The 72089-nt window shown below is 38.6% G+C and overlaps 1 protein-coding gene and 1 pseudogene across 3 annotated transcripts; one reads left to right on the top strand and one right to left on the bottom strand.

Moving 5' to 3' along the window:
• The first annotated feature begins 2534 nt into the window (after nucleotides 1-2534).
• On the top strand, nucleotides 2535-58121 carry Colec10 (collectin sub-family member 10). Of its 3 annotated transcripts, none has more exons than XM_011245615.1 (7): nucleotides 2599-2686; nucleotides 14720-14909; nucleotides 26754-26825; nucleotides 30921-30992; nucleotides 49111-49164; nucleotides 51490-51585; nucleotides 53979-58121. In XM_011245615.1, the coding sequence occupies exons 4-7, from the start codon at nucleotides 30944-30946 to the stop codon at nucleotides 54368-54370; spliced, it is 591 nt and encodes a 196-aa protein (XP_011243917.1). In that variant the 5' UTR covers nucleotides 2599-2686; nucleotides 14720-14909; nucleotides 26754-26825; nucleotides 30921-30943; the 3' UTR covers nucleotides 54371-58121. The 3 variants fall into 3 exon arrangements, with proteins under 3 accessions (NP_775598.2, XP_011243917.1, XP_011243918.1); XM_011245616.2 differs by lacking the exon at nucleotides 2599-2686 and adding an exon at nucleotides 14533-14549; NM_173422.3 differs by lacking the exon at nucleotides 14720-14909 and having other exon boundaries at nucleotides 2535-2686; nucleotides 53979-58119.
• Gm18152 (predicted gene, 18152) lies at nucleotides 50399-51060 on the bottom strand (annotated as a pseudogene).
• Nucleotides 58122-72089: the final 13968 nt, after the last annotated feature.

Here is a 72089-nt window from a genome sequence, read left to right on the forward strand (position 1 = left end):
GCCTTTCCTTCAGATTGCTAACCAACGCACCCCTATGCGTAAATGTAACAAGTCTGCTCTCACCTCATTCCTGGGAATCCTCGAAAAGAAACAAAAGAAATGAAATAGATTCAGATTAGGCTAAATAATTTAAAGGGCATCAGTTTTCAAAGAGCATTAGATATAAAGTCAAAGCTCACTTTATGTGCTGCACTGTGATGGAAATTGAGTCATTTTTCTCTGTCAGGTATCTACTAGTGACAGATGTGGAATTTGAAGCATCTAGCATCATTGTGTTTGTCCTCCCTATCTTCCTGTCTCTGTCAGCCTGATAAGTGCTTCCACTCTGGACATCCCAGGTGACTGTGAAAATCAGTGCATGCTCAAAACGTGAGAGTACTCACCTTTGTAGAAACCAAATTGTATTTCAAGTGCAAGAATTTTAGGAAATAATTTTCCTCTGTGTGTGTGTGTGTGTGTGTGTGTGTGTGTGTGTGTGTGTGTGTGTGGTGTGTGGCTTCTTCAGTGATTGCCTTTAGACAAAATGCTTAGCTTTTCTCAGCATCAGCTGCTTTATCTACAGAATGGGTGGCTTACTATTTACTCCACATAGTGTATCTGGGACTGAAAGGAGGTACTAGCGAGATTGTCCATCTCTTGTATATACAATATCATATATGATTATATATAAGACACAATGACTTCCATCAATGTCAGTTCCTTCCTTCCTCTTCTCTGTATTTTATGAAACGAACAGTTCACTCAACTGTTACTGCTGTTCCTGTGAGGAATTGTTCGCCTCTTACCAAGAAAGCACTTCAGTGTAAATTTCTTTTGCTTGAACACCCAATTTTAGGTGCTCTGCTATGCCAGCACTGAGATACTGGCATACATACAGGTTTTTGTTTTTCTTTTCTTAGGTTGGCTATTCCTTGTAATGATGTCTCTTAGGGACTATCTCAGTCGTACCTGTAAGAATTTCATTTCCAAACCAAGGAATGGTTTTGGAATGCCTTTTATCCAATTCTATATAGTAGATCTATTAATATAATAACTCAATAATAAAGAATATAAGAGCCTAGGGAGATAAATCAGTTGGTAAAGTGTTTTCCATAAAAGCATGAGTACCTGAGTTTGATACCCGTCACCCATGTTAAAAAAAAAAAAATCTGGACACAGTGGCATCCCAGTACCTGTAATCCCAGTGCTTGATATGGAAACAGGAGGCCCTAGGAACGTCCTGGCTGGTCACCCTAGCCAAGTTGGCAAGTTTTGGGTACAGTAAGACATTATAGCAGAAAATAAGGTAGAGAGCACTTGATTGACAACTAATGTCGACTTCTTCACACAGGGCAGAGAGAGAGAGAGAGAGAGAGAGAGAGAGAGAGAGAGAGAGAGAGCGCACAGGGGAAGGAGGAGGAGGAAGAGGAGGGGGAAGAAGAGGAGGAAGATGGGGAAGAGGGAAAGGGGCTAGAAAGGAAGTGAGGGGTAGGGACATGGAAAGATACAGCGAAACACAAATTTTAAAAAGAATAGAAAAGGTCTTTTCAATGTAAATGACTGATTCTAATTTTCTAATAAGTTACAATCAAATCTAGACTGTTCATAGTGAAACACACTGTTAGATGAGAATACAGATATACAGAGAAATACAGGGACCTCGATCACCATAATGTCTACCCGTCTGTCTCAAATCCATACAGTCTATATAAAAATCATCTGTCATTTAAGAAATATAATTGGACACTTTCTCCACAATTAAGTAAAGAACTTGCTACAAACATCACACGCACATATTTGTATTTTACCATAACTTGTCAGCTATTATTGTGGAGAGAGACAAATCATATCTGTTCCTATCTTGTCCCATTTTCCAAATAAAGCTGTCTTCATTTTATGTTATTTCCTTGAGATAGTGTGCTAGAAGGACAAGTGCCAGACCATAATTATATGCATTTTTAATAGCTTTCATTCTTATTACCAGATTGACTTACAGAAAAAAATTCATTCATTTGGAGCTTACTCTCAGGGTAATTTATGCTCTCAAGAGAAAGAGGTATGTCATAGAAATTATTAACAACATCTGTGATCAACTGCCACATTCAGTCACGAGCACTCCATTATGAGAAACTCAAAGCCATGCCTGATGCTTGCAAAATGTGCAGAAATCTCAGGTCACAACCTCCCCATCACTCCCAGAATTCAACTCAATGCAAACTACAGAGCCAGCTGGAGGTCTAAGCACCAGTTAGCTCTGTACTCTCTGCTTATGGAGAGGTTTGCACTGACCTGAATATCTGAGTGTTTAGTTTAGAGATAATTTTCAATAAACTGTTGTCATTGGAAAAGAAACAGTCTGGACAATGTATGGTCCATTTGGGATCCTGAGAAAGTAAACAACCAAGGGAATGCCTCCTTGCTTGCCTTTGCAGCCATTTCTGGAATGTACTTTCCAGATACCTCCTTGTTTTAGTTTGTAGCAGAAGGTTTTACTTTAAAAAAAAAATAATGCTGTTTATTTCGTGTGTCTTGGAGACCCTCTGTTGAAGAATCACAGTCATGAATGGCTTTAGAGTCCTGCTTCGAAGCAACCTATCCATGCTGTTGCTGCTAGCTCTCTTGCACTTTCAGAGTCTGGGTCTGGATGTTGATAGTCGATCAGCTGCAGAAGTCTGTGCCACACATACCATTTCACCAGGACCTAAAGGTGAGGAAGAAACCTCAAATCTCATACAATATATGGATCTATTTCCTCGCCTCAAAGCCACCCTAGCTGCTGTGTGGCTTCTCTCCCCCTCCTTCTGAGTTTCCTCTGATTTCCTGTCTATTTTTCAAATCAGTAGACTATTAGTTATTTCCTATAGGCTTCCCTGGATTGTAAGTTAGAGAAGGTGGAAAAGGGTGGAATCCTAGGATAAAAGTGTGATGTCGAACACTGAGGACCCTGAGACCCTCTTCCAGTGCGTTTAGATGGGGGTGAGGATTCATAACCTTTTGGTTAGACCACTTTCCTTTATTCTAGAGCTGCCTTCCTTCTTCTCTTTCCTCACTCATATTGATTCTAAAGAGAAATTTAGCTAGGAGGCAAATTTTTTTTTCTAGAGTATATCTTTTGTAATTAATGGTTTCCTAAGTTCCAATGTGGAAGATTATTTTTAACTAAAGATCCAAAGTAGAATACAAACGAATATTTTTATTTGAAAGTGGAATCTCTGAGGTCAACTGCCTTCAGTGGAGAATGGTAAAATATTGCTTCCCCCCCTCCCCAAGTAGAGTCAAGGTCTAAGGTCCAAATCCCCTTCTAGCACTAGCTGTTGTTGATATTTTTTCCTTGGGTGGAGGGGTGGGCATGCAGTTAAATAAATCTGTTTTCCTTGTGTCAGCTCTTACCCTTTTGTTCTGAAAGTGGTCACTGCACTGCAGATTGGTTCTGTTCTATTAGTAATTCATGCTATGCTTCCTGAGGCTATTGGAAGGAAGAATTGTAGCTGCTAAAAAAATCTCAAATAGAAAAAAAAAAGATTTAAAAGAAGAAAGGCAGGAAAGAAACATGGCTCGATGCTTGTCAGTTATTTAAATGTGTATTGCTTAAAGTGCATTTTTCTTAATCATTGAATTAATTTTCTCCTGTGATTGCAATCCAGCTTCTAACCTTTGATACCATAAAATAAACGGAGGGAGTCACAGTGAGACCTTGGGGCTTCCAAATCATTTCCGTGGTGAATAAATGAATAATGTAAGGGCAAATGTTCAGAGAGGAAAGTTTTGGTTAGAAATAGTATTTACTGAAGTCTATTACTGGACCTTTCTCAGAATACAAGGAAATTGCATTTTCCCTGTGGTGTCCTGAAGACTGGATGTTAAAGTCTTCCTCAAATGTGCAACTGAGAGAATCTAGTTGATGGTTTTTTTCCCCCTTGAAGAAAAGCTGCAATTTTTACAATGGAATAAGAATGCACAAAAAGCTATTAATTAAATACCCTGAACATAACACATTCCCATCCAACAACTATGTCCTTTGCAATTCAACTACTAGACATTGACTGTATATTTTAAGTCCCCATCTTAGGCACAGCAGTACACTAAATATATTAGTGTCATAAGCAATAAAGAGATAAGTTGTTTTTCATAGGTTTTCTGAGAGGGTATTGAGTTGGGACCTGGGCATGATACTGCAGAGCAGATGACAACAGAAATTGTACTGACAGGAACAAGTCTGCCGAATGAGCTTAAGAAAAACATTCATTAGTTCTGGCTTTCCAAAGGCCACATGCAATATGGAGTAAAAATCTTAAATTTCTGCAAAATCAGCCAGGTACCACAACATTCAGGAGGTTGAAGCAGGGGAATTTCAAGTTGAGGATGACCCTCATCTACCTGATGAGAAGCAATGCAAGTTTTTATAAGAGAAAAAAAAAAAAACAAGGCATCTACCTTCCAAAAAATTAAACAACTTTATTTCATTTTATCCCTTCAACCTAGCGTGGAGTTTATTGAGAACCAGTAGCATCCATAAGTCTTCTTTAGTCATGTCTTCACCTAGTGCAAAGGTAGAGTCATCTTATTAGAGATTCAAGTACCGTTTTAAACTTCGGAAGCTGGCCTATCTTGCTGAGCCCAGAGAGAACTGTGAACAGATTCTAAGCTGGTGCAGAAGGGTAGAGCCACAAGCGTGCCTTGAAGGAGGAGCTGAGACAGTGCCTCAGAACACCGCGTTTCATGGTCTCACATCTTCTAGATGCGGATATGGTTTCCTCTAGTGGAGCATGTAGTCTTCACACCACAGGCGTTCTATGTTTCCTTCTCAGTAAAGAGATTCCATGATTCCGGATCACACTGAATATTTCCCAAGTTCTAGGCTCCAAATGTTATCTAACACAGGTTTGAGGTAAGATAAAGATTTCATCTCAGGACTTGTCTCTAGGTAGCAAGCTTGGAAATGGATTACAAGCTCTGGCTGAGCTCCTAGTTGACTTGTATCGGCCTTCACAGTGGAGTAACCTCTGTATGTGTATTGATGCCTTTCCTCTGTTCTAGGCACAGTACTAGAGGTGAACACACATGGGACCTTCTTATTCCTTGTAAGAACTACAATAGGCCTCCCCGACTCCAGGAAGGCAGGTCTAAATACTGCACTCCTTGCAAGGGGGAATCACAGCTTGATGGCCAAGGAGACATTATAAGGGGCCAAGTTATAGGATTTTTTTTCTTTAGTATCTTTCCACCATGGATAATCATCTCATTTCTGTGTTTACCAGCACAGCAATACTGTACTCGGAAATTTCCAGGTTCCCCGAGAAACAGACAATTAAAAGAATGTAACTCTAAATTTGTTCGGGAGAGTGGGAACTAAATAAATTATTCAGACCTGCAGATGAAGCACTATCCAGTTATAGAATATGCTGTTCAATAGACAGGCATTCTTTTTAGCATCATTTCTGAATTGCATCCTACCAGAGGAAAATAACTAGTTTCTATTTGATCTTCTCAGGGTTCAGCTTCTTCACCTGAAAACTTGGCCTTCATCATATATGTTTCTTATTTTGAAGATATATGAATCACCATAAACTAACCTTGTACAGATATCACAAATGCATATTTAACAAGTTTGGCTTTTCTTTCTTTTGCCTGACTCTCACATGCACCAAGTAACAATATGGGGGTTAAGCATTCTAGTTGCAAAGACTTTATTGCTAAAAGTCACCAATGTTATATTTCTTTCTATACCTGAAATGTTTATTTTATACTGCTTTGCAGAAAATATTTTTTAATCCCTCCTACTGCAGTCTCTTTTTACAACTTATGTGAAAGTCTGACCTCTAGTGGTTTTAGTTGTAAACAACATGGATGAGAAAAAAATTAATAAAAACTTTAAAGACTTTTAAATCAGTAAGGGGTATTTGGCAGATGTTTGGCAAACTGCAAGTCGATTTTGAATACACTGTCCTGTTTAATTTTCACACTACCCATCTCTATTATCAATATCCTAGGCATATGTATGAGGAAATAATCTTTAGAAAAGCCAAGTAGAGCTCCCAAGTTCAGTTAGAGCTAAAGTTATTCTTGAATTTGCTTGGCCTCTTGTCTAGGTCTAGTCATTCCATGATATAGTTTAGTTTGTAGTTGTCCTATATCACACTTAAAAATACAGCCACTGGCTACCTTCTGATGATAGTAACTGGTTGTTCATTGTCACAGGACATTGAACTCAAATCGCCTCAGTCTGTTGGTGATATTGGACACTAACGTATCTTTAAAGAACGTATATATCCTCATTAATCATTAAAACTGGTGCTTCATTTATTTGGAAGTAAGCATTATTTTACTGTAGTAACACATGCTAAATAAAGTATTGTCATTTGAAACTATGTACGTACTTTGCCGCATGGTTCCCTTTAGTTATCTCAATAAACTTGGCAAAGGATATATAATTTCTATTGGCCAAATAAAGAAACTGAAGCTCAGAGGTACAGAGTCACTAGTGTAATGCCACTGAGTGGGAAAGGGCAAGTTAGACTTGGGTTCACCACAGCTCCATTTGTATTCTCTTTTGCAGTCAGCCTGCTGAATGCTCTAGTTAGCCAGACCATGGCCCTCAAACCATGCTGAGTGTGATGGAGTACTGTATGGAGCCAGAAGCTACCTGATTTGAGTTTTACTTAAAACTTTCGTTGGTCCCTGTGAAACTCACACAGGGGGAGAGGAGCACACATATCTATGCACAAAGCAATACATGTATGGCATATGTGTGTCACAGCTATTTTTTTTCACTAAGAGAGGCCATGCTGTGAGGGAAGATGGGTGAAGATCACCCCCATGGGGAGGAATAAGCTTTTCCTGAAAATTTGATTAATCATGGAAAAGAGACATATATTTGGTCATCCTCTTTAGTATTTAATGTGGCTCTATATTGCAGAATTGATGCAATTTTGGTTATTTCTCCAAATAATTCTCAACCTCCAGGAAGAAGAAGGGTTCTTGTTACGTCCTCATATAAAAAATTGGATATGCCCAGGAAGATTTGAATCTCTCACCTCCTTAGGTTAGACGTATATCACCTGCCAGGCAACTCTCAATGATCATTTGGTTTGAGCCCAGTTTTGTGAATTTGAAGTCTAGTGAGGCATACTAATGTCATGCCAGTCTCACGGGCGTTGGTGGAAAAGTTCCAAGTAGAGCCGAGAACCTAGACCTTTTCACCCATCCTGTTTCATTATCCATGACCTCACAGTGTGTGGTGGTTGCTTGGATTGACAAGATAGCATTAGAAAAAAAGAGGTCTATGAGATCAATGTGTAGCATGACACAGGATCATACTGATGAGGTCATCTCTACATGTTAAGCTGCGTGGTCTTTGCAAGTGATTTTTACAGAGCATGTAAGCAAGTAGTTTGGTTTCTTTAACTTTTAGATTCCACATTGAGGGTATTTGGGACCATTTTCCCTCCCCCATTTCCTTTTGAGTAGATGCCAAGATAATGTTTCAAAGATAGGTTAAGAGGGGAAGTATAAAACCCTCATTGATCAAAGTGTAAATCAGGGGCAGTGAATGGTAGTGATCCTAAAAGTTATTTGTTACATTTTATTAAAGGCATAATCCTTATTCTGTACCTCTCCCCAATTCTATTATGTAACTATTTCTGTATGTACAAATCTCTGATTGAGACCATAGCAACAGGCTCTTGCATATTGATAAAACTTGTTGGCTTTGTATGGATAGATAGATATAGATTAGATATAGATATACATATAGTTATAGATATAGATGTAGATGTGTGTATGATTTTAAATTTGAGATCTTCAATAAGTATATATGTGTGTATATGTAATATATGGATACCTGTTATATATGAATATATGTGTATATATGTACATATTATAAATGTATATATAATAATATGTATACATATATGTATATAATTAGCCTTGCTGCCTAAAATTTTTGGTGCCCTCAACTGTAAATGGGAGAGATGGGTGTCATACCCATTAAAAGCTTATTTTAAAACAAAGGTAATTCTAGCATGCATCTCAGTTATAATTATTTTTTCTGCCCCCTTCTGTTGCTCTTACTGGTCACCATAAACTTGCTTTCTCTCCACTTCCATTCAAAAATTCATTTATAGGCTTAACAAATTGGCTTTACAAATGCACCTCCCCTGGGAAGATCACAACTTTTTGCCCCTTTTTGGAACTTCATATTAGCTTCTAGTCCCACCTCAAACTCACCTTCAGTTTTCCAGGGCACACAATTCCGAGACCCCAGTTTTCATTTACTTGCATTTCCCTTTCTCTACTTTTCCACCTGGACTTAACATCATTTATTCCTAAAGTTGGAATAGTGGGCTTTTAATGGGGATTAAATGAGCTTTGGGGCAAATGATATCAAAGCCTGGTTTTTCTCACTTGCCACGTGGGAAGAGAATTCTCTACCTATGTCATGGTGTTACTGTGAGCAAGAAGGAGTTGAGCCACATGAAAGACTTAGTATATATACTTCTCTTTCCCCCCCCCCCCACCTCCTTATCCTTGTCCTCCTCTTCCTCCTCCTTTTCTTTCTTTCTTTTTCTTTCTTTCTTTCTTTCTTTCTTTCTTTCTTTCTTTCTTTCTTTCTTTCTTTCTTTCCTCTTTTCCTTCCTTCCTTCCTTCCTTCCTTCCTCCCTTCTTCCTTCCTTCTTCCTTCTTCTTCTTCTTCTTCTTCTTCTTCTTCTTCTTCTTCCTTCTTCCTTCTTCCTTCTTCCCTCTTCCCTCTTCCTTTCCTCTTCCTTTCCTCTTCCTTTCCTCTTCCTTTCCTCTTCCTTTCCTCTTCCTTTCCTCTTGCTTCTTGCTTCTTTCTTTCTTTCCTCTACCTCCTCCTTCTTCAGGAAGCATTATGTCAGCTACTGCCTACCCTGGGCAACATATTCTGTTCTCCTCCACCCACTGTTGGGAGGCATAGGTCAGGCAACAAGTTATATCTCTTTTTGTTCTCTATTTAGCCTTTGGAACTTCACTTGTACAACCTGGCAACTTTTTAAAAATGCTTTTCTCAACAGTCACAGCTCATACCATTTCATTCCCTAATGAGTCTGCCTGCTTTTATGCATTAAATTATTTGATCTGCAATCTTCTATCCTATCATAAAGGTCTTCTAAATTATATTTTATAGCTATCTTTGCTCTTTTAGCGTTGGATTGTAAATACATGCAATAAAATTCTGAACTCCAGATAGTCAAGTGAAATGTCATCTAAATAATTTAATATTGGGGAGTTATTTACTATGATTGTGCTTGATTTGAGAACTCTGTAAGCATCATTTCAGGTCTCTTGTTGCCACTTGACAATACTTGTATCTTTTTAGCAAATTATATGCACATCACTTAGAGTTTACAACAGGGCTCATCCATTATTTTATTTTTAGCGCTGCTGACATGTATGGGGATCACAGCCCTTGTTTAAAAGGGAAGAAAACTCAAGCACTGCTTTTGCTTATGGTTCCACTGAACTGCTATGGGCAAGTGTGTTAAAGAGAAATAAAATCTGACTTATTCTCTCTCCTTAACACCATAACCACCATGCTTGTGTATGCATCACTGATACCATATCTATTAATTGAATCGTGTCGCATCAGAAGAACTAGCCCTGCCTGAATAAACCACTGATACCAACTTCGTTGACCAAGTGACACCAACTACACCTTGCATTCAAGCTCTTCTAGATTCATTTATTTGATGTGAGCCAAAGTGCTGACATCGTATGAAGTAGTATTTGATGAAGTAAAACAATATTTTCAATAGTGATGCTTTCCCTGTTCTAAAATGAAGCCCTATCTAGGAAAAACAATATCATTCAGAGAATAAACTTAAAGTCACCTCTTTGTTATTGGACCATATTCTGGGCCACCTATGGACAAGGCAAGGAAATATATGAGACTCATATGTCTCTTCAAACTTAATATGGAGTGAGATGGACATAGCAATATGTGGGAGACTACACTGAAAGTCCCCTCAGAAAATGGACATCTGGAAATATTAATTTACCAGTGTCATCTTATTGCTCAGTTTATTCCTCCAACAGCAAGGCAGGCCATCTTTCAAGTATTGTGTGGCATAGCCAGTGCTGAACACATGGAACAACCCACTGCCAGGAAACTAGGAAAGTCACGATGCAGGGAACATGGACCATTTTCCTATATACTGCAGCATACCTAAAATGGGATTCCCTTTTCCAGGTTAAAATTAGCATCCATTGTAGCTTGCTTATCGAAGACTTAAAAGCTAATATCCACATTTAAGCAAACAAATACCATATTTGTCTTTCTGCATGTGAGTTACCTCACTCAGAATGATTTTTTTCTAGTGTCATCCAATTAACTACAAATTTTGTGATTTCATTTCTTTCATCATCTGAGTAATATTCCTTTTTGTTAATGTGCCACATATTTCTTTATCCATTCTCCTGTTCAAGTGCCATCTAGGTTGTTTCCAATATCTGACTATCATGAGTAGAGCAGCAGTGGAAGCAAGTGCCTCTGGAGTAGCATGAAGCATCCTTTGGGATTATGACCAAGAGTAGAATAGCTGGATCTTCAAGTAGATAGATTCCCATCATTCTGAGGAACTGCCACACTGGTTTCCATTAAGGCTGTACAGGTTCGAACTCCCACCAGCAATGGATGTGGGCTTCGTATTTCACATCCTCACCAGCGTGATTTGTCATTAGTTTTGTTGGTCTTTGCCAATCTGACTAATGTAAGAAAATTCTCAAAGTAGTTTTGTTTTTGCATTTTTCTGATGAATTGAGTTTGAATTTCAATGGAGATTGCATTGCATCTGTAGATTGCTTTTGATACAATGGCCATTTTTACTATGTTAATCCTGCACATGCATGAGCATGGAGATCTTTTAACCTTCTGAGATCTTCTTCAATTTCTTTCTCTGAGGTCTGAAAGTTTTTATCATACAAGCCTTTCACTTGCTTGGTAAGAGTTACCACAGGATAGCTTTTTTTTTTTTTTGAGGTAATTATGAACTATTGTTTCCTTGATTTCCTTTTCAATCTTTTGTAATTTGCATATAACAGGGTTACTAGTTTTTTGAGTTAAAAAAAAAATTTTTTTTTACCCCAGTGTTTGATATCTTTTTTTTAAATTTAATTTTATTTTTATTAGGTATTTTCCTCGTTCACATTTTCAATGCTATCCCAAAAGTCCGCCATACCCACCCCCCCAATCCACTACCCACCCATTCCCCGTTTTGGCCCTGGGGTTCCCCTGTACTGGGGCATATACAGTTTGCAAGTCCAATGGGCCTCTCTTTGCAGTGATGGCCGACTAGGCCATCTTTTGATACATATGCAGCTAGAGTCAAGAGCTCCGAGGTATTGGTTAGTTCATAATGTTGTTCCACCTATAGGGTTGCAGTTCCCTTTAGCTCCTTGAGTAATTTCTCTAGTTCCTCCATTGGGGGCCGTGTGACCCATCCAATAGCTGACTGTGATCATCCACTTCTGTGTTTGCTAGGCCCCGGCATAGTCTCACAAGAGAGAGCTATAACTGGGTCCTTTCAGCGAAATCTTGCTAGTGTATGTAATGGTGTCAGCGTTTGGGAGCTGATTATGGGATGGATCCCTGCATATGGCAATCACTAGATGGTCCATCCTTTCGTCACAGCTCCAAATTTTGTCTCTGTAACTCCTTCAATGGGTGTTTTGTTCCCATTTCTAAGAAGGGGCAAAGTGTCCACACTTTGATCTTCGTTCTTCTTGAATTTCATGTGTTTAGCAAATTATATCTTATATCTTGGGTATCCTAAGTTTCTGGGCTAAAAATTTTTATTGGATATTTTTTATTTACATTTCAAATGTTATCCCCTTGCCCAGTCTCCTCCCCTCCCAAAACTTCTATCCCATCCTCCCTCCTCCTTCTTCTCTGAGGGTTTTCCCCTACCCACCCACCACTCCCAACTCCTTGCCCTCAAACTTTTATCCAGCTACATTGCTGAAAGTGTTTAATCAGCTATAGATGTTTCTTGAGCAATTTAAGTTTACTTGTGTGTACTATCATATCACCTGCAAATAAAGATACTTTGACTTCTTCCTTTCCAATTTGTATACCCTTGATCTCCTTTACTTATTGCTCTGGCTAAGACTTTAGGTCTTGAATGGATATAGAGAGGGTAGACAACCTTTCCTTTTCCTAACTTTAGTGAACTTGTTTGACTTTCCATTTAAGTTGATGTTGATTGTGTATTTTCTGTAAACTGTCTTTATTGTGTTTAAGTATGTCCCTTGTATCTCTAATCTCTCTGAGACTTTTATCATAAAAAAAATTTGGGGGGGGAGGATTTGTCAAATACCTTTTCTTCAACTAATAAAATAATCATGTGGTTTTTATCTTTCCTTTGTTTATGTGGTTTATTACATTTGTCTATTTACATATGTTGAAGCATCCGTGCATCTCTGTGATGAAACCTACTCCTTGATCATAGTGGATGATCTTTTGGGGATGTTCTTGGATTTTGTTGGGAATTTTTGTATCCATGCTCACAAAGAAAATTGGCAATTCTGTAAGTCTCTCTCTCTCTCTCTCTCTCTCTCTCTCTCTCTCTCTCTCTCTCTCTCTCTCTCTACTGGATTTTATGTGGTTTGGGCATCAGGGTAACTGTAGCCTCATAGAACAAATTGGGCAATATTCCTTGTCTCTATTTTGTGAAACAATGTAGGAAATATTGGCATTAACTCTTCTTTGAAAGTCTGATATATTCTGCACTTCAGCTACCTGGCCATAGATCTTTTTGTTGTTGTTTGGGTTTTTGTTTGTTTGCTTGTTTGTTTGTTTGACATAACTTTTTTCTATCATTTTACTCTGAGGTGGTATCTATACCTGATTTTTTTTTTAAGGTGTGTTTCTTGGATACAGCAGAAGAATAGATTCTGATTTTAGATCTATTCTGGCAGTTTGTCTTCTTTATTGGGGGGGGGGGGGTTTGAATCCACTGATGTTGAGATACATTAGGATTTGTTGATTCCTCTTATTTTTGTTGTTGTTGTGGTGGTGGTGGTGGTGGCACTGCTGCTGCTGCTGCTGCTGGTGGTGGTGGTGGTAGTATGTGTATGTGTTTTCCCTCTTTTGATTTACTGGTTTGGGATTATTCAATATCTGTGTTTCTTGGGTATAGTTAACATTTTTAGCTTGGTGTTTTCTTTCTAGTGCCTTCTATAGGGCAGGATTTATATATAAAGATATTGTTTAAATTTGGTTTTATCATGGAATGTCTTATTTTCTGTCTGTTGTGAATGAAAGGTTTGCTGTGTATAGTAGACTGGGCTGGCATCTTTGCTTCCTTATGGTCCTACAGAACATGTGTCCAGTTCTTTCTGATTTTTACATTCTATAATTGAGGAATTTTGTGCTAGTCTGAGTCCATTTTTATATGTTACTTGGCCTTTTTTCCTTGAAGCTTTTAGAATTCTTTCTTTGTCCTGTGTATTTATTGGTTCGATTTATTATGTTACTGCTTTTTTTTTTAATCCCAATTTGGTGTTCTGTATCCTTCTTGTATTTTGATAGGTACCTCCTTCTCTAAGTCAAGGAAATGTTCTTTTATGTTTGTGTTAAAAATATTTTCTTGGCCAGGCGTGGTGGAACACACCTTTAATCCCAGCACTCAGGAGGCAGAGGCTGGCGGATTTCTGAGTTCAAGGCCAGCCTGGTCTACAAAGTGAGTTCCAGGACAGCCAGGGCTATACAGAGAAACCCTGTCTCCAAAAACAAAACAAACAAACAAAAACAAAAACAAAAACAAAAACAAAAATTTTCTTTGCCTTTAACCTAGGTTTCTTCTCCTTCCTCTATACCTATTATTCTTGGATTTGGTCTTTTCATAGTGCCTTGATTTCTTACATGTTATGTAACAGGATTTTTCAAATTTAACATTCTCTGACTAAGGGATCCATGTCTCCTATCATGGCCTCAATGACTGAGATTCCCTCTTCCATCTCTTATATTCTTTTGGTGAACCCTGCCTCAGAAGTTCCTGTTTGAGTCCCTAAGTTTTTCATTTCTGAATTTCCCACAATTTGGTTCTTCTTTGTTGATTAAATTTTCTCTTACACATCTTAGACTGTTTTATTTATTTCCTCTTTTAGAACTTCTATGATATCCCTAGCTCTTATTGATTGTGTTTTTATGCTAGCATCTAGTCATCTGGGACTGTTTTATTCATTCCCTCTTTACGAACCTCTACAATATTCATAAAGGTTGTTTTAAGGTCTTTTTCTTGTGCTTCAGCTATATTCCAGTAGTCAGGTCCCACAGTTGTAGTGTTGCTGGACTCTAGTAGAGACATAATGTCATAGCTGTTACTGATTGTGCTTTTATGCTAGCATCTAGTCATCTGGGTTTAGGACAATTATAATTCAAGGTGCTGGTATCTCTCTCTCTCTCTCTCTCTCTCTCTCTCTCTCTCTCTCTCTCTCTCTCTCTCTCTCTCTCTCCAGTGTTTTTTCCTTGATTTCTCTCGTTCTCTCTGGTTCTTAGGAGAGAGGTGTGGCTGTGTGTTGTCTAGAAGAAAATTGTTCTGGAATCCTGATAGGTATGACCATTTAAGCTTCCAGGTAAATGTGTTTTTAGGTATTGGGGATGGGCTGGGGGAGGGGCCTAAGGTCCACAGAAAGGAGAAAAGCAGTGCATTTCATCAGGTTCTGCTTAGTCCCCTGAAAATGGCGTCTGAAAGGAGAATCTTCAACTGGTGTTTTGATACAGAGCTGGGGATCAGAATGAGGGATGGAGTTGAAGGAATAGATGGAGAGATGAAGTTAAACAAAAAGCCTACCTGCATGAAGCCATGAATGTGGCAAATGAAGCTTTGGCGAGAAACTTCTGTGTGTTCCACTGGGGAAGTAGGCGGAGCAGAAGGGGAGACCACAGCAAGCATTCTGCTTTAGAAGTGGAGGTGAGACTGGAGGATTGGGTTGGAGGGAGTGGAGGGACGAGGGATGATCTGCAGTTAGCCTACCTGCATCCCTGGCTGCAGTAACCTGTTGGTTTTCTAAGGAGAGACAGAAATGTTGCGGATTTAGGTGAGTGGGAAGGTGGAGAGGACCCAAGAGGAGTCAATGGAGGAGAACTGTAATCAGAATATATTGTATGGAAAAAAATCCATTTTTAAAGAATGTAAAATAGGAAAAAAATGAACTCCCAGTTTGATAATTTTTATAGTTTTTTTTTACCTTGTCTTTAAGAGGTGAGAAAAAATGCCATTGTGATACTATTGTCCATACTACGTGAGCATGCATATTCCTGTTGTTGTTTATTCCTGACTTTCTAATATTTTAATTCAGAACACGTGAGTGCATGTACAGATAATGTCCAGAATTACAGAGTCTCTGTGCCTATCTACTGAGTCACCCCAATCCATCCTATCACTGCATATTCCCCAATGTTCTCCTGGTTCTAGGAGTGAATACAAGTACAGGGTAAGGAGGGGGCCTTGAAAAGGAAACCAAATACACTGAATTCATCTGTGATGTCTCATAGATGTATGGGATAGGGTCCTAGCTCCAGAGTCATTGATCTTTACATAGGTTCACTTGTTCGACAACATTAAACGATATTGTTTAGAGATTCTCCACCAAAATCTTAGGCACAGATCAGGTTTTCAAAATACAATGTTCAATTCCTTTGAGCTCAACATAGAGCTGGATAGCCAACCAAGCACAAATACAACAGATATCTGCTCAATAAATGCAAAAGTGAAATTGACACTGTTAATGACACTTGATATCCAAGTGTTTCACAAGAAAATGCCTAGTCAAATTAAGTAGTGGAAATTAATATGAAGTTAAGTAAGAATGCATTGCTTAAATAATATGTCAAGGCATCAATTAGAAAGTAGTAGCAGGAACCAGATGGTCCATTACCAAGGAAAAGATGTTGTCAACAAACTTGGATAATGAAGGACTTAAGACAGAATTTATAGATTGCGTTTTTTAAATTTTATATCAGTGTTCTTTTTCATTAGATATTTTCATTATTTACATTTCAAATGTGATCCCCTTTCCTAATTTCCCCTCCGAAAATCCCCTATCCCCTCCCCTCTCCCCCTGCTCCCCAATCCATCCACTCCCATTCCTAGCCCTGGCATTCTCATATACTGGGGCATAGTATCTTCACAGGACCTAGGGCCTCTCCTCCCATTTATGACTGACTAGGCTATCCTCTGCTACATATGCAACTAAAGCCACTAGTCCCAGCATGTGTTTTCTTTGATTGGTGGTTTAGTCCCAAGGAGAGGTTTGGAGCTGAAGGAATGAATTCTTTGTTTAGCTCTGTACCCAATTTTTTAATAGGGTTATTTGTTTCTCTGGAGTCTAACTTCTTGAGTTCTTTGTATATGTTGGATATTAGCTCTATATCAGATGTAGGGTTGGTAAAGATCTTTTCCCAATCTGCTGGTTGCCATTTTGTCCTATTGACAGTGTCCTTTGCCTTACAGAAGCTTTGCAACTTTATGAGGTCCCATTTGCCAATTCTTTTTTTTTCCATTTTTTATTAGGTATTTAGCTCATTTACATTTCCAATGCTATACCAAAAGTCCCCCATACCCACCCACCCCCACTCCCCTACCCACCCACTCCCCCTTTTTGGCCCTGGCGTTCCCCTGTACTGGGGCATATAAAGTTTGCGTGTCCGATGGGCCTCTCTTTCCAGTGATGGCCGACTAGGCCATCTTTTGATACATATGCAGCTAGAGTCAAGAGCTCCAGGGCCCATTTGCCAATTCTTAATCTTAGAGCATAAACCATTGATGTTCTTTCTGTTTAGGCAATTTTCCCCTGTGCCCATGTGTTTGAGGCTTTTCCCAACTTTCTCTTCTATTAGTTTCAGTATATCTGCTTTTATGTGGAGGTCCTTGGTCCATTTGGACTTGAGCTTTGCACAAGGAGATAAGACTGTATCGACATGTATTCTTCTACATGCTGACCACCAGTTGAAGCAACACCATTTGTTGAAATGCTGTCTTTTTTTCCCCACTAGATGGTTTTAACTCCTTCGTCAAAAATCAAGTGACCATAAGTATGTGGGTTCATTTCTGGGTCTTCAATTCTATTGCATTGATCTACCTCCCTGTCTCTGTACCAATAGCACACGTACATTTTTATCACTATTGCTCTGTAATACAACTTGCGGTCAGGGATGGTGATTCCCCTAGAAGTTCTTTTATGGTTGAGAATAATTTTTGCTATTCTGGGTTTTTTTTTTTTTGTTATTCCAAATGAATATGCAAATTGCTCTTTCTAACTATGAAAAAAATGAGTTGGAATTTTGATGGGGATTGCTTTGAATCTGTAGATTGTTTTTGGCAAGATAGCCATTTTTACTATATTAATCCTGCCAATCTATGAGCATAGGAGATCTTTCCGTCTTCTGAGGTCTTCTTAGATTTCTTTCTTTAGAGACTTGAAGATCTTGTCATACAGATATTTCACTTGCTTAGTTAGAGTCACACCAAGGTATTTTATATTATTTGTTAGTCTGGCTAAGGATTTATCTATCTTGTTGATTTTCTCAAAGAGCCAGATCCTGGTTTTGTTGATTCTTTATATAGTTCTTTTTGTTTCTGTTTGGTTGATTTCAACCCTGAGTTTGATTATTTCCTGCTGTCTACTCCACTTTGCTGTATTTGCTTCTTTTTGTTCTAGAGCTTTCAAGTGTGCTGTCAAGCTGCTAGTGTATGCTCTCTCCAGTTTCTTTGTGCAGCCACTCAGAGCTATAAGTTTTCCTCTTAGCACGGCTTTCATTATGTCCCATAAATTTGGGTATGGTGTGCCTTCATTTTCATTAAATTCTAAAAAGTCTTTAATCTCTTTCAATTATTTTTGTTATTATAGAAGACTATCCTTAGTCCGAGGAGATCTGACAGGATACATAGAAATGTTTCAATCTTCTTATATTTGTTAAGGCCTGTTTTTGACCAATTATATGGTCATAGTGCCATACTATGTACACCCTAGTAGGCATAATGCTATAATAAAGATCACCCTTTCTAACCCATTATATTTACTATAAGCATAATACTGTTTTGTATTTGAATATAATTGTAATCACTGGAATATAATATCAATCATTGTTTCAATCAATGTCATAATGACAACCTTCAGGTGTTTACAGTTTCTGGGGTTGTTTGTTTGTTTGTTTGTTTCTCCAAACATTCTTGTATGTATATTTAATTATGTCCATGAAAGAAATTCCTTGAAGTAAACTAGGGTGTCATATTTTTCTATTTCAATTTTTTCTTTTTCAATACTAGGGACTCAACCTACTATACTACCCATGGTAGGCATGTAAAATACTATTCAACTGTATATCCAGCTCTCTTTTTTAATTTAAAAGACTATTTATAATACATCTATCTATCTGTCTGTCTGTCTATCCATGCCATGTGTGGAGGTCAAATGATACCTTTCAGAATTCAGCTGGCTCTCTCTTTTCACACTATGGGTTCCCGGGATGGAACTTGGATCCTCAAGGTTAGCAGCAGGTGTCTTAACTCAGGGAGCTGTCTTTCTGGCCTGTGCATTACAGGGCTTATTAAGTTGTTCATACTAACCTTTAATTCATTATGCAACCTAAGCAGACTTTAAATTTTACATCTTTCCCTATCAGCCTCCAGAGCAGCCAGGGCTGCAGTCCTGTAGACTTTTTTAGTTCTTTATTACATGCACTTTAATCTAACTTCCAGATTATTCTCTAGATATACTTCTGTTGTCAAGAATCATGAAAGAGAAACTTCCACACTCTTCATTTATGTCTTCTTTGGATCTCCTATAAAATATAGCATAGATATGTATAGAGGAACATATAATATATGATATTGATATGACATATGGCATATGATATATGACATATATACACACACATATATACATACATACATACATATGTGTGTGTTGGATTTATTTTTCATCAAGTGTTTGTTATTTAAACCTTTGCATAATCTTCTAAAACCATTCATTGCTCTTTCTGAAAAGGAATTTTTCTAAGTTCTTTGAATATTATGATAATTATTTATTTCTTATATCAAGTATTCACCTTTTCTTTTGCCATTTATTTGTTTATAATTATCATAAATTTATGTATATTTACTTTAAACTCTCACCAGGTTGTTATGTATGACTTTTGTTTTCTTCTTTATGTGAACGAAATTCACACAGAAAGAATGTGTATGTGCCATTCAGTGACAGCAAGAACTTAAGGGCATTTTGATGAACAGGAAACAACTTGGTCAAGAAGAGATTCTATAAGTTAACATCATAAAATAAGGTGTAAGAATTCCCTTAATGACAATCTGAAAGGTCATATACTAGACTAAGTGTGGTCTTACCCTACAGAAACTGCTAGAATATTTTGAATGAAGGATTAACAGTGCAAATATTATTTCTAAGATTTGTTTCAAGATAGTTTGATAAAACAGAGTTCAGATTCATGTAAACTTGTATTGCAATGGTTTGGTGAACAGAAAATGTTCTAATTGTATTGAATGCATCAATTAGTTAAACATCACAAAGACCATTTAGGAATTATATAAAATGGATAATAATTGGGGCCTGAAGACAGGATAGGTAAGAGAGAGATAACAAGAACAAGAGAATAAAAGGAAAGGTAGAAAATGAGAAAAACTAAGAATGAAGATGGGCCTGAAGGCAGATAAATTATCAAAACCACTTGACTGTTGAATCTGGGACATTTAAGCATGATGGAAATATTGGGAGGGAAAATAAATTAGAGGAAGAAACAAAACCACTGCAGGGCAGTAGCAGGAGTATTGTTCTGTGTATTTGCCTAGGCTGCCTTATTGCTTTATAGGTTGTACCACAGACTGAGGCCAATTCATTAATCAGCCACTATGGGGAATGACATTTCAATCAATCACAAATTCATTTGACTGTATTGTCATTAAGCTCACATTTATCCCTCTTGTCTTTAGGGATGTCACTCCTTTCATTTCAAGGCCACTTATTGAACAGGCACCTATTCAGACTCAGGCTCAGACTTGGTGCCAAGTGCTAGGAATGCAAGGAAGACAGTATGTCACTTCAGATCTATCCAATATTGGGATGACACCTTATAGTAGGAAGCTATGAGGTGGTGGAGGAGTACCCATCAGGGAGCAGCATTAATTCTCTGTGCTAAAGTACAATCCTGACATAGGCATGCTTGTGCCTAGAAGGCTTGTGACCTAGAACTTTCAGGAACACACCACCCAACAGAATATAAAATTTCACATGAGCTCTTATTGGTGAGAGTGTTTGAGAACACATTTGGTATAATATACTAACAAAACTATACATTGTCTCATTTTTGTGCACCTACCTTACATGTGAATATATTCTATTGAATCCCTCTCAGAGAGTCTACATTTTTTTTAACAAAAGCAAGGGAGAGCTGAGGATGTGGGCAGATAGATGCAGATGGCTCTTTTTCTGCTCCTGTAACAGATTCTTTTAGCATTTGTTATACTGATTTTTGGCTTCTTGAGGCTGTGCCCTTGCCATGGATAAGGATGTTGTTGTCTTAATCATCATCTGGTAATTAAATTATTGAGAAACTTGTATTAGCAAGTGAAAGAATCCAACACAAGCCAAAACAACAAACAGAAGACAGAATGCCAATTTAACAGATTTCTGTATCAGGAAGCAATGGAGCCATACTAGAGCCTCATGCTTGACCAACTTGTTCTGGGCTCACATTTCTTGCCTTGGCTTTTTTCTCCTCTATAGTTACCACTGTGTAAAGCTTGTTCTTTCTTGTGCTGTTAAGATATATTCAGCATCTTGTCTGAAACAACTAAAGACAGATTGATTCTCCTATAGATTATGGAAGTTCTAATTAAAATCCTTAAATTGAAATTTGTGGTTCCTTATAGGGTCACATCCCAGAAAAAAAATATACCAAGAGTAAAATCAATGGATTACTATTTAGTATATATATAATATTTATAAATGGAACACATTCGATCCAAGGATTCCAGTATGAAATTGACCATCCATAATCTCACATAAGCTTCAAATAGTTCCATTCTCAATAATTCTGAAGAATAGAAGTTAATTGTTTAGTATAAAATTTAATTTAAATTTAAATAATTGATTAAATAATTTAACACATTATGTATTAAAATTATTATCATTCAATTTTTTATTAAATGTAATGATTTAATGAAATGGAACTATACATTATTTAACATGTTATTAAAGAGCTTTTATTTGGGAAATTTAAAGTTTGAGCCTATCTCATACATGTATATCCAGGGTATACATAAATGTACATTCATATGTACAGATTTGAATTAGTATCCAAGCACTTTTTCCCAAAGCCCTTAACAAATTACATCTTTTTTAAGATAAATGTGCTTATTTATTTTTACATAGAAAGTTAAAAATTGGTTAAATATTCAATTCTGCAAGATACCAGGCATCTTCAATGGATCTTCAATCCAATTATAGAGGAGAGGAAAACAAAGCCAAGAGGAGAGCAAATTGCTCAAGCATGTGGATCTAGCATGGCTCTGTTCTTCCCAGATACCTAAGTTTGTAAATTGACATTTCAGAGCTCATCGATAATTTGAATTTATCATTTTCCATGCTTAAACTTTGCATGAGTTGATAATACAAAGTCACATCTTCTTAAAGCATTGCAATCTATCTTGTAAGATCCTCCATGGAACAACCTCCTACTTAAAGACAAGAGTCGCAGTTAATTAAGATGCAACTGGTTGTTTTGTACTGTAAGCCTGGAAGAATCAACTTTCCATAACTGTAAGAGAATGTCTGATATAACTAACATGTAAAAAGGTTTACTTTAATGCTTGGTATTAGAGCAAAACCATTACTTTTTGGCTATAAGTGGTGGCAAACATGGCAATGGCAGAGGTCATGAAAAAACAAACTGCTTAGTGCATGGAAAAGAAGCAGAAGAGAGGGACTGGATTCTTAAATCTCATGCAAGGGAATGTTACCTATGACCAAGGGACTCAATGCTATGTCCCAACTGCTAAAGGTTTCACTACCTCTCAAGTCTTTAAGACATAGACTACCGGAAACCTCTCTCCATCCAAACTCTAGCAGAAGATAAGTGATCTGATGGGAGCTGGAACTCTTGATGTGTAAGATTAGATCCTTTGGATATAATCTGTTTATACTCAACCTTCTCAGGATTATTGCTTTCTGTAAATGACCAGTAGGAATTTGTCTTCCCCAGCTCCTTTCAGTCTATTAGTAGTTCTCTCAACAGAAAAGAAAAATGACATAATTGTTCATGATTTGTTTTCAAAGAACTCAGGTTCATTCCAATGAATTTTGGCTTCTCTTTCTAACTGTTCATTTCTCCTTCTTACAAGATTAGACTGAAAGAGTATAATCATATAGGCAGATAGTAAGTGGAACCACAAGAATTCTATGAAGCAGATCTTATCAAGTACTTGAATAAGACTCAATATTGTTGCCATGGAAATGTTCTTACATAAGGTGCTGTTGCTAGCCTTTAGACATTTGTTGACATGTTTAAGGATGATATGTTGTCATGTCTGTAATTGGATTCTTAAAAAAAATTCAGCAAAAAATAGTTCAGGTAGTGACATCAAGCTAGTAGCTCTATCTTTGTACTGGTATATCTGTCTGTCATCTTTAAGTGCATAAACATTTTTATAGCGTGAAGTAAAAAACCGTGCAGTCAAGCAAAAAAGTAATAAAGTTACCGGGTAGGGGTTGAGGTAGTGAATACATAGGGATAATTGCTTTTTAACTCCCCATTAAAATACAAACAGTGGAGCACATTAAATGAGTAAGTGAATACTCTTCACACATTGGATGAGATGCCTTTAATTTGAAACTGTCCTGTGGAATATGTGGTTTTTCTCATTATAAATATAAAAAAATTAAGTCTCAGAGAGGTGAAATGTGAATTTTCAAACAATTCAATCTGTTCCCTGTATCTCAGGGAGAGCTGTGTAGAAAGGATTGAACAGAAAAAAAATGGGGTAGACAGGAAGGCAAATGAAGGCACTGAGGGAATGATAAATTGATAAACATGAGCAATACAAACAATTGCAGAACACAAGAAAGACCATGTATTTTAGCAAAGTATCTGGAGAAGAGAAAGTGCAGGTTGAGTATAATAGCCTTATTCCTTGAGGCTATCTCAGTCCTTGTACTGTAAGCTTCAAAACAGGAGATAGAATTGGCAAATTTGGAAACAAAATGTAAGGAGGGGGGAGGAGCTTGCTATAGGGTAGAGTGTATCCTTGCAGGGGGTCTCACGCCACATGCCCCATCCAGTTCTAAGGGTGATCAGAGAAAAGATTGCTAACAACTTTTCTCCTGTCTCTAAGGTTACTTTAACATTAGGAAAGACATACTTTCCAGTGATTTTATTTAGCATTTCCAAAATGATTGTGGTAATTCCTTTACATATTTATTCCATTTAAATTCATGGTACAGACTTGAGTTCAGTTATTTAATTTCAAATAAATCCTAACTTTAAAAAGGCGGCCAACTGTAATCTGTGGTGGAATTCTGCTGGGGAGATTATTATAGTATGCTGATGACCTGGAGGGGCTCAAGCAAATAAAATTTAGAAACTTAAAATTAGTCTATTATAGCTTAGCTTAGCTTGTTTTTTTTTTTTAAATAAATGTAAGTAGTTATTTTTTTTAAATGAAGAAATCTCATAAAACATTCCCAAGACACTAAAAAACAACATTGAAATGAGGGGCTTCTTTCCGGTGCTTGTTTTTATGTCTCCCTTCTGTTTTCACTAAAGTAACTCTCAAAGATTAAATAGCCAGAACCCCAGTGGAAGACTAAGACACAGGTTGTTTACTTCAGCTCTTGCAGGCAGGCTGGTGCAGTCATTTAGGTCACAGGAACTATAATCTTGTTTCTCTCTTTTAGGATCTTTCATCAGAAGCCACCAGGGAGCAGCAAATGACTAAATCACTCACCTTGCCTCCACCAGTGAGACACTTGCTTGGAAATGAATGAGAGATATCCCAGTGAGGGGAGGGAGGAAGGGAAAAAATAATGGTACCAATACTCACACTCAAGTGACTTTATGATCTGGCCCTTTACTGAGCAGGAATTGTCTCTTTAGTCCCATTCCATGGATCCACAATCCAGGTCCCAAGAATGAGAGAATAAAAATCCATATAAAATCACGCCAATTGTGCAGAACATGGACTTTGAGGAAAGATACCCAAAATATGAATCCCAATGTTACCATTACACATACAATAACCAGATAGACCTTGCCTCACCTCTGCTTGACCTCATTCCCTCATCTGTAAAATGGAGCTGAGGATAGCATCCTTCTGAAAGGTGGTCATGGGGATTGGATGAAAGAGTACATCTCAGGTAGAATGGACACTTTGGCTCATAATATTCAATAACACTATCATAACATTCGCAAAGTATCATATGGTTCAAACAAAATATAGACAATTCAATGACATTTCAAGCAAATTCTCTATGTGCAAACAAAAAAAATGTTTAGGATGGCAGCCTATCCCTCAGCTCTTAGACGACTGAACATGAACTTTAAGCATAGATGAGCTGACACATTTAGTATAAAAAGGTAACCAGAAGAATTTAGCTCAGTCTTCTAATGGTAGAGAAGATAACAGTTTTCTATATAATGTCACACTGGGTGAAAAATGAGGAAATAAAGGAAAGAACAGATGAAAAAGATGGGGGAAGGGAGAAAATTTTCTGAAAGACACACACATACACACACACACACGCACACATGCACACACACAAATAAAATTTTTTTTTCCATTCTAGCACTGAGTGAAACAAGACTCAAAAAAGATAAAGGGACTCCCAGAATGCAGAATTGCTCAGCTAGTGAGCAACAAAGCCAAGTCTCTCAAATTCTACCTCTGGGATACATTCTGCATGAATTTAGTCATCGGAATACTAACATAATCCTGACTATCTTTCTTGTTTAGAAGGCAATACAAATTGTCAATTTTTTCCTGGTAACTTTCCCCTGTCTCTCTGAAAACTTTGACAAACGTCAAGTTTCCTAAAATCTACCATCTGCTAGGAGCCACTGAAGCCTACAGAGAATGTGTTAAATTTACATGGGGAGGGCAGAAACAGACATGGGAACATTCTCACTGGGATACTCAGAGACCCTGTGATAATTCAGAAGTATCTTAACCACACAGCATCTTGCTGGTATTTTTGTTATTGTTGGATTTTTCTCTTTGCTTTTGTTTTAACTTATGAACTAGAGTGAGAATAGTTTCTACCTCCTGGAATTACCATAATTCTATGTCAAAATCCTTAGCTCGAGTGTACAGCACATATTAACCTTGATAAATAAACACCACCACCCCCAGCACTGGAAAACGCCATCCAATCCAAACACAACCCCTCTAGTCTGACCACAGAAATCATCTAAGCATCTTTGTAAAAGCCAGTTCCAGAAGGATCCTGTAGTCAGCCTTGTAAAACAGCCAGATGCTTGGATAATCTCACAACCTGGAATCTCACTTTCCGTTATTCTTCATGCTTTCATTGTCCGGAGGCTGCCATGGTGACAATGTGGGTATATAATCACAACATGGTATGTGTTATGCTCTTTATTTCCAAAGCACATTCACATTCTTATGTTGTTGATTCCAAAACAACTGAACAAGTCAGTGAGGCCAGGTAATACCCCACACTAATGATAAGGAAACACAGAATACAGGAAGGAGTAACAGTAGCCACCATAATTACACACCAGTTGTGCTCCTATCTTGTGTGTATATTGGTCCATGGAAATTTCTTAGTAGCCCACACGTTATTATTTTAATTTTCATGAAAGAAAAGTGAGGCTCAGAAAAGATGACCATTTGTTTATGTTTCTCCAGATAGGTGACAGAAGAGCTGCGACTCAGGTCTGGATTCATCTTCCTCCAAAATCAATAAGCTGTACCAGCAACATATCAAAGAATCACTGAAATTATTCACAACTAGCATGATATTATTATCTGTGCCTTCTAACTCATAGTCCATTTCAGTAAACGTTTTAGTAAAACACTCCTTCAGTCAGTTTTAATTGTTAAAGGTCCACTCGTCTGTGGCTGTGGCAGTCACTGTCACATACAGCTGCTTGTCAGCTGTTTGCTAATCCTAGTCTCCTATTCTTAGTTCCCAGTCCATGCCTCAAATTGCGGGGTCCCACTAATAATGAGAGAAAAGAAGAAGAAGATATACTGCAACTTTCTTTTGTATTAATTTATTAACTAGTTACTTGACAACTTCATAGAGAGAGATTACATGATCTACAATGAAACAATGCCCTAGCATCTCACTCCCTACCACCCCTATTTATCTCTTCTTTTCTTTACACATTCATTTCTATTTCCTGCATTTTGACCCACTTAATTTAACCAACACATTCTGCATGACCATGAGTTAGATTCTTGTGGGCTCAGCAGAGGGTTCAAAGTTAAAGACAATGATCCCCTTCTGAACTCCTAGCATCTACAAATAGCCAAGAGTTCAGCAATTCAAGAGTCCATGAGCCTCTCTGCCATCCATGACAGACTGTTGATAGTCACTCTTATGTGGACCAGAGCTGCTGTGATGATTACAATGGATATCCTTTCTTTTCAGCTGTCTAATTCTTGTGGCCTTGGTCCATTCTCAATTCAAGTTGCAATGGCATTTTGAGTGATCTCATCCCCCTGGGGAGATTGAGCTTAGTCATTAGTTGAGATGACCTACTCTGTCTTGCTTTGTTTTAAAAGGGGATGATGGTGAAAGAGGTGACACAGGAGAAGAAGGCAAGGATGGCAAAGTGGGACGCCAGGGACCAAAAGGTAAGTTAGCCTGTCGAAATGGGCAATCTAATGTGCAATGCCCCTCCCCCCTTCTGTCTCCATCTCCTCTTCCCTCTGTCCCTCCTTCTCCCACCCCTGTTCTCTCCCCCCTGGCTCTTGTCTTAGAAATTAGCAAATTCACAAGCTCCCTACCACAGATTTAGATATAATATGTTTGAGGTATGGGTTACCTGACCAGCGAAGGGTCCCTATGGACTTGCCTCAAGGCTAGACGCTGTTGTATTTCTCAAGCTGTATCATTAAGACTGTTCACACTGTGTGGCTCAGGGAGGAGCAGGCTCTGACAAAATATAAGATGATGAGTTTTAAGAAACATAGGTATCATAACTTTGAGGGCAAGGATATAGGGGAAGAAGGACTCAGTTTTCTTTAAGAGAACAGTTTGTCCATATTCCAGTGAGTAGATGAACAACACAAATTGGACTTAGTTTCCCCCTCCCCCCCCCCTTTTTTTTTCTTCTTCTTTTTGGGATGTAGTCACAAAGGTGGACAGTGGACATGGGATGAATGGAAACTGAGTGCAATGGAGTACATGATGTGAAGTTCCCAAATAATCATGAAAGTATGTTTAGGGGTGGGTCAGGAAATAGTTATGTTCAAAGAAAGGTCCTTTGAAATGCTTGTCTTTTCCCAATTTCTCTATTTCTTTACTTTGTTTTTCCTTATAATAAAAAATGATGGAGGGTCTTGTAGGAAAAAACAACAACAACAAAAACAAAGCAAACAACAGTAACACAAAAAGCTACTTAGATGTTTTCATGAATAAACCGAAGGGTAAACCTTACTAAAATTCAGTCAATAAGCAAAAGGCTCTGGATCACCACCGCTTATCTCCCAAACACCTCTGTTGTTTCCTCTCAGGGAACCGTACCCAGGGACCACTTGTTTTAAAGTTTTAAACGGTGGAAAAGACTCCCAAGCCCTTAGGTCTCAATCTGAGAAAGACTGTATGATTCTAAAAGTTCTTAAGCTAACTGCTAAGTTATTCTCACAAGACAAAGATTTACATCTAGTGAATGTTTTTATAGTATCACTTATTGTTAGTTATTTTATAGTATCACTTATTTGTTAGTTTTTGGCTTTGGTTTTTAGTTTGGTTTGGCTTCATTTTCCTTTTTGCTTTTTGAGGGCATTTTGTTTTGTTTTTGTTTGGTTGGATTTTGCTTGTATTTTATGGGAGGTATCATAGGACAGCCTTGGAAAATTCGAAATTTGTTCTGTATACCAGGCTAGGCTTCTAGTCTTAGAGATTCACCTGCGTCTGCCTCCTGAGTACTAGGATTATAGGTGTGAGCAACCATGCCCATCCCATATTATTGTTTTTTTTTAAAAAACAGACTTTGAAATTGTGTAGGGGGTCCCTGACGATTAGTTACAAGCTTAGCAGCAAAGTAGGCTGTGGTGGATCATATCTGCCATCCCAGGATACAGACGTGAGGCAGAACTGCTGCATTTGAGGTCAGCCTGGGGCTCAGAGTGAACAGCAAGCAGTCTGTGGTAGTGTGAGATGCTGTCTCCAAAGGAAAAAAAATAAGTAACAGAACTTCAGCAAGACAGTTTCTAATATCTCTTTCACCACCAGGTTTTATGGCTATGCATTCTCTTCCATGTTCTGAAGTAGCTAAAATCTTGTTTGAAAGCAGAGGGAAAAAATCAATCCTAAGGCAAAACCAGGACTTTATCTAGAGGTGAATCTATCTAAAACAAAATAGAAGAAGCTTACTCTGCCACTTATCTACTCTTTATTTTACAGACCCTTTGCTGTGGGCATTAGTCAATATTGGGCAGTAAATATTTTAACACCAACATGCCCAGAATTGTCAGAAACATCATATTTCAATTAATAGATACCTTTTTAACTCTGTTTGAACATAGGATATACATATTAGTGTCTTGGGTTCATTTTCTGGTTTTGTTTTGCTTTTCTAGAAAAATACCATTGAGTATATTTTGTGTTGGCAATCTACTGTTGAGCTGCCTCTCAAGCGTGGTTTTTACACCCAGTGAGAGTTCACTGGGAAACCCTTTTTCCATTTCCAAACATCTGCCAGTCTGAGAGAGTTTCTGGGTTGGGAATGTGCATGTGTGTCCACTTTTCCTCTCAGTACTGGAGCTACATTGGACTTAGACCCCTGCAGGGCCTGTGCATACTGCTACAGCCTCTGTTTTGTGAATATCAGCCCTGTTTTAGAATGCCTTGTTTCTTTGATATCCTCCATTCCAATGACTCTTAGAATCTTTCTGTGACCTCTTTTGCAGATTTCCTTGACCCCTGATGGGAGGGATTTGATGAAGACATCTTCCAAGGTCTCTCTCTCTCTCTCTCTCTCTCTCTCTCTCTCTCTCTCTCTCTCTCTCTCTCTCTCTGCACATTGTTCAGTTTCACGTCTCTGTTTTTCTTTCCATCTACTTCAGGAGGAAGTTTCTCTAATGATGACATCCTGGGGAAATCACTGAATTTGAGTACAACAGAATGCCATCAGGAGTTGTTTTATTAATGTGTTCCTTTAGCAGAACACTAGTATATGGTTTTCCCTCCAAGTCCATGGCCTGTCTAGTCCCAGGACCTTGGCCACCCAAACAGGGTTGAACATGGGTTCCATCTCATATCAAAGGCATTAAATCCAATCACAGACTGGTTTATTACCTACACAACTTGTCTGCTTCTATCAGACCAGTATATTTTACTGTTTCTTCTGGTAGCATTCAAAGTATGTTCCAGTATCATGGACATTGAGTAGTAGCTGTGTGTAATTGCTCACAATTATAATTTAGGCACTTGGAAGGCTGTTTTAACATTATTTAAGATAAGCCTGGGCTACAGTATGAAAGTTGTTTAAAACTTTCAAGCAAATACTAAAACAAGCAAAGGTGTTGTTGTTGCTTTGGAAAAATTAAAATTAGCCCTAGCTTAGAAAAGAGTTTAATCTGTATAGTCTCTGTCAGAACCTCTTTTGTCTTTTCCCAAGATTTAAAAAACAGTCTTTTAAAAAAAAAAACAGTCCAAGATGTTCTTTCATCATGTAGCATCTGATAGTTTACTTTGCTGTGCAGAAACTTTTAAATTTCATTTAGTCCATTTGTTATTTCTTGAAAAAATTCCTGTGCTGTCGGAATATGGTTCAGAAAGTTTTTGCATATACATATCTTGATATATGTTTTGATGTTTTCTTCTAGTAGTTCTAGGATTCCAGCTTTAATATTAAAGCCTTTGATCCACTTTGAATTGATTGTTAAGTAGCACAAGAAATATAAATCTAGCTTCATTTTTTTGCAGTATATCCAGTTTTGTCAGCACCATTTGTTTAATAGGCTGGTTTTTTATCCCAGTACAGTTCTTGACACATCCTGATAAAAATTCAGATGGCTGTAGCTGTGCTATTTCTTCATATTCTGTTTACTGGTCAACATTAATGTTTTTATGCCAATATCATGTAGACTTTGTCACTATGGCTCTGTAGCATAATTTAAGATCAGGTATTGTGGTACCTCCTGTGGCATTTTTTTCTTTTACTCGATATTTTCTTTATTTACATTTCAAATGTTATCCGCTTTCTTGATTCCCCCTCCAAAAATCTCCATCCCCCCCTTCCCCTGCTTCTATGAGTGTGTTCCCCACCCACCTCCCTGCCCAGGCATTCCCTTACACGGGGGAATTGAACCTTCACAGGACCAAGGGCCTCTCCTCCCATTGATGTCTGACAAGGCCATCCTCTGCTGCATATGCAGCTGGAGCCATTGTCAACCTAATTATTGAGCAAACCATCACAACTTGTCATCTTAGGTAGAAGATAGATAGATAGATAGATAGATAGATAGATAGATAGATAGATGATAGATTAATATGTATTCTATGTGGAGAGAATTCTATATAGAATGTAGAATAATTTTTCTATATAGTATTCAACATATTCTCCCTAAGATACCAAATATATATTCCTAGTATATAGATAATAACTAATATAAGTAAATATATATGTATATTGCTATTTATTTTAATCAAAGATCATGTAAGTCACATTCTTAAAGAAAAGAAAGGTCTCATGTTATAAACTGGCATGCTTTGTTTTTCAGGAGTGAAAGGAGAGCTGGGTGATATGGGAGCCCAGGGTAATATTGGCAAGTCTGGCCCTATTGGCAAGAAGGGTAAGTTGGCCATGCTATTTAGCAATACAAACTAAAGCAATCAAGCACATAGTGAACACATTCTTTTAATGCTTTATGTCATGAAAATGATCACTTTTCTTTCTCTTAAATAGTGTTCATTCTATCTCCTGAACTTGAGTCTTATGCAAATAATATATCCCATAGCTGAGAATCAAAAATAAACCATGGAGTAAAATTAACCAAGATTTCAGAACAGAATCACACATAAAGTTCTGGTAGGTTCTATGTTGAACTCTCTCCCTGGATCTATGAATAGCTACTAACCCTTGCTATGACCCAATGATAATGTGATTTAAATATTGTCGTGATTACTCATATAACACAATGTAGACAAGCATAGAGTAGAGAAATTAATAATAACATCTCCAAAATCTATTATCAAGATAGGAAACTGAAATATATCCAAAAATACCTACCCTTTCGGACATATTCTGCTATAACTGCAGCCTCAATAATTTCCTTTTTATTACCCAACCTCCCCTTCCCTGCCCTCTTCCCTCTTCTCATAAAACTTCACAATGGTAACAAGTCTCAATTGTTCGCAAATTCATTAATTCATATATATATATATATATATATATATATATATATATATATATATACAGGCATTGTTCCACTTGGTTGGAAACATAAAGCTGAAGAAAAAGTCAAAATGCTTTGCCAGCAGCTCGGTGATCATTCAGAAAGATAAGAATTTCTCAATAAGAATTATAATCCTGAATAACATAAGTACTAGAGGTGCCAAATGGGAAAGGAAGGCAGGATTGAGATGGGGAGGGGAGAAACTGAAATAGGTCTTAGAAAATGGCAACAACTTTTCATGCACCAGGAAAAGACATTTGAGATAAATGCACAAAATCATTCTATAAAGGTTCAGATTAGAAGCTCAGTGTCATGAATGTTATAATAATGTATCCTTTATGTTATGATGAATGCATAATTCATAAACCTTTGGCCCTTTTCAAAACTGATCAAGTGCCTAGTGGTGCTCAACAGTGGATTCTTATAGGCAGCTTGCCAGAGTGGAGTCGAGCTGAGGCTTGTGGCTTCTAGTCTCATCTGGAGGCTCTGTGCCATCTCAGCTCACACCTCTCCACATTGACCCTTAAGGGGTTTCCTTCAGTTGAACTGGGAGACATGGATAGACGCCTCTCTTGGATGTTTGCCACTGGTTGAAATCTTTAAAGCTGGGGAATGCTACAAAAGCTCTTCATCGTCTGTGGCAGCTGTTGTTGCTTGAGTCTGGTGGTTTTATCAAAAAAAAAAAAAAATTGGAGAAGCACTATCTTCAGAACACTTCATTTGCACAGGTCTTACCCAAAACCCGGAGAGGAGGCTTACCATGGGTTTATGCAGATATATAACTTGGTAAGCATTTTATATCCATCAGCTGAAATAGTGATTCTCTATATTTTTAAAATGATTACCCTCTAACAGTTCACATATGTAATATATTAATATATACTTAGTATGAATTATATATTAAAGTATTTTTCTTTTTCAACTCTTAACCCATTTGTTAATATTGCTACCAACAAAGCATGAGTTAAGACCACTGTCTCCAGCTCTAAATTTTCTCTATCATCCTTCTTGTATTCATTGATTTGGGAGTGGACACAAGTATTCAAGAAGTGAACTGAGACAGGCTTAAGTGAAGAAAAACATTTAGCTTGGACCTCAGCTGATATGTTTATATAGTTTGAAGTTACTTTCATAAACAGTTAAGTTATTACTAACAAGTACAATATAGGAATAGCTTCCAAGAATACTCCAACCACCTACTGTGCGGGCCAGTACAAGTCATGAAAGTACTGTGCCCAGGCACATGCAGCACAAAAAATGTAGAAAAATAAACAAGGGAAAATGCTTGACAAACCTAGGGCTGGACATAATTTGGAGTTTTGCAAATCAGACATCTCAGGCATACATAATGTGAATGCCAAAATGTGTCCTCATGATGGCAGTCTGAACATCCACAGCCTATCAAGAACAAGTTACAATGGTGGAAGAACAGTAGCATAGTTAACAATCAAACAATAGCTAGACTTTAGCTATAGGGCAAGAGGCTGCAGACTATATCAAGTTAATCTTTCTGGAAATTATGACTGACTAGGTATTTTTTTAAGTGCTTACACATAAAGGCATGAGAGAATGACAACCATGCTCTGGAGCATAAGGAGTCAATGTGAAATTAACTTGTGGATCCTATGTAGGACATTCGTCAGTTCATATGCAATGCCCAGTGTACAGGGGAAGCAACATTGAGAGACTTGGGTGTGACTAGAAACTTACTCAGACTCCATTGATTCTGAAGGATTTCCAAAGAACAGAGAAGCCCAGGAAAAATGCTCCATAATTTAGTTATAACTCCAGAAAAATCTGAAAATTTTTAATAATTAAACATATACCAATTTGGTATTTTTAGCATAGCAAACTAAGTATGCAAGAAAATACTTAATTGAAAGAGAATATAAACAACAAAGAATCTACTTTTAAAACATTCAATTAAAAAAAATCTCAAAATGTCTTTCTCAGGATTGGGAATGAGGTTAGTGTCTCCTTCCATCTTGAATTCTAATCAACATTTCTCATGAGCATCTAGCCAGAATACAAATACAAGAAATGAACCAGGCATCACAAGAACAGGACACAGACAGATTCATTACATACAGCTGATTTATTGCATGACCAGAAAATTGTAAATAAGCTGCAGATAAGCTACTTGTATGGCAAGTAGTTTTAGGATGCCAAATGAATAAAAATAAATTTGAATTCTAAATACGAAGAATGAAACTAAAATAACACCATTTATCATAGTATCAAAGTTATCATGTACCTAGGAATGCATTTACTAAAAAGTGTATAAGGCCTCCACAACAAACACAACATGACAATAATCAAAGGGTATGTTGATACTATTTTTCAATGGAAAATCAGCTGCCTATCTCTAAATTGTACTGGGTTAGCTAAATATTTGTGTTTAAAAGTAATAATAGAATGTGTGAGTTGGCTCAGTGTGTAAAGGTACTTGCTGTTTTGCATAAATATAAGTACAAATGACAGAAGTCTGTCTAGGGTTATTTCAGAGATTGTTGGAAATTCTACCCAAATCCCAAGCCAAAGTTCACTCAGTGCTATTTTAAGAAATTCAAACAGCAATTTTAAATAGCAAATCTTCTAACACTATACAATCAAAAGCTAAACTAAATTGATATTTACCTGATAATGGATGACAATAGGAAAATATGGTCTTTTCTTTCTCTTAGTCTTCTGAACGTTATGTGTATATAACTTTGTGTATTCAATAAAAGCACTGAAACCCATAGTACAGTCCTCTTAGCTCTGATTGCATGGTATGGTAACATACTGTGCAAAGTGTGCATGCTCTATGTTCAGAACCAGGGCTTCCACTGACCCTGCAGGATGCAACATAGGTGAGCATTGCCACCAACACCTCAGATTCACTATCTGAGTAACTTTGAATTGGCTTTTGCTTGTGGAATTTTCAAAAACTTTTTACTGTTGGCAAGTTCTCAGGACACACACATTTACTTATTTACCTCAAATGTGGTCATAACCCACAATGTAAGGACTCAGTATTAGGTAACAGAGAAAGGAAGAGTGACAAATCTTTATTTAGTATGACTAGCTGAGTCCCAAAGTGGATGGATCCCAGAAATGTTGAATAATTAAATTTGGAAATGATGGTTTAACTAAACTTCCTTCCTCCTTCTGGTCAATTCCCACTTTTCCTTCATGACTCAGAGATGCATCACCCAGAGTACACCTCTATCACTGTCCTCATGGATTTTATTTGCCCCTGTAGAATATTGGTTTCTGAGGGGTGTCTTAATTAGGGTTTCTATTGCCATGAAGATATACCATAGTGACCCTTATAAAACCTAATGTTTAAGTGGAGCAGGCTTACAGTTTCAGAAGTTTGATTCATTATCACATGGTGGAAAACATGGCATCATACAGAGACATGGTACTGGAGAAGGAGCTGAGAGTTCTACATCTGAATCTGCAGGCAGAACAAATTGAACTGTTTTGAGCTTTTGAAACCTCAAAGCCCACCCCCACAGTCACAGACTTCCCCTAAAAGCCACACACACACACCTCCTCCAACAAAGTGGGCTGCCTTGAGCTTCCAAGACCTCAAAACCCACTCCTACAGTTACGGATTTCTTCTAAAAAGCCAAACCTCCTCCAACAAGGCCATACCTCCTAATGGACCCATTCTTTATGGGCCAAACATTCAAAACCATGAGTCTATGGGTACTATTTTTATTCAAACCACCATAGGGTTATGAGATGAATAGAGTATTTATTGGATCTGTTGACTTAAAACATAAACAGGAGGCTGGTAAGAGAAAATGGTAGGTAAAAGAACTTGCTGAGCAAACCAAGGTTAAAATCCTGAAGACCAATTTTAAAAGATGGTGTGGCAACTGGCACTTGTAATCCCAGCATTGTGGTGACAGGAAAGGAAAGTGGAGGCAGGAGGATCACTGGGACTTGCTGGTCTCCCAGTAAGGTTCCAGGTCTAGTGAGAGACCCGGTCTGAAAAAATAAGGCAAAGCATGGTAGCTTGGGACACTCAATAGCCTGCTCTGGCTTCTGCAAGTGCTCACACACACACATAGGCATACATGCACACATATACAGGTGTACATGTACCATACTCACATACATAAATACACATACAAAATACACATACAAAATGTGTGTGTGTGTGTGTATGTGTGTGTGTGTGTGTGTGTGTGTGTGTGTACATGTGCATGTGTGTGTTCACATATAAACTACCTGAGGATTATAATTTTACCTTTATGCCTATAACACAGTAATAATGTTCTAATAATTTGTTGTATTAAGAAAGCCAAAAAACTTGGCTATGGATACAGCTGAATGTTAGCAAGCTCAAGTAGGACAAGCTCTGTGTTTCATACACAGAAATACACATGTTTATTCATACATAGGTATTCATGGGTATAATTAAAAACTAAATGACAGAACATACTATTTCCTATAAGGTAGCCTAAATTTTCACTGTCTTCTTTTTTTTTTTTTTTTTTTTTTTAAGATTTATTTATTTATTTATTTATTTTCCATTTTTTATTAGGTATTTAGCTCATTTACATTTCCAATGCTATACCAAAAGTCCCCCTTACCCACCCACCCCCACTCCCCTACCCACCCACTCCCCCCCTTTGGCCCTGGCGTTCCCCTGTACCGGGGCACACAAAGTCTGCGTGTCCAATGGGCCTCTCTTTCCAGTGATGGCCGACTAGGCCATCTTTTGATACATATGCAGCTAGAGTCAAGAGCTCAGGGGTACTGGTTAGTTCATAATGTTGTTCCACCTATAGGGTTGAAGATCCCTTTAGCTCCTTGGGTACTTTCTCTAGCTCCTCCATTGGGAGCCCTGTGATCCATCCATTAGCTGACTGTGAGCATCCACTTCTGTGTTTGCTAGGCCCCGGCATAGTCTCACAAGAGACAGCTACATCTGGGTCCTTTCGATAAAATCTTGCTAGTATATGCAATGGTGTCAGCGTTTGGATGCTGATTATGGGGTGGATCCCTGGATATGGCAGTCTCTACATGGTCCATCCTTTCATCTCAGCTCCAAACTTTGTTTCTGTAACTCCTTCCATGGGTGTTTTGTTCCCACTTCTAAGGAGGGGCATAGTGTCCACACTTCAGTCTTCATTTTTCTTGAGTTTCATGTGTTTAGGAAATTGTATCTTATATCGTGGGTATCCTAGGTTTTGGGCTAGTATCCACTTATCAGTGAGTACATATTGTGTGAGTTCCTTTGTGATTGTGTTACCTCACTCAGGATGATGCTCTCCAGGTCCATCCATTTGGCTAGGAATTTCATAAATTCATTCTTTTTAATAGCTGAGTAGTACTCCATTGTGTAGATGTACCACATTTTCTGTATCCATTCCTCTGTTGAGGGGCATCTGGGTTCTTTCCAGTTTCTGGCTATTATAAATAAGGCTGCTATGAACATAGTGGAGCATGTGTCCTTCTTACCAGTTGGGGCTTCTTCTGGATATATGCCCAGGAGAGGTATTGCTGGATCCTCCGGTAGTACTATGTCCAATTTTCTGAGGAACCGCCAGACTGATTTCCAGAGTGGTTGTACAAGCCTGCAATCCCACCAACAATGGAGGAGTGTTCCTCTTTCTCCACATCCTCGCCAGCATCTGCTGTCACCTGAATTTTTGATCTTAGCCATTCTCACTGGTGTGAGGTGGAATCTCAGGGTTGTTTTGATTTGCATTTCCCTGATGATTAAGGATGTTGAACATTTTTTCAGGTGCTTCTCTGCCATTCGGTATTCCTCAGGTGAGAATTCTTTGTTCAGTTCTGAGCCCCATTTTTTAAGGGGGTTATTTGATTTTCTGAGGTCCACCTTCTTGAGTTCTTTATATATGTTGGATATTAGTCCCCTATCTGATTTAGGATAGGTAAAGATCCTTTCCCAGTCTGTTGGTGGTCTTTTTGTCTTATAGACAGTGTCTTTTGCCTTGCAGAAACTTTGGAGTTTCATTAGGTCCCATTTGTCAATTCTCGATCTTACAGCACAAGCCATTGCTGTTCTGTTCAGGAATTTTTCCCCTGTGCCCATATCTTCAAGGCTTTTCCCCACTTTCTCCTCTATAAGTTTCAGTGTCTCTGGTTTTATGTGAAGTTCCTTGATCCACTTAGATTTGACCTTAGTACAAGGAGATAAGTATGGATCGATTCGCATTCTTCTACATGATAACAACCAGTTGTGCCAGCACCAATTGTTGAAAATGCTGTCTTTCTTCCACTGGATGGTTTTGGCTCCCTTGTCGAAGATCAAGTGACCATAGGTGTGTGGGTTCATTTCTGGGTCTTCAATTCTATTCCATTGGTCCACTTGTCTGTCTCTATACCAGTACCATGCAGTTTTTATCACAATTGCTCTGTAGTAAAGCTTTAGGTCAGGCATGGTGATTCCACCAGAGGTTCTTTTATCCTTGAGAAGAGTTTTTGCTATCCTCGGTTTTTTGTTATTCCAGATGAATTTGCAAATTGCTCCTTCTAATTCGTTGAAGAATTGAGTTGGAATTTTAATGGGGATTGCATTGAATCTGTAGATTGCTTTTGGCAAGATAGCCATTTTTACAATGTTGGTCCTGCCAATCCATGAGCATGGGAGATCTTTCCATCTTCTGAGATCTTCTTTAATTTCTTTCTTCAGGGACTTGAAGTTTTTATCATACAGATCTTTCACTTCCTTCGTTAGAGTCACGCCGAGATATTTTATATTATTTGTGGCTATTGAGAAGGGTGTTGTTTCCCTAATTTCTTTCTCAGCCTGTTTATTCTTTGTGTAGAGAAAGGCCATTGACTTGTTTGAGTTAATTTTATATCCAGCTACTTCACCGAAGCTGTTTATCAGGTTTAGGAGTTCTCTGTTGGAATTTTTAGGGTCACTTATATATACTATCATATCATCTGCAAAAAGTGATATTTTGACTTCCTCTTTTCCAATTTGTATCCCCTTGATCTCCTTTTGTTGTCGAATTGCTCTGGCTAATACTTCAAGTACTATGTTGAAAAGGTAGGGAGAAAGTGGGCAGCCTTGTCTAGTCCCTGATTTTAGTGGGATTGCTTCCAGCTTCTCTCCATTTACTTTGATGTTGGCTACTGGTTTGTTGTAGATTGCTTTTATCATGTTTAGGTATTGGCCTTGAATTCCTGATCTTTCCAGAACTTTTATCATGAATGGGTGTTGGATCTTGTCAAATGCTTTTTCTGCATCTAACGAGATGATCATGTGGTTTTTGTCTTTGAGTTTGTTTATATAATGGATTACATTGATGGATTTTCGTATATTAAACCATCCCTGCATCCCTGGAATAAAACCTACTTGGTCAGGATGGATGATTGCTTTAATGTGTTCTTGGATTCGGTTAGCGAGAATTTTATTAAGGATTTTTGCATCGATGTTCATAAGAGAAATTGGTCTGAAGTTCTCTATCTTTGTTGGATCTTTCTGTGGTTTAGGTATCAGAGTAATAGTGGCTTCATAAAATGAGTTGGGTAGAATACCTTCTACTTCTATCTTGTGAAAAAGTTTGTGCAGAACTGGAGTTAGATCTTCTTTGAAGGTCTGATAGAACTCTGCACTAAACCCGTCTGGTCCTGGGCTTTTTTTGGCTGGGAGACTATTAATAACTGCTTCTATTTCTTTAGGGGATATGGGACTGTTTAGAAGGTCAACTTGATCCTGATTCAACTTTGGTACCTGGTATCTGTCCAGAAATTTGTCCATTTCGTCCAGGTTTTCCAGTTTTGTTGAGTATAGCCTTTTGTAGAAGGATCTGATGGTGTTTTGGATTTCTTCAGGATCTGTTGTTATGTCTCCCTTTTCATTTCTGATTTTGTTAATTAGGATTTTGTCCCTGTGCCCTTTAGTGAGTGTAGCTAAGGGTTTATCTATCTTGTTGATTTTCTCAAAGAACCAACTCCTCGTTTGGTTAATTCTTTGAATAGTTCTTCTTGTTTCCACTTGGTTGATTTCACCCCTGAGTTTGATTATTTCCTGCCGTCTACTCCTCTTGGGTGAATTTGCTTCCTTTTTTTCTAGAGCTTTTAGATGTGTTGTCAAGCTGCTAGTATGTGCTCTCTCCCGTTTTTTCTTGAAGGCACTCATAGCTATGAGTTTCCCTCTTAGAAATGCTTTCATTGTGTCCCAAAGGTTTGGGTACGTTGTGGCTTCATTTTCATTAAACTCTAAAAAGTCTTTAATTTCTTTCTTTATTCCTTCCTTGACCAAGGTATCATTGAGAAGAGTGTTGTTCAGTTTCCATGTGAATGTTGGCTTTCTGTTATTTATTTTGTTATTGAAGATCAGCCTTAGTGCATGGTGATCTGATAGGATACATGGGACAATTTCAATATTTTTGAATCTGTTGAGGCCTGATTTGTGACCTATTATGTGGTCAATTTTGGAGAAGGTACCATGAGGTGCTGAGAAGAAGGTATATCCTTTTGTTTTAGGATAAAATGTTCTGTAGATATCTGTCAGATCCATTTGTTTCATCACTTCTGTTAGTTTCAGTGTGTCCCTGTTTAGTTTCTGTTTCCATGATCTGTCCATTGGTGAAAGTGGTGTGTTGAAGTCTCCCACTATTATTGTGTGAGGCGCAATGTGTGCTTTGAGCTTTACTAAAGTTTCTTTAGTGAATGTGGCTGCTCTTGTATTTGGAGTATAGATATTCAGAATTGAGAGTTCCTCTTGGAGGATTTTACCTTTGATGAGAATGAAGTGTCCCTCCTTGTCTTTTTTGATGACTTTGGGTTGGAAGTCAATCTTATCAGATATTAGGATGGCTACTCCTGCTTGTTTCTTCATACCATTTGCTTGGAAAATTGTTTTCCAGCCTTTCATTCTGAGGTAGTGTCTATCTTTTTCTCTGAGATGAGTTTCCTGTAAGCAGCAAAATGTTGGGTCTTGTTTGTGTAGCCAGTTTGTTAGTCTATGTCTTTTTATTGGCGAGTTGAGACCATTGATGTTAAGAGATATTAAGGAAAAGTAATTGTTGCTTCCTGTTATTTTAGTTGTTAAAGGTGGCATTCTGTTCTTGTGGCTGTCTTCTTTTAGGTTTGTTGAGGGATTACCTTCTTGTTTTTTCTAGGGCGTTGTTCCCGTTCTTGTATTGGTTTTTTTCTGTTATTATCCTTTGAAGGGCTGGATTCGTGGAGAGATAATGCGTGAATTTGGTTTTGTCGTGGAATACTTTGGTTTCTCCCTCTATGATAATTGAGAGTTTGGCTGGGTATAGTAGCCTGGGCTGCAGTTTGTGTTCTCTTAGTGTCTGTATAACATCTGTCCAGGCTCTTCTGGCTTTCATAGTCTCTGGTGAAAAATCTGGTGTAATTCTGATAGGCTTGCCTTTATATGTTACTTGACCTTTTTCCCTTACTGCTTTTAGTATTCTATCTTTATTTAGTGCATTTGATGTTCTGATTATTATGTGTCGGGAGGAATTTCTTTTCTGGTCCAGTCTATTTGGAGTTCTGTAGGCTTCTTGTATGTTCATATGCATCTCATTCTTTAGATTTGGGAAGTTTTCTTCAATAATTTTGTTGAAGATGTTTGCTGGACCTTTGAGTTGAAAATCTTCATTCTCATCCACTCCTATTATCCGTACATTTGGTCTTCTTATTGTGTCCTGGATTTCCTGGATATTTTGAGTTAGGATCTTTTTGCATTTTCCATTTTCTTTGATTGTTGTGCCGATGTTCTCTATGGAATCTTCTGCACCTGAGATTCTCTCTTCCATCTCTTGTATTCTGTTGCTGATGCTCAAATCTATGGTTCCAGATTTCTTTCCTAGGGTTTCTATCTCTAGTGTTGCCTCGCTTTGAGTTTTCTTTATTGTGTCTACTTCCCTTTTTAGGTCTAGTATGGTTTTGTTCATTTCCATCACCTGTTTGTATGTTTTTTCCTCTTTTTCTGTAAGGACTTCTACCTGTTTGATTGTGTTTTCCTGTTTTTCTTTAAGGACTTGTAACTCTTTAGCAGTGTTCTCCTGTATTTCTTTAAGTGATTTATTAAAGTCCTTCTTGATGTCCTCTACCATCATCATGAGATATGCTTTTAAATCTAGGTCTAGGTTCTCAGGTGTGTTGGGGTTCCCTGGACTGGGCGAAGTGGGTGTGCTGGGTTCTGGTGATGGTGAGTGGTCTTGGTTCCTGTTAGTAAGATTCCTCCGTTTACCTTTCGCCATCTGGTAATCTCTGGAGTTAGTAGTTATAGTTGACTCTGTTTAGAGATTGTTCTTCTGGTGATTCTGTTACCGTCTATCAGCAGACCTGGGAGACAGATTCTCTCCTCTGAGTTTCAGTGCTCAGAGCACTCTCTGCTGGCAAGCTCTCTTACAGGGAAGGTGCGCAGATATCTTGTATTTGGGCCTCCTCCTGGCCGAAGAAGAAGGCCCAAAACAGGACCTTTCTCAGACACTGTGTTGCTTTGGCAGTTCCCAGGTGGTACAGACTCTCACCTAAGCAGACTAAATTCCTAAGTTCCTTGGAGTCCCGGGACCAAGATGGCGACCGCTGCTGCTGTGGCTTAGGCCGCCTCCCCAGCCGGGTGGGCACCTGTCCTCCGGTCCGGAAGGTGGCCGGCTGTCCCCGGCCCACAAAGGGTGCTGCCTCAGCGCCTCTGTGCTTCCGCCTGTTCCAGAAGCTGTCAGGTTCTCTGGCGCACCCTCTCACCTGTTCAGACTAATTTCCTAAGTTCGGCGGGTCCTGGACCAAGATGGCGACCGCTGCTGCTGTGGCTTAGGTCGCCTCCCCAGCCGGGTGGGCACCTGTCCTCTGGTCCGGAAGGTGGCCGGCTGTCCCCGGCCCACACAGGGTGCTGCCTCAGCGCCTCTGTGCTTCTGCCTGTTCCAGAAGCTGTCAGGTTCTCTGGCGCACCCTCTCACCTGTTCAGACTAATTTCCTAAGTTTGGCGGGTCCCGGACCAAGATTCACTGTCTTCTTTTAAGAACCACTTTTATACGCTACCAGTTCCAACGCTGGCTGCCGACATTTCCTTCCCTCTAGAGATGTGTCATAAAAATTTATGAGCATGCCTTAAGAAAAATGGAGATGCAGTATTTTGCCTTACCTGGACTAATTTCTTTTTTTAATCAGTACTTGGAAATTTATTGTCCTCGTTTGGCCATGGCCCTCCTAAGTTTTTCACTGGCTTGGATTAATTTCAACTTTCTCTCTAGGCTGACCTTAATGCTGTCACCTGCGTGGTTAAGGTAGCTTTCCAGATGTCAATATTTCATTTTAAGAATAAGGAATAAGAATGATTTAGTATAGGTAAATTCAATCTCATAGCAAAGTAAATGTTTTCACTTAAGGCCAATAATCTTTTTCATGTTGAAAGCATTCTGATTTCTTTTGTTCCTATGAATGTGACCTCTAATTCTTTACTTAAGACACTCGTTATAGGCATATTCCCACTCACAGGTTCAAATAAGATTTTGTTGGTGACTTGAAATTATAATTAGGAAAGATAGATATACTAAGCCCAAATATTCAGTAAGCAAGCGAAGGATGTAGTTGGAGTGTTTTATTCTGAATTCATGTTGGCTCAGCATCCTCTGAGTAGAGGCCAGTGAGAAGTCCATGAAGAGATGGGATGGCTTCATTTGCTCTCCTAGTGACTTATCATTTTAGGTACCATTATTCCCATTTAAGACATAAAAATACAGACTTAGGAAAATTCAGCATCCTATCCACAAAGCAGCAAACACACAATTCAAACACGGGGACACTCACTTTCATGGCTGTGTCTTCCAATTTGTCACAAAGGAAAGGACTTCATGTCAAAACATTAAAACTTGGCCACAGGGATTACAGCTTCTCAGAATAGAAGAAGCCACATACCAGTTCGAGAAACCATGTCCCAAGCTAATCAGACCAGAATGGTGCTGCCTTGTAGTTTTTTCTGCTGGAATTCCAAGGGTCTTTTCCTGTTCTGACCACCTACCAGGCTTTTGGTTTATTTTGAAATGTTAGCACATCATGATGTCAATGTCCTTGTTCTCTTGTGTGTTTTGATTTCCTTAAAAGCCAATCCTTCTACCAAAGCAAATATGGGTCATTCTTATTCCTGGCAGAAACATCCAAGATTTGCAATGGATGTCAAAGCTGCAGATAATAATCCAGAGCCTTTATTCAGCATGAATTTGTCCCCAATTCATACATTCTTCATTTTGTTTTGTTCTTTTTTAAAGTTCAGCCATTGCCCCTTCCCAAGTTCCTCATCCCATTACTGCTGCCCCCTGTATCCCAGAGGACTTTCCCCTCCCCAGGCCTTTCCCTCCCTGGGACCTCATGTCTCTCCAGGATTAAGCATGTCTTCTCCCAGTGAGGTCAGATGAGGCAGTCCTCTGTTATATATGTGTCTGGGTCCTCTGACAAGCTCCCTGTATACTACCTAGTTGGTGGCTCAGTGTCTGGGAGTTCCGAGGGGTCTGGATTAGTTGAGACTGCAGGTCTTCCAATGGGGTCACCCTCCCCTCAGCTTCTTCCATCCTTCCCCTAATTCAACCATAGTGGTCCATGATTTCAGTCTAGTGGTTGGGTATAAGAATCTGTGTCTGTCTCAGTCAGCTGCTGGTTGGGCCTCTCAGAGGATAGCCATGCTAGGTTCCTGTCTATAAACATACCATAGCATCAATAATACTGTCAAGCCTTGGTACGCCCCCATGAGATAGTTCCAAAGTTGGGCTGGCCACAGGATTGCCTTTCCCTCAGTCCCTTCTCCACTTTGTTCCCTGCTATTCTTTAGATAAGAATAATTCTGAGTCAGAAAATTTGACTGTAGGTTGGTAATCCCATTCTTCCACTTGAGGCCCTGCCTATCTCCTGCAGGTGGTCTCTTGGAATTCCCTCTCCTTACTTTTGGGCATTTCATCTAAGGTCACTTTGAGTCCTGAAAGTCTTTCACCTCCCATCTGGTCTCTGGTACATTCAAGATGATCTCCCTACCTCCTACCCCATGATGCCATATATTTCCATTCATTCTGCTGATCATCTGGGCTTCTCTCCTGCCCTCCCTCCATACCTGATCCCCTTTTCCCCTCCCCCTCCCCTCTTCCACTTGCATCTCTCTCTCCCTCTCTTCCCTCCCTCTCCCTCTCCCTCTCCCTCTCCCTCTCCCTCTCCCTCTCCCTCTCCCTCTCCCTCTCCCTCTCCCTCTCCCTCTCCCTCTCCCTCTCCCTCTCCCTCTCCCTCTCCCTCTCCCTCTCCCTCTCCCTCTCCCTCTCCCTCTCCCTCTCCCTCTGTCTGCCTTCCCTGGTTATTTTCTTCTCCCTTCTTAGTGGAATTGAAGCAACCTCATGTGGGCCTCTCTGCTTGTTAAACTTCTTAAGGTCTGTGGATTGTATCCTGGGTATTGTGCACTTTTTGGCTGATACCCACTTATTAGTGAATACATACTATGCATGTCCTTTTGGGTCATACACATCATGGGTCATTTTATGTTGAGGTCCTTGATCCATTTGGATCTATTTGGATCCATTTGGACTTGAGCTTTGTGCAAGGTGATAAATCTGGATCTATTTTCATTTTTCTACATACACACTGTCTGTTAGACCAACACCATTTATTGAAGATGCTTTCTTTTTACCATTGTATATTTTTGGCTTCTTTGTCAAAGATCAAGTGTCCATAAGAGTGTGCATTTATTTCTGGGTCTTTAATTCTATTCCATTGATCAACTTATCTTTCTGTTTCTACACCAATACCATGCAGTTTTTAACCATTATTGCTCTGTGGTACAACTTATGGTCAGGGATGGTGATTCACCGAGAAGTTCTTTTATTGTTAAGAATTGTTTTTGCTATCCTAGGTTTTTTGTTTTTCCATATAAAATTGAGAATTGCTCTTTCCATATCTGTGAAGAATTGTGTAGGAATCTAGGGGGTGGTGCATTGAATCTATAGATTCCTTTTGATAGTATGGCCACTTTTACTATGTTAATCCTACCAATCCATGAGCACTGGAGATCTCTCCATTTTCTGAGGTCTTCTTTGTTTTCTTTCTTGAGAAACTTGAAGTTCTTGTCATACAGATCCTTCACTTGTTTTGTTAGTTATATCAAGATATTTTATATTATTTGTGACTATTGTGAAGGGTGTTATTTCCCTATTTTTTCTCAGCCCATTTATCATTTGTATAAAGGAAGGCTACTAATTTGTTTGAGTTAATTTTATATCCAGCCAATTTTCTGAAGTTGTTTATCAGGTGTAGAAGTCTCTGGTAGAAATTTTGAGGTGGCTTATTTATATTATCATATCATCCTCAAATAGTGATACCTTGACTTCTTTTCCAATATTTATCCCCCTGTTCTCCTTTTGTTGTCTTATTGCTCTAGCTAGAAGTTAGAGTACTATATTAAATAGATATGGAGAGTGTGGGCAGCCTTGTCTTGTCTACAATCAGGTGATTTTAGCAGGATTGCTTCAAGTATCTCTCTATTCAGTTTGATATTGACTGTTGGTTTGTTGTATATTGCTTTTATTATATTTAGGTATGGGCCTTGAATTCCTAATCTCTCCAATGATTATGATTCTATGTAAGTGCTATTGTAAAACATTTTAATGTGGCAGTCCATATGATAACTAAAATAACAATTAACTAATTGTTAGATGGGTAACATACACAGAGTGGACATAATACAAGTGGAAGATTAATGTGCCGGGAAGTTAAAATGAGATATTTTTATGCTACCCAGAATATGTAATTTTTACTGAATTGATGACTTCTGAAGTTTCCATTTAATAGGTTGATCACAGGAAACTACAACTATAAAAATCAAAAGCCAGTAAGAGGAGATTATTGTTATCTATATTTATTTTATGTCTCTTAAAAGACTTATCCAGAATAGTTATTATAACAGAACTAGAATCTATATTCAATCCATATCAATTTGAAAGATATTTAAGTGCAAGCAAAATATAAATTATGAGAAAATAAAGTATTAAACCTGCTTTCATAGAAGAGTATTATTGCTCTAATTGATGGTGCCTTGGGATCTTCAAACATATATTCATGACTTTATGTGAATTTTTATTGCAAAGACTGCTATTTTCTTCAGAAATTTTCTAGTTTTATTTTTTTACCTCACATTATTATACAAACTTAAGGGGTATGATATGATATTTTGATACATGTGCACATCACATATCTATCCCCTCAAATACTTACTGTTTCTTTTGCAGTGAAATGGTCAAGATCTCCTCTAGCTATTTGGAAGTAGAGAACACATTACTATCGTCAATAACTGCCCTGCTGTGCAACAGAACACCAGGGCTTGCTGCTGCTAAGTCTAAGTTTATTCCCCTGTACCAATCATTTCCAACTTCTCCTGATCCAACCCTTTGCAGTATCTGCTAACTATTGTCCTACTTTCTACATCTACAAGGCTGACATTTTTCCACTTCCATATATGAGTAAAATCATGTGGGCTTTGTCTTTCTGTAGCTGACTTATTTCAGTTGGATAACATTTTCTCCTTATTTGCCTTCATTAGATCATCAGCCAACACATCTGTGAGGCATTCCAAACTAGGAAGTCAAAAATAGTTGGGTTTGAATACCAACCCTGTCATTCAAACTCTTGAGCATGTTACTTGCCTACATGAACCCAAATTCCTTCAGTTGTAAAATGAAGGCAATCAGATTGCCCACCTCATGGGATTTAATCTGATAATATAAGTGAAGCATGCAGAATGGTTGGCAATTTATTTATATTTAGTAAATGTATGTGTCCACTCCTCTATTAACTCATTCTCACAGGCTTGTCTAATTTACATGTGAGGGAATGAAGAATCTTTAGGACACAACTAAGAGCAATCTTCCTCAGCAAGGGACTTGACATGTTCACATGTGTTTGTTTGTTTATTTGTTTGTTTGTTTGTTTTCTCACCACCTGTATGATGTCTGTACCCTTTTATTTACTGCTGCTGAAGTTGTTGGTTGCCAGGCTTAATTGCAAAGTACTCCATCTTTCCTACTACTGTTCTATCTTTTCTCTTAAGTATATCCTGTTTGTTTGAAGTGTCTGTCCCAGTCTTACCATGTTATGTGATTATTGAGTTCAGCATTGTCCATAGGCAAGTCCTGTGACTTCTACTTTCCCACCTACACAACACAATGAAGGTCAAGGGCATCTTTCCTTTTGTTATCCAAGCACCTGCATGTGTGGCATCACTGTAAAGAAAGTGTCCATACAGATCAGTTTAGAAAGCCATGGGAAATCTATGGTATCCCATTAAAAATGCTTTCTTCAACATATAAGAATCTTAGTGAGAGTACTCAGCAGACAGAGGATGTCTGGACAAAGGGTGTCGGCAGACTGATACCCTCAGAGCAGATGACAGAAGGAACCTGCAGGCTTTACAGTGGCCTTGTGAGAGATGACAACATGCAGACCCTATTGGATCATATGCCCAACTTCCTGCCTTCCCTTAGTGCTTATCCAGGTAGGACTGCCTCCAACTCCTTCAATCTGGGTGACCTCCAGCCTGTGTTTATCCTTGGCAATTTTTCGTATATTGTCAGATCACCTTTAATGCATGAAACCTCATTTCACCCTGCTCAGTGTCTTCTCTTTTGATCCTCAAGAATCTCAGCCAAACATGTTCTCCTGGAAATCAAAAGCCTTTTTTTCAATTATTGTGTCTGATGTGGGCTTCAAGAGTTATTTTGAAGTTTTAAAATAGAACCAATATTTCTTTTTTATTTCTTTCTCCCTGTTTCAAAAGCCTTGCTTCTTTGAGAATTATTTTTTGGAGGCTTCCGACTAAGTAATATAATGGCCCCATAGAAAGAACAGAAAGAAAAATTGCCAAGGTTGACATTTTAGTCTAATGTGGTATGACTCTGAAGAGCAGATATTTGCATGTGTTACTTCCTTCCTAAAAATTGTCAGTGCCTTGAAGTCAGAAGTTGAATCTTGTCCTTCTGTGTATTTTCTCCATGCACCTAGTTGTTAGTCTTATATAAAGTAAGTATTTGTTGAAATCATTTGGGAAAAAAAAAACACGTATTTTTGGTTTTGTTTTGTATTATTGCCAAGGTCAAAGCCACATAGAATGACCTGGAAGATAGTAACTACCAAGGTCAAAGCCACATAGAATGACCTGGAAGATAGTAACTACAGGCAGCTCAGTGTGTTAATTAGTGGATACAGATTTGCAAAGCAATTGTATTTTTAAAATTAAAACCATGCTGCTCATTTTATTGGCATTGTTACTAAGGTGAAGGCCATATTATCATCAAGACAAGTACCACAAATTCTAATGCCCTTTGTATATCCTCCAAGGAATTTCTACTATCAATCTAAATAAATTGTGGCTCACCTGATTATTTATGCTTATGAACAACCCAAAGCAAATCAGTGGTAAAAAGTCAAATTTGGAGGCTGTTTCCTTTGGTTTTAGAGGTATACAATGATATCATTGTACAATGAAACAACTCACTGTTATTTAGTTATTGTGGGTTTTGTTTTGTTTTTATTTTTGTTTTCTGTTTCTATTTAGGTGACAAAGGGGAAAAGGGTCTGCTTGGAATTCCTGGAGAAAAAGGCAAAGCAGGTATGAATGACACACTCACTTTGTTTTTGTTGATATCTGACACCATTCCAAATGTGTCCAGCTCAAAAACTACACTAAACAAAAATAAAAATAAAAACAAACAAACAAACAAAACCCAGAACCCCTTTCCAGGCCTTCAACCTTATTTGCATGGACTAGACAACAGGGCGAAAGAGAACTTTCCTGTCTGCACACCGGTGACTTTCCAAGCCCCGGGGAAGGGAATACGGGCACATTCCATCCCTGCTGTGCTCATGGTGAGAAACAAGCCCAGCACATCAGGGGCTGGAGCTCAGTGTCTGGAACCAAGAGAAATGTCCACACCAGATACTGCATCAGCAGCCATGCCTTGAGCATCTGAGCCAAATGCTGGCCTGAGATTCGCCTCCAGTGCTGATCTTTTAAGATTACCTGGCTAAGAAGCCTGCCCTACATGAGCTGGAGGAGTCCTCAGAACTCGGCTCAGAATGTTTGATATCAAGAAGGAAAGTAGGTGATTTAGGGGAAATTCCCATTGTTTCTATTCACAACAGTTTAGAGAAGCCTCGTTCAAAGAATTGCCCAATATGCCCTGTGTTTATTTGTGTATATGGATTAATTAAAGCATTGGGCATTTTTCCTTTTTCCTAATAAAGTCAGTTTAACTTTTCATACTTTGGAGCAATAGAGAAATGGAAAACTCTATGCAGCAACCATTAAAGAGAAATAAGAGTCATTTGAATTTACCACCATTTCTCTTTGATTCTGGTTCTCCTCACTACAACACGGGGCAGATAGAAGACTGAGTGAGCAAAGCAAGCAGCAAGACAAACTAAAATAATAACTTAACCGGTAAGCGGGACAGCTGCCTCCTAAAAGTTAAACTGCATCTATTCGCAGAATTTAAACACAGGCTTTGAAGCCGGACAGCCATACTTCACATGGATAATCAGAGTTAACATGTGATTGAATCATGAAAAGTTTCCTGTATCTTGGGAGGGCTGTGTGAGCTCATGAATAATGCAGCAACACAAGAGAGGCCAGGCTGCAAATACGTTTTTAAGGAAGCTGTAAAAAGTTTCTCCTGAAATTGAGCAGACCATTTCACACTCAGCAAAAATGCCAAATGGCTCTGTGCAGCAGTTCATCTCGTTCATTCCTCATAAAACCCTCATTTAGAGCTGGTTTTATTTATTTTATTTTATTTTTTAACGGACAAAGGCTTGTTTTGTTTGTTTGTTTGTTTGTTTGTTTGTTTAAATGACTGATTCATGTGAGGCCACAGCCAGGAAACAAGATACAGACATGAGGGAAGCATTATTTCTTGGTCTCTTCCTCCTTGGACAGAGTCTTGATGCTCTCTTCCTTCTTGGCCCGGAGGCGCTCCTCCCGGCAGTTTCATGCTTCCTTGGTCTTAGACCTGTGAGCCTCAGCCTAGTCACCCAGTAGCTTCTTGTGGGCCTTGTCTGCCTTCAGTTTGTGGCTGTGCTCCATGAGAATCCACTTGTTTTTTAAAACATTCCTTTTGACTGTCAGGTACAGACTGTGATACACATGATGGTCAAACTTAGAATCCCGGTATCTCCTGAGAAGCCATTGCGGGATCCTCGTCCTTTTTCATCCAGGTCACCTTCTCAGGCATTCAAGCATTGGCAGTACCCTTCCTCTTCCCTGTGCCCACATGCCTGCCTTTCTGTCTGGCCAAGATATTTTTTCTGGCAGTGAGCCCAGGAATGGACAGTCATTGGCTTCTGGATAATCAATCTATCTTTGATCACTTCCTGATCTGCTAACGGGAGTTAGCATTGGCCATTTCATTGGTCTCATTGGAGTCCAACCAGACCATCTTTTTACCACAGCAGAGAACACTAGAGGCAAGCCTCTTCTTGGGCATTTTCATGGCTGTGGATGCAGCAGTCTAGAGATGTTTTTAAAAACTTATTCCAAACACTTATTTTTTTATTTATATATCGTTATTTTATGTGCATTGATGTTTTGCCTGCATGTATGTTTGTGTGAGGGTGTCACATTTTGGAGTTACACAGTTGTGCGCTGCCATGTGGGTGCTGGTATTTGAACCTGGGTCCTCTGAGCAGCAAGTGCTCTTACCCACTGAGCCATCTCTCCAGGACGCCCACCCCTGTTCCAAACATTTCTAAAAGACACTTTATGAACTTTTTAAGAGAGAATGATGAATTGGAACCCTTGTTTAAACATGTAGCAATTCACAGAGATATGTAGCCAAGCTAGAATATGATAGAAAACACTGAGAGTAGAGAAATGGTCCTCTCCAACAGGTCATGGTGTGCGTCAATGTGAACTGATAGTTTTGTCCTTATTTGCAAGGTACCATCTGTGATTGTGGCAGGTACCGGAAAGTGGTTGGACAACTGGATATTAGTGTTGCTCGTCTTAAGACATCAATGAAATTCATCAAGAATGGTAAACATCGCCAATGCTTTGCTCTGTTTTATAACCATTAATTTGGTCTTTCACCACTATTTTCCTTAGCAAGAAATACCTTGGGTCAAGCGAAGTATCACAGTTCAAAAGCCTCTCAAAAGACTGAGTATCCTCTCAAATTCCAAGAGCTTTAATTTCACTGCACAGATTCAATCGTAGGTGTGTGGTGATTCAGTAGGAAAGAGGACTTTGCTAAAAGTAGGTGTTAATCCCACCGAATGGGAGTAAAGATCATTATTCAAATTCTTTGGTCAAATTAAGCAAGTTTTATTTTCTGTAGCACAAGGCTATCTCCCTAAATTGGGGTTTGAGAAAATAACATCAAACATAGGAAAAGGTTGGGCTTATATAACCCAGAATACTACAGGCCTAGGGGGTTTCCAAGTTTCTTTTTTTTTTTTTTTTTTGGTTGTTTTTGTTTTTTGTTGTTTTTTGTTTTTTTTTTTCTTATGTAGGAACTTAGCAGAACATTTCAAAATTATTTTTCTGAGCATCTTATCAGGGTGGAAAGCATGTGGAACATGTCAAATTCCAGAAAATGGGTCAAATCCAAGTTTTACAGAAACAGGAATGAACTAATTTTGACCTCATAATACGGTGGCTTTTAATCTTCAGGTGGTGTGAGGCTGGTCCATCAAACAGAAGGAGAAAAGAGGAGAGCTGAGCAAGCCTTGCCAGAAAAACAGACACAAACTGAAACAGAATCTCTGAAACTATCCTAGTAGCAAGGGCTACTTCCCCGAGTGCGTGGGGTAGCACATAACTGCTAACAGTAGAGCATTTGGTGATTTTCAGTACTGTGTTCCATGTTCTGAGAGCCACCTGAAGCATGAAGAATGTCCTGTCCAGCAATACAGAGAGCAGAGTAGAGTTTTCCTGACCCCCTTCCCAATAATACATTCAGTATAAGTCTTACCTGTTCTTATAAATTTTTCAGCTTGATCATTTTTCTTTCCCCTTGTCCATTTCCCCACACTAATGAATACCAAAGTCTTCAATTTAGAAAGGGCTTTATTGAGAGGGTTTTGTTGAAGAATCTGTTGCAGTGACTATGGTCGATTTCATCTAGCTGAACTTTCACATAGTGTAATACGGATGTATGTGTTGCACATTAGTAGAAGCAAACAAATACCATTGATTGCTCAGAGTCACAGTGTAATGACAGATGCCTAGGAAATACCAAAGCCGAACTAAGCAACTTAAATTGGTTATAACTTCTAGTTGGAAGTCATAATAAGATTCTCTATCTTCTGACTGGAGAGATGGCTCAGGGGTTAAGAGCTTGTACTGTTCTCTCAGAAGATCCCGGTTCAATTTGAACCACTCATGTCAGGCAGTTCACAACTACCTACAGCTCCACTTCCAGAAAAATCTGATAGCATCTTCTGATTTCCATGGACACCCTGATATACCATGCCCTATACAGAGAGAGACATACACATATAGTCATAAAATAAAAACAAATTTAAAGATAAAATTCTACATCTTACATGAATCAAACTGTCATGAACACATCACAACCAGAAGTTATAACATTTCAGCATTTACATATTTCTTAGTAAAGTTAAGTATCCCAAAATGAATACAAATCACAAAGACAGTATTGTGAGTTGAAATCATTTTCAATATCTAGTTGAATCCTGAAAATTCAGTACCAAAGTCTCCCCTATAACTGTGTGCATAATCTCAATTATTCTGTACGCCCATATTCTAAAACTCCTGAAGTAGACAAAAAAATCTTTATTATTCCCATATTGTTCCTTGAATTTGCTTGTAATAAGATTTTGGCATTTCGTAGGGTATTCTATGCATTAGGTTGAAGAGTATCAGACATAATGACTAACCTCAAGATGTTTACAGTTTAATGGAAGAAACACACAAGCATTCAGAATAGACTATGCTGAGGCTTATTAAAAGGAGATAGGAAAGGACAATGAGGACATAGAAAACCCCATGTCTACCAAGGGCCACTGGAAAAGCTTCCTATGGAAAATCTCATTATCTCTGAGATGTAAAGACCATCAGGGTCTTCCCAGGAATGAAAAGTGTGGGTGGAACAGAAAAATGCCAAGTATACCCGATTCACAAGTGGTGAGATGCTCATGTTAACTGGGCTTTTGCTACCAGGGGTGCTAGGGGACAAATACATGGGAAGCTAAGGAGGAAGGTGAGCGAGAACAAATGGTAGACTTTCATTTTGCACCCAATAAACATAAAGGCAGAGAAGAAATGTAATGAGGAACTACCTCATTATAACCTTACAAAGGCGCTCTTGAATGCTCTGAGCGCATTGAAATGTGACAGTGTTATATAGGAATTTGCTTCTTCTTGTACTGAGACACATTATGGTACTCTATCTCTCCTCCTCGCAGTTATAGCAGGGATCCGGGAAACTGAAGAGAAATTCTACTACATTGTGCAGGAGGAGAAGAACTACAGGGAATCTCTGACCCACTGCAGGATCCGAGGAGGGATGCTAGCCATGCCCAAGGATGAAGTCGTTAACACCCTTATTGCTGACTATGTCGCCAAGAGTGGTTTCTTCAGAGTGTTCATTGGGGTCAATGACCTTGAGAGGGAGGGGCAATATGTGTTCACAGATAACACTCCATTGCAGAACTACAGCAACTGGAAGGAGGAGGAACCTAGTGACCCCTCCGGCCATGAGGACTGTGTGGAGATGTTGAGCTCTGGCAGGTGGAATGACACAGAGTGTCACCTTACCATGTATTTTGTCTGTGAGTTTGTCAAGAAGAAAAAATAATTTTCCTCATGTTACACAGTCACCCTTTCCCTGGGTCTCCTAGTAGTCACTTTTATCCATCTTTGCCTTCCTAATTACATTGCTTTTGCTCAAATGCCATAAGGGCTCTGACCCCCACTATCTTCTTCTGTGTTAATTGTAACAGTTTTGTACATGCTGTTTACTTGGAACACTCTTGGAGACCTTTCTCTTGCTTCTCTATTTAACCCTCTGGCATAATGGAAGGAAGACACTAGCACTCAGAAGGGGAAGGGAGAGGTAGTTCTGAAACGATACAAGTTATAGATAGGCCTTCTGTTAAATTGTCCCCTGCTATTAATGACTCCATTTTATTTCATGAACGTGTTCCTGTGACATTCTTCACCTTCAACATAAATAATCAAGAGTGAAGGGTTCAAGCCTTCAGAAAACTCTAAAAGTGCTAAAGTGCTACTCTCTCTAGCACTTTAGCACTTTTAGAGTCCCCCCCTTCCAGCTAATACATCACTCATGGAGAAATTTTATGGGAGGCCTTTCACTCTCTGTAAATTAATGTTGATGGAGACACCCTTTCTATTATTTTGACACCACAGAGATATGTCCGGCACAGCATTTGGAATGTGCTGAGAGTCCTCATTGACTGAGTTGGCAACAGTTTACCTTGAGTTGCAGATCAAACCTCAAAGCAGCTTTAATCTGGCATTTGAAAATAAACAGTCGAACAAAATTCTAGCTTCTCTCCTTAGAAACGGATGCCCTGCTTATGGGTTGTGACACATGATTAGATTGTTTAAAATGCTGGCAAAACAGTTAATGAAACAAGAGAAAGAGATCAACAACATATGTTCTTCTTAAACCATCTGTTTATGACTTTGCCCATGACTAACTGGTGGTGAGAAGAGATTACTGGCACTGACTATGTGAATTCACCAAGACTCACAAGTCCACGTCCTACAGAATCCAGAAAGATGACATAGATGAACTGGGAGGGGTGAGGTCCCTAATTCACTAGTCACAGTCTGCTCTTTGAAGGAACCAACTACTTTGCTGCTGCTGTTGATGCCACCAAAAACCCAGAACCACTGCATTTGAACTGAAGTCAAATGGCGGGAACATTATAATTCCATATTTCCAAGTGTTGACAATTAATCAATATCTAACCTAGACTCTAAGACCTACAAATGTCTGTTAACCAAATTATGAACTTTCCATTTCCACCTCTGGGGAAAGTTCTGAAAGTTCTAATTGTGCCAAGTGTCATTAGGAAATGATGACTTCAACATCAGGTCTCCCATGAATGAGTTGTTCAGTTCAGCTCAATAGGAGACATTTGTTAAATCTTTGACATTTATCAGGTTATTAAAGTAGTTACAGAGTCTCTTTAGAGAATGTGGCATAGGGTATTTTGAAGGCCGATCAGTTTAATATAATTACAAATCAAGGCATCACGCCAAATACCAGCCAAAATCTCAGAGAATTGGAACACTCAGAAACATGTGGAGGAAAAGAAAAGGCTGAAAGAAGAGAGAGGCAGCCAAGAGCAAACCCAGCCTAGGGCGGCTCCTGTTGGATTCATGTTTACAATTGCTCTGAGTCCCTGAAGTCTGAATATTTTGAACATATGGCAAATGCTATCATTTCCATTATAAATTTATAATGTTAACAGTCATTCGCTCAGTAACTCATCTCAGTTTGGAAGACACTTCTCAGAGTAGATGACAGTTTCAAGGAATAAGATCTATCCATTTCTGCCTGGAAGAACTTCTTAAGACATTGCATCAGAACTCTATGAAAATGAATACCTTTTTCTATTTGTTTTCCAAGTGAGAGTGTCATTATATAGCCCAGGCTGTCCTTGAACTCGAAATCTTCTTGCCTTATCCTCTTGGATGCTGGGTGACAGCTATGCAATTCCGAGCCCAGCTGAAAATATACCATTCAACGTGTTCTCTTTTAGGAAAAGCTCTACACCTCCTTGCTCAAGGCAGGGATGTTTACTGCCATTTTCCAGTGAAAACACTGCAGCTGTAAGAAACAAAGATATTAACAAATTGGTGATTTGGAAGAAAAGCAAGTTCCTATCCTGGTATAAGCTGAAAGTTCCCTGGAATGCATATTTAGAAGGTAGCAAGGTCTATGTGCTGGAGTGTGGGGAGTTGAGAAATGAAGTGAACAGAATCCCTGTAGGCACTGCCTACAGAGGCTGAGATTTGTAGGGGTTATCGCTGATGAGAAGGTTGGTGGTGTGGGTTCATTCAGGGTGATACGCCTGTATCAGCACTGAGCAAAAGTTCAAACTCTAGATCTGGCCATCACAGCTGCCTGAATGTCATTGCTGACTGTGACTCTTCCTAGCCATGCTAGCCATGTTCTAGGGCTAATTTAAATGTCCTTTACCTTATCATTTTCTCTTCATAGAGAACCCTGACAGCTAAGGAGGAGTTAGAGTGAGGTATTTGGAAGAATATCAACTAGACAAGGATATGAGTGCCACAAGACTCAGACATTACTACTAACTACATGCACCATGGGTATGTGAGAGAAACAAAGAAAATTTTGAGATATATAAAATATTTTGATATATATTTACTTAAGTAAATATAAATGTACATCAGTATATCATAAATGGAAACCCTATATTTAATTACATAAAATATGAGTTCTAGAATACAAAAGTAACATCACAGGCATCTGGAGGGATATCTCAGTGGCCAACAGCCCATGGGGACTCCAGTTAAGTTCCAGAATCCACATTATGTAGTTGACACTTGTTTGTAATTCCAACTTCAAGGGATCTAACACCTGAGGTGGAAGTTTCTGGTTTCTTTAAAAATCACAATTATGTCATGTAATGTTTCCTGGAAGCTGTTTAGTGAAAGGGCATATGATGTTTTGCTGAAAACAGACACCTCAGAGGGCACGTGATGTTTAGAAAGCATATAAATGAATCCTCACAAGCAGTGAAGAGTTGCTCTCGCATTGCAACATTGTGCCATGCTCTGCTGGTCTTTGCTGGCTGTGTAACACTTTTCTAGTTTTGGCTGGTCTTTGTTTCTTGACTTTGTAGAATAAAACAAGCCAAAGACCTTCTCATGGTATTCCAGATGATTCTGGCCATTTATTGTGACTTGTGGCAATCCAGCCCAGCCTTGAAGTTTCTGCTGGAGCATGCTACTACTAGTAATTCATGTTTGATGTATGTTATTAGACGGGACTGCTGGTATACTGACAACGAAGAGTGGAATCACCCTAAAGAACTACTTCTAAACAGGTCCCCAACCCCTTTTTCCTATTAACCATCTTTCTCCTCTACCTCTTGTTCAGGGGGCTAGAATGAAGATGGACACATTTAAGAACCCTAAATAAAGTAGATTTTGATGAATCTGAGCCTACAGAAACTATTATCTGGACTCCATGGGCACCTACCCTCCCATGTGCACAGTTTTACACATAAATACACATATATGCACATAACTGTAGAAGTAAAACAAATCTTTTTTTAAAAAAATAGAAGTTTTAGTTATGCTGCTTTTAGAATATCAGGCCTTCAAACTACAGCTGAATCCTTTCATGTATGAGGGAAAATATCTCATATCAATAGGGACTGAAGACTATGTTCCATTGATCTTTTATACATAAACCTTTATATAGTATAGGGATGTGTTTCACGGTGATTCTAGCAGATGCTCATTCAGTCTGTATTTGTATGCTTTGGGTAATTTAATAAGCCATTGTGATAAAATAAAATACATTTCATCTAATTTGCACTCATTATCCTTGTTCTGTGTTTTGCTGCTTATAATTGAGAAGTCTAGCCCTGAGATCAGCTGGGGAATCAACAGTAGGCTCTGAAGGAAAGGAGATCCAGGAGAAAGAACTGTCCTTGCCATGCCAAACATTATCAAAGCAATATCCAGTACCACAACATTCTCAAATACTAAATAGTTTCCATCACAACCAATTAATCTGAATTGTGCTCATTAGACACAAGAGGCAAAGATGAAAAGTAGGGAAAATACTCAATCAACTGGGACATCTCGATCATAGACAATTTATTCAATGAGATGGAGTGAGTGTATTATACAGGATCTAACATCTAGAGAAGACACTATAAATAAATGGTTTGCAAATCCCATAGAAAGGGTTAAGGACAGGAGTCTTGTAGCAATTCGGAGAATGAAGTTGAAATTAGAGTCCATGTTCACAAAAACATAATGCTTCCATTGGGAAGTAGTTAGAATAAGCTGTGTTTAGGATAACAACACAGTCTGTTAACTTCAGCGTTGATCATCTACAATATGGTATATCTGTTACGTTTCTAGTGGTATGATGTTGAGAACTGGGAAAACAATGGAAAAGACAGCTCAGATTTCCATGCTCATGAGAAGAACTTAGTTTGGTTTCTTTGTACATCAAGTCTATGGTAATGAGGTTCAAGATTAAAGGCATTGCCAAGATTATATAAAGGCATGCTGCTTTTGTATCTGTGTTGTTTTAGCATAATCTCTCTTCTACAGTGTGCTAAAATAACTTGTCTGAAGACATTTTGTAGGAGGATTTGCATCACCCTTTCTCAAAGAGTAACACTGACACATCTGTTCAAATATATTAAGTCAACTATTTTGGCTTACTCATTTTTTTTTATGTGAACAAGAAGTCCCATGTCAATGTGTATATCCACCCACATTATTTCCTTACAAGATAGAATATATCTTTGTGTTTGTGCATGAATGAATATTGCCAAGTGGCAAATTTTTCTTGCTTTATCATTCTGCTGACCTATACCTGACAGTCAGCAAAACTCTTATTTGCCCAGACGGTCAGTTTTATAGTGAAATATGAAGAGGATAACAAAGTTATTACCTCATTTTATAGTTGATTAAACTGTGATTGTAACAAACCTTATCTATAATTTGCAGTACCTTATGGGAAACAGAAGATTCTTGTGCAGTTTAACTCTGTATCATAAGCATTGTTCTCATTATGAAACATATATATGCATGTGTGTGTGTGTGTGTGTGTGTGTGTGTGTGTACTTGTTATGCCTCCAGCAGCTGGCTGAACATAGTCACTGGTTACAGTACACTCTTTGATATATTGAGAGAATTCTAGTCCTGGAAGGAGTACTCATAACTTCAATCATGATGCGTAAAATACCCCAAAAGTCACAAAAGCATAGCCAAGACTTGAGAAAATAAAGTAACATTCATTTTCAATCCAGTAAGGTGATTGTAAATATAAAACTGAGAATCATAGTCTGCCTTGTATGACATTAGGGAATGAGATTATTTTTCTCTGGAAGGTCACAACTTTACATAGTTATTTACTGAACCAATTCACATAATGGAACTCTAGAGAAAGCTTGCTAACAGAAAGGATATATTTTAGAACTAAACACTTTCAGGACATGTTAATGTTTGACTTTTGTGACCATAACACTGTTGGGGGATGCACATCCTTCAATTATTTAAGAAATATTCTACTGGTACTTGAGTTTCCTGTATCTCTCTATTTCACATAACAGAGACTCTTGCATGCCCAAAGAAGCTTAGAAAATAAAGAAAACAGTCAATAAACACAGGGAGTGTGTTACTTTGCTCATAGGTATGACCAACTTTCTGTCCATGTAATTTATGAGAGGAAGAATTTATTTGGACTCACAGTTTGAGCCCGTGCAGTCCATTACATTAGGAAAGGTGGGATGTTGAATAGCTCACCAATAGGAGTGTGCAGCCATTGAATACATCTAATACCAGGTCGGTTGGGAGCTGAGAAAGAAAGGATCCTTGCAGGTACACATTTCCCAGTGTGTCTGCTTTAGGATCACCCAAGCTTTTGCCAGAACCCCCACTCATGCTCTGTAAGTAGCCCTAATGAACTCCAGCTCCCCAAGCTGAAGTATAGTGGAATTGAATCTTGGTTTGTGTCTGGGACTTTAGAAGGAGGAGGTAAGAGTTTGCCCAGACTCCATCACCACCACCACCTAGAACTAAAAATTCTTCTGCCAGTCAGTAAATCAAATGGAGCAGAAAAGCAGTCAAATTGCTTTTCACCTAGGTGATGTGGCTTTAGGATTACTAGCTCATTTTAGTGTAGATATAGTTGACCATACAGAAGTTTCTGAAGAACTTTCCAAGAACAGATGAAATATGGTACAGAAAAGAATCAAATTTGACAAAATCTTAAATATTTAGTTTTCCAAGACTTCTAATGCCCAGTGCATGGCTGGGGACTTCTGCTCTCTCCACTGCATGGAGTAGTTGGCCTTGCTACCTTCTTCACAACCAATAGTTTCATCTGTGTTCTTCCAGGAGTTTACAAAGGTGTCTGATAAAGAAAAAAGATTTGCTTTCTTTCCAGACAAATTATCTCCTGACAGCTGTTAAAGTACTACCAATCCAGGTTGGGTGAACCGAGATAGACTTCACTAAATTTGTGGTGAAAGAAATCCATTAGTTCAAAAGCTTACACTAAGAGAAGCCATTTTGAGTCCATAAACCTAAATGAGGAGGGACTAACTCCTAATTATCATAGCAGATGCTCTTTATTCTTTTTGGCAATCAGTACCAAGGAAAGCAGTTGTGTCAAGAGTAAAGGAACTGGGGATCTATCATCCCAACAGGTTCATGCAAAGGCTGAAAATAGTCTGATGAGAATAGTGTGACTGGTAGTGCCCAAGAGCTAATAGAAAGGAAAGCTATGATCAAAGCAAGAATGATCCAGAACCTCAAGCTCATAAATTACTCAGGAATGCAAAGAATTTGACAGTAAAACTACCAGAGACTTCAAATAGCAGGAACCAGGTAGACAATGGTTTCTGTTCACTCGGAACTGAGAGCTTGTGTGTAGAGGGCACAACCTTTGCTTTGTGAGTGATTTCACAGTATAAACATGACCTTGGTGATTTGTGGAATGAACATTGATAAAAGTCCAAGCATTTGGTATAACTCAAATTATTGAGTTTTCTAAAATGTAGGGGTTAGGGCTGTTAGCCATTTTGCAGACCCCTAGGGACATAATGCCCACCCCTGCATCAAGGACACTGGTCTTCTGAAGGAAGAGGGTCCTATACCATCTTTTTTGTATTTTCAAAGAGACTGACACAAAAAAATTATTATAACTTACGTTTCTAAAACATCTCACTATGTAGAGATGTCTATGGTTAGAAAATTCATAAGTAACATTTTCCCACTTATTTAGAAACTGCTGTGTGTGTGTGTGTCAGTCTGTCTGTCTGCCTGTCAAACACATTGGTGACAGGTTCTCTAAATGGCTTCCAGCTGGCCAATAGGCTAAGCAGGCTGGTTGTTGATCCCCAGAGACCTGCCTGTCTCTGTCTCCCTGTGGCAGAATTATTAGAATACCACCAAGCCTCGATTCTTCAGGTGAATTTTGGTGGGTGGAGGACCCAGCTGGTTTGACAGAGATGGCAGCAGTTTGACTCCGAGAACCATCTGAACAACACTGATGTGCTTGAAGAAAACGACGTCTCCAAGTCATATCTCTGTGCTCAATTGTTCTCCCCAACTATTCCACAACAGCCAAGGGCAGTCAGTTTCTGATCCACCTTTCAAAAACATCAAGATAAATTCTCTTTTACCATCATTAATGGAATGTGCCCAATAAGTCTTTGGCTCATCTCTTGCCATGCCACTTTGACACAGAAGTTATGCTATCCTTATTTCCTTTCATCTCCAATCAGCTATTGGATTATTTTTACTATATGACACATATGCTAAGAATCTTAGACCTAGATCAAAGAAGTAAGGAATGACTTAAAGTGCTGAAGAAATAAAACTCATGTGCATTTGATTAATTAATCAAGAGTGATATCTACCAAATTATACATCTAAGCTTATACATCTAAGTTTCCTATCTATTACTCATTAGGATTCACTCCTGTTGATGGTGCTCTGCAAACCCACATGAGACGAGAAGTCTACACACTATGGTAGAGAAGCCCTAGGCCATCAAGTTTCTTCTTCAAAAGACTTTGTCAGAAACAACTTATGTTACCATATAAGACTTTGATTTTCCCACTCAGCAGCCATGTCACACATAACTAAAGACCACATTCTAAGATTCATACATTTTTTTAGTGTCAACTTTGCAATCTTATATTATCTGAGCATGTGTCATAAAACCTAGATGGTTTCCACTTACATTCTTTCCTGTACTTTCCAAGTTTGGTTATAGAGTACTATAGAAACCATGAACATAGATTAAGACTTGATGGTACAGATGTGTGATTACTTAAAGAAAATATGTTGAATATAAGAAGTAGGTTGAGATCTAAGTTATTCTAAATGTTTATTCTTTCAGAGTTGAAATTTTTATCATAGCTGCCTGTCTCTCTAAATTCCTCCTAGATACACCCACCCAACTCTATGTCTTCCTTTTTAACTCTTCAAGACCAACTTGTACTGCCTAAATACTCCTGGATATGTGGACCTCAACTGGACAGTAGTTGACTTACCAGAGTCTGCACTTTTAGAAAAGACTGTCTCTCCCTCTCCTAGCAGCTAACAATTGCCAATATCTCTATGGCTAAGAGTGGGGCTGTTTGCCTAGATCCTATCTCCATGCTGGGATTTGGTCCAGCCTGTAGTTTCACAGGTTTGTGTGTATTGCTGTTATAACTTCTATGGATTTGTATTTGCAGCTGATCTGCTGCTTTCTTGAAAAAATAATGCTTCTTTGTAGTTGTCTTCTAGTTCTGGCTCTTACACTCTTTTTGGCCCCCTTTTCAGTAACGACCCCTGAGCCTTGGATGGCAGGGTACAGTATCCATTTTATCTTTATGGCTGAACATTCTGTGATTTCCTATTCTCAGCATCTTGGGCAGTTGTAGGCCACTGTGTTATTCACCATCTACTGCAGAGAAGTTTTCCAGATGAGGGTAGAGAGATGCATCAATGCTCTGTCAGGTATATGACAAGTTTAAAAAGGAAAAATGAGGCGTATTCCTTTAGTAAGACATAAGAAAAACAGCTGGAAATGTAGTAATAGATTCAAAAGTGCTCAAAGAGAAAACTGTCACTTACATTGAATGTCCCTGAAAGTTTAAGTAATCAAATGCTTAAAAGCATCTGTTGGGTTTGCCAATATCAAAATGGAGATGGAAGAAAACAGAGTAAGAATGAAGAGGGATATGCTGTAAGAAGTCAAGGAAGAATGCATGGGTAGTATTTGATGCAAGCTTGCTTGTAGAGATGAAAGGAAGGAACAAAATCAGGAATGGTGTCTGGAATGGCCCCTAGAAAACTGGGCAGTAAGTCTTTTTTCAGCTCCAAAGGTTACAGTCCAAGAGTTCAGGAGATGTCTCAATCTAAAGATAATACCTAACCCAGTTTATGAATGCCCCCATCACATGCATCTACAAATGCTAGGTCTTTTCATTGTATTTTTCCTGTACTATGGCAGTAACACTTGCAGTGTGAAGGAGGGAAACAAAATCAGTATTAGTGTTATAACTTTATAGACCGAAGAGTGATTCTCATCAATGCTACTTCAGCATACAATATTTTTCTTTTCTTATTAAGCACCGAATTCTCTTCTTTTTACATAAAGGTATTGAATTACAGTTTCTTCTTATTGTATCCAAATTTCCAGTATTCATGACCTCATGATTTGGAGCAATTATTAAGTGAAATAAGAGTTAATTGAATACAAGCTGTGACAGTTAGTTAACCAAGGAAGCTGCCATGTAACAAATGGACAAATAGTGTACAGCAAGGACACACTTTACACAGAGATTGTTCATGTCCTGGACAGATAATATACAGTGAGGATACACTTTACACACAGATTACTTATGTCCTGGGTTGGAAATAGAGAGGACACACAAGAGTTCATTGTTCTACTCAAAAGCATAAGTAGTTTTAAATTAAAATTTTCTTTAGGTGGAAATTTCTGGTAATGTCATGTGATATAGACTCACAGTGATTTGCTAAGGCAGACTCACACTGTGTTTTGCTGACACAAGACTTATAGGAGGACATGTGATGTTTGGAGAGAATATAAAGAGGAATCAAGGAACAGTAACAGGGGTTTGCATTGCTAGCTTTGCAACGCTGGTCTCCTGTCTTCACTGATCTTCACTTCCTTGAGAGAGGCATGGCAGAGAACTCTCCTGTTATAATGGCCAGTCCTGGTTACTCCCACTGACTAGTGCTAATTCAGCAGAGGCCTAGTGGTTTCTGCTAGATCGTGCCACCACTGCTGATTTGTGTTTGATATCCTGACATTACTGAACTGGACTGCAGGTATCCTGACAATGGATATTGAAATTGCCTCAAGGAACTACTTCTAAAGAGGTCCATATCGTTTTGTTTTATTTACTTTCTTTTCTCCCCCTACCTTTGGACAATGAAGTGGGAGTGGGAGGCGTTAAAGCATTTGAGAATCTTTATTAAAAGTAGATTTTTAAAAAAAAAAATCTAAGCCTTCATTTCTTATTTCCAATGCAAAATTATGAACCATACTGAGCCCAAGCATTTGAAATGATTAGAAGTGAACCAGCAGATAGGGAGGAACTACTGTGATAATCATTGTCACATGAACACAGTTCTAAGCATTTTTCATACAATTTTCATTTAATATTCAAATAACTCTCTGTGGTACATGTTGTAGGAATAGGAGTATTTTCTATTTTATATAGGAAAAACTGAGTCACAAAGTCTAAGTAATACCCTAAGGTCACCTTGTTATACCCTACAGTCACCTTTGTTATACCCTAAGATCACCCTGTTACAATCTAACGTCATCTTGCTAACATTTCAATTTCCCCATTGATCTACTGCAGTATTTGTTAACCATTGCACTATTTTGTCTCATCATACAATACTGGCATTTGCAAGGTTTTGAAATTATACTATGGCTTTCCTACTCCTGTTTCCAGCTCTTTCTAAGCCTGTTATTTGCATGTAGAGCACATCTGTTCATGGATATATCAGGGCAGAAAAAGATTGCTACTTCACGACATTTCCATCAGTCATGGGTAGGCTTGAAACTTCAGAACATTTCATCCATTTCTCAAAAGGAATAAATAGATATTTCAAGAATTCTGAAATTATTCTTTTCCCTGTCCCTCAAAAGGCAAGTAAAAATACAGCCTCATATAAAGGAATTGATTTTAATAGAGATAGAGTGTTCTGAGGGGACTTGGTTGAAAACACTTAAAGTCAGACATGATAAAGTTTCCAAAAAGAACTTGAGAGGCGACTGCTCAGACAGAAGAGGGAAGATGATGTATTGGAGTCCCCTGGGCTACAGCAATGAGATATTGAAATAGCATGTGACAGAAACAAGGAGAGCATAGGGCCCTCTTAAAGGGCATAGTGCAGGAGAGAAACATAGACTTATGGGTACACAGTGGTAAGGACATGAGGTCCTTTCTTTTGGGATTCTATACTTGATCTTAGCAGAAAGGCTGAGGACTGATCCGTTGTTCAGGATTCTAAAAACATGTACGTCCTTTACTGTAAAAATAGTATTCTAGTGTGCTTAATCCTCAAGAGACTGAAGGCTCCAGGGAAGGGGGAGGTTGGTAGGGTGGGGAAAGTGCCCTCTCAGAAGCAAAGGGGAGGAGGAATGGGATGAGGAACAATGGTGACAGGACTGAGGGGGCCAATGACTAGAAGGTAAATAAATAAAATCATTTTTAACAATTCAGAAATGAAAAATTAGTGTTCTAGAATTAAAAATGACCCTCATCAGTCTAAAATGATGCTGGTCTCCCTCTCTTACAATTGTGATGTTTATACCAGGTTATGTTAGTTCTATTTAATATATCAAGTAGCATTCAATTTATCCATGACAACAATCATTTTTTCTCTGTTAACCTCACAAAATAAAACTGTGAACTCTTAACATCTACAAAACCTACATTTTTTGTTGTATGCATATCCATTTATTGATATCAAGTTTATTTATCAGCTTGTCATTTTTTCATGGTGATAATTCACTTATTTATTGATTTTTGTGGCCTGGGGAATCAAATGTCAATATTTTCACATCCTAGGCAAGTGCTCTACCATTAAGCTGCATTACCCATTACCATCAACATAAAGTCTTGATATGGAGTACTATGCAGCTATTAAAAACAATGAATTTATGAAACTCTTAGGCAAATGGATGGATCTGGTGGATATCATCCTGAGTGAGGTAACCCAATCACAAAAGAACACACATGATATGCACTCACTGATAAGTGGATATTAGACCAGAAACACAGAATACCCAAGATACAATTTGCAAAACACATGAAACTCAAGAAGAAGGAAGACCAGAGTGTAGATACTTTGATCCTTCTTAGAAGGGAGAACAAAATACCCACGTAAGGAGTTACAGAGACAAAGTTAGGAGCTGAGACTGAAGGAGAGACCCTTCAGGGACTGGGCATCCATCCCATAAACAACCACCAAATCCAGACACTATTGCAAACATTACTCCAGCCCCTGCATGCTCTTTGGTTGGTGATTCAGTCTCTTTGAGCCCCTACAGGTTCAGGTTAGTTGACTCAGTAGGTCTTTTTGTGGTGTCCTTGACCCCTCGGGCTTGCTCAGTTCTTTCCCTAACTCTTCCACAAGACTCCCCAAGCTTTGCTGACAGGACCCTGATATAGCTGTCTCCCGTGAGTCTCTGCTAGTGCCTGGCAAATGCAGAAGTGGATGCTCACAGTTATCTATTGTGCAAAGCACAGGGTCTCCCAATGAAGGAGCTAGAGAAAGCACCCACAGAGCTCAAGGGGTTTGCAGCCCTATAAGAGGAACAACAACATGAACTAACCAGTACCCCCAGAGCTCCCTGGAACTAAGCCACCAATCAAAGAAAACACATGGTGGGACATGTGTCTCTAGCTGCATATGTAGAAGAGGATGGCCTAGTTGGCCATCAATGGGAAGAGAGCCCCCTTGGTCCTGCAAAACCTACATTTTGATGAGGGAATGTGTAGCAGGAATGGCAGGGCTGCCTCTATGTAAATACTGAGGGCAGTGCAGCTGCTGACGCGTCTCTTACTGGAGGACCTAATTGATGACTGCCTGTGACACCAGCATCCCTGCAGGAGGACCTAATTGAGGACTGCCTGAGAGAGCAAGGATTGCTGGTACAAGTAACGCCAGCCAATCAGGAACTGCTGTTTGGAATAGATACTTTCTTGGGACCAATGTGAGCATGAGTAGAGGGTATTAAAGGAATTTTCATCAATGTTCAAAGAGCTTGCTGCAGCATTTCTCACCTGCTCCCAGAGTCTGTGTCTTTGACTCTGCACCAACTTACTCCCAATCCCCAAGTGCAGGTAGGATCGGGCTGAGAGCTGTCCAGGACACAGGCAACATGAATGAATGAATGAATGAATGAATGAATGAATATGCATTCTTTATAAACTTCTCTATAAGTTCACCCTCATCATTTGCAATTTTAGATACACATTTTCAAACCTATATATCTATTAGTAATTTTCACAGAAGGTTCACCTTCCTGATTTATGCTTATTCACTTGGTGTGTTGTTGCCTCTTAGTTCAAATATGTTGCTATAAGGAAATGTCGTAAGTTATGTGGCTTATAGCCAGGCATAATAGCACAGGACTTAAATCCCAGCACTTGGGAGACAGAGGCAGGTGTACCTCTGAGTTCAAGGTCAGCTTGGTCTGTACAGTGAGTTCGAGAGCAGCCAGGGCAACACAGAGAAACTCTGTCTTGAGAAGGAACAGAAAAAAGTTATGTGGCTTATAGACAACAGATATCTAATTCTCTTATTTCTAGAGGCTGTGAAGTCCAAATGTGATGTGCTATAGATTTGTGTCTGTCAAGTGTTTATTCTGAGTTTTATGGATGATATCTTATGGTGCCACATTCATCTTCATAGAGCAAATGTCAAAATAGTGTCCAGGATATAACAAGTAATAACTTGGTGTCTATCCAACTATTTCATAAGTGGTAGAGCTGGAAATAGAATGCAAAATCACTGCTACCTATGGGTCCTATTTTGTGCAAGATGCTATCGTGCAAACTTTGAGAAACATGGCCCATATACATAAGGGAGTTCAGAAGAATCGTGAAGGTGATGTGTTTATGAAGGTCCCGAGAAGAATTTTCACTGGGTAATGAACACATTGGGAAGTCACAGCCTCTGCAGCTAGTGGTTGAAACAACTTACAGATCCTGACAGACATTCACACAAGAGTTACCTGGCAAGAACTTCCTGGGAAATCAGAAGATATTGTGCATCCAGTCAGGGAGGGAAGCCAAAAGCTCAGGAGTTGTCCTGAATCCTCTGTTCTGTTTCTGATATGTGCTGCACATTGACCAACCCAAACCAGATGCCAGAGGGCAATATGTCCATTTCTTGTATAAAATTCAGCATCTTGAGTATCTAAACAAGGTATAAAGCCAGACAGAAACAAAATCAAATGGGCAAATAAAATGCCCAAACAGAGTAAACTCCAAACATGTTTCTGAAGCCAACTGAGGATAATCTTTGCCTATGCGGAATATTCCTATAAGAATCGAGAAAAGCTAGAAAATTTGAAGACCTTGAATTTTAAAAAGCAGCAAGCAATGGAAAACTAAGATTAATACAGATAGTCCTGATGTGGCTTGGAGTTGAAAACTGGGAGGAATGATTAAAAACCTGATGTGATACAAAATGTATGAAGGCTTATTGAGTTAGGAGTTTCAATTACAAGAGACAGAAGTCCAGCTCACACAAATGGAAGCAAGAAAGAAAACAGGAGACAGGACCATGATTTGATTATGACAGCTCTAAATCCAGTGTATTTTAATCTTTTGGTTATCTTAGTCATTTTTGTTGTTTTTTGTTTTGTTTTGCTTTTTTGTCATATTAGAGGAAAGTTGATACAGTTCAGACTCTCATTCTTCCTCTTTATCAGTTCAGAGAGAAAGCCAATACATCAGACACAATAACATAATACCTGTGTGCTAAGGACCAGCCTCATCTTGGAGAGAGGTCCTGAGAGAAGGGGTGTTTGAAAGCAGCAAGAAAAAAAAAGACTTAAAGTCAATCATGGGGTACAAGCTGGTGACCTGTGTTCTGCTCAAGACAGCTTTCTCTGGAGAACTCCGGGCAGCTCAAGCAGACAGTCAGTTCTCACAGACCAAAGCTGAGTCTTTTACTCCAGATTCCCTTTTGATTATCCCATGAATCAGCATACCTTCACCCCAACCCCCTGATTCTTAGAAAAAGACAGCAAGCATATTTTTTAAAATTGCAAATGAGTTCAGATATCTCCCTACCTTTGTAAGTACAAACAATAAACTTGGCTGTGTGAGATCCTATCCTGAGATTACCATTCCAACCACACCTGGACCACTCTATCCCAGGCTGACCTTGAACTCAGGAATCTTCCTGCCTTTGTATCTTTCTGACAAACTGTCTCACACTGTTGCTGTTTATATTCTTTTAGGTCTGTGAAGTCCTTCATATAATTCATACTACATCCTTGTATTTTGCATAGTTGAGAAATTATTTTTGAACCTGTGCTTTTAGAGTTCTTTCCCACAGCCTTAAGAGCTATCCTAAAGGTCACAGAGTTTACCATTTTTGCTGAAGACATAAATACACCCTCACTTCCCAGACTCTGTCTGTCTCTGATTATCATGGAGACATTAAACTTGACAAAGAGGATATTACCTAAAATCTTTGGCAGGGGGAATATTTCCCGAGGGAGAAACATGAAGTAAAATACACATATTTTTAAACAAACAAGCTTCATGCCAAGCAACTGTCAACATTCATGGAGGCGATGAGGTACACTATCTCTTCCATGACCATGCAGGACTCAGCACCTGTAGTTGCCCCAAATGCTTGTTCTTGATCTTATTTTACTCTTGCCACTGTTCTAAAGGCTGTAGGACCTTAGGAGAATGGAGTCAATAAATAAGGCAGACTAAAGCCTGATTCATCAGCCAACTTTATTCAGAGCATTGGACAATTTATTAAGAAGAGTCACATGAGTAAAGTGTACAGTTATAAGGACAAGTCACACATAGCAGACAAATTGCATGTAGCAAAAGCATTTATTTCCATAGAGGCATATAAACAAATAATAATAGCCAAGTGTAATGAATAATCTGAAGTAAACTTACTCCAGTCTGCCAGACTGGAGGAGATTGAAAACACACTTCAAGAACAATTCTGTGTTTTTGAAAAAACTTAGGTCACAAGACTCTTCTTTTCTTGGAGTTTTCTCACAAGTACTAAGAATTATTCTACACAACTCCATTCTTGGGCCATGTTCCAACACATTACAATGACAAGTGTGAGGGTATAATAGAGGATCTCGTTAGCCATAGAGTTGATATATTCTTCATATCTATCTATCTATCCAGAGATCTATCTATCTATCTATCTATCTATCCAGAGATCGATACATTAATCCTCCTCATAGGAAGCACTAGTATTTGAACTGTGCTGACTTAAATTTAAATGAAGAGCTGAGTAGGAGAAGGGAAATATGTAAAATACAACTAATGTATTTAGGTATATGTAGGCTATGCCTCCACCATCATAGTTACTCAGCACTTTCTATCTTAAAAGTCTTGACACCATCTAGTTCTTCTACCCAGTGTCCTAAGACCAGTGGAACTTTATATATAACTATCACAAGGCATCATTAGTCTTCTTGTTAAATTGTAGAATGCCTCCCACACTCCTTATTTCCTTCTGTTCTCTCTCATCCTCCGGTTCTCAGTTAACTTGCTCCTGCCAAGTGATTCAGCCCAGAGACACTTGTCAGATATGACAGATGTAAGCATGAATTCATTTGCAGTTACATTGCATCTCATCTCAAGATTTCTTCTAAAAGATGTGATCTGTTATTCCACAGTGCGGGGCATTTATTTTGGTGTAAAATAATGAGTCCTCAGCCTTAAACTAAAGCTGGTAATAAAAGGCAACATTTCCCTTTGACCTGCTCCACCTTGAGAACACTGGTTTGAACCTCGATCCAACCAGCCAGACTATGCTTACTGTATGAATAAGACCATAAGGATGTAACTGCTGGTCCGAATTCAATTTTATAATGCCATATCGCTTTCAAACTCACAGAGATTTTAGTTTCCCTGAGTATTTGACCAGTTACTGGAAGTTTCCCAAATGGGGCGCTAGCAATTGCAATTTTCCACACAGCAAGCATGCAAGCTCTATAATGTATTTCAAATTGTTACAATGCCTGTCGTCATCTTATTTTGTATTTACACTTATTTCAAGCTTACATTTCAGGGATGAAACAATGTCTGTTTCTGTTCTTTAAAGCAACATTTTTTCTGTTAAGATGACTCATTATATTTGGAAACTTGGCCATACTGTCAATTTGAGAACTGGAGCTTGTTCTGGGAGTTATGATAAGTGCACATAGGCAGTTTTACTTGCTGACCCCATCAGCAGGGCTTCTCTCTGAGGAAAGAGAATGCCTTCGACTGAGGCATTCTGCCAGCCATCATTTTGTGGCAAGGACATCTCCTTTGTTCATTGTTCTCCCTGGCCACATCTAATGTGGATATTGGAGACCATGCTTTATCCTTGAGCTGTGATAACTTGTGCAGTTTGACTTTTTTTCTTCAAAGGTTTTGGGACCTAAGAGTACTTTGAGGTCTGAAAAAAATCAAATGATTTTTTTAAAGATAAGGATTGTAGTTTCCTTAGCAATGTAAACCATTCAGAAGTAAGTAGGTTTCTGGTCTGCTTACTTTTAGCCCCATATGCAAGCGCAGAGT

Source organism: Mus musculus, chromosome 15 (genome assembly GCF_000001635.26).
Source record: "Mus musculus strain C57BL/6J chromosome 15, GRCm38.p6 C57BL/6J".
Lineage (NCBI taxonomy): Eukaryota > Metazoa > Chordata > Mammalia > Rodentia > Muridae > Mus > Mus musculus.

What these genes read in the sequence shown, in the direction of transcription:
- Colec10 (NM_173422.3), top strand. Translation starts at nt 2,539, where the DNA reads ATGAATGGCTTTAGAGTCCTGCTTCGAAGCAACCTATCCATGCTGTTG. An exon ending in CATTTCACCAGGACCTAAAG is followed by an intron (nt 2,687 to 26,753) that starts GTGAGGAAGAAA and finishes TTGTTTTAAAAG; the next exon opens with GGGATGATGGTGAAAGAGGT. An exon ending in AATGAAATTCATCAAGAATG is followed by an intron (nt 51,586 to 53,978) that starts GTAAACATCGCC and finishes TCCTCCTCGCAG; the next exon opens with TTATAGCAGGGATCCGGGAA.